General features: G+C 43.7%; 3 protein-coding genes and 1 long non-coding RNA gene across 6 annotated transcripts in view; 1 reads left to right on the top strand and 3 right to left on the bottom strand.

Annotated features, from left to right (window-relative positions):
* Positions 1-971, bottom strand: part of C1D (C1D nuclear receptor corepressor) — a 22,647-nt gene extending 21,676 nt beyond the window's left edge. Inside the window, exon 1 of one of the 3 annotated variants that reach the window (XM_077814015.1) lies at positions 770-971. The gene's annotated coding sequence lies outside the window, so the exon portion shown is untranslated. The remainder of the gene's footprint in view (positions 1-769) is intronic. The other 2 variants (XM_077814014.1, XM_077814013.1) reach the window with 2 other exon arrangements.
* A 12,873-nt stretch (positions 972-13,844) lies between these two features.
* On the bottom strand, positions 13,845-17,618 carry LOC144263210 (uncharacterized). Its single transcript, XR_013345765.1, has 3 exons — positions 17,435-17,618; positions 16,379-16,556; positions 13,845-16,087 (listed from the first exon to the last, which is right to left on the bottom strand). It is a non-coding gene; the product is annotated as an uncharacterized LOC144263210 (long non-coding RNA).
* Positions 17,619-43,539: 25,921 nt separating this feature from the next.
* DNAAF10 (dynein axonemal assembly factor 10) lies at positions 43,540-61,063 on the bottom strand. Its single transcript, XM_077814011.1, has 8 exons — positions 60,866-61,063; positions 55,193-55,293; positions 53,339-53,469; positions 51,589-51,690; positions 48,829-48,944; positions 48,170-48,304; positions 45,969-46,066; positions 43,540-44,547 (listed from the first exon to the last, which is right to left on the bottom strand). The coding sequence occupies exons 1-8, from the start codon at positions 61,052-61,054 to the stop codon at positions 44,340-44,342; spliced, it is 1,080 nt and encodes a 359-aa protein (XP_077670137.1). The 5' UTR covers positions 61,055-61,063; the 3' UTR covers positions 43,540-44,339.
* A 72-nt stretch (positions 61,064-61,135) lies between these two features.
* PNO1 (partner of NOB1 homolog) lies at positions 61,136-71,589 on the top strand. Its single transcript, XM_077814012.1, has 7 exons — positions 61,136-61,490; positions 62,927-63,076; positions 66,273-66,356; positions 67,330-67,390; positions 69,058-69,175; positions 70,419-70,489; positions 71,248-71,589. The coding sequence occupies exons 1-7, from the start codon at positions 61,266-61,268 to the stop codon at positions 71,313-71,315; spliced, it is 777 nt and encodes a 258-aa protein (XP_077670138.1). The 5' UTR covers positions 61,136-61,265; the 3' UTR covers positions 71,316-71,589.
* Positions 71,590-71,807: the final 218 nt, after the last annotated feature.

The raw sequence follows: 71,807 nt of genomic DNA, 5'->3' as shown, positions 1-71,807 counted from the left end.
GCCACATCCCATTGATTTATATAAAATAATTGTAATACTCTTTGCATTATTCACCATCCTATTCTTTATGCATCCTAACACTGTGAGCACTTTTGACTGCAACTGCACATTGAGCAGAAGCCTTCATTTCACATGAGCAGCAAAACAGTCCTGCATGTGCAGGAAACAAATTCTAAACATCTTACAAGCCCTGAAAAGAGGAACACCTTTACGAGAAAGCTATGCATGCTTTCTGCAAAGTACCCCAAACAGGTCGCCTTTTGGCTATACCACCTGTGGACTCTGGTAAGCACACTTATACCTAAATTTCTCATAATCCCGAGCACACTCTTCTGTGCTACATATTTCATGTTTTCTTGACCAAGGGTCTGCAGTACTATAGTATCCAGCCTCTTTGCTGATTCAGACCGATTTTATTTTTTAACCCCAAAAGTGTTCATTAAAAAAAATAACGAACCAAGACTACGTTCTCTTTACACACGCATGTTTAAAACCGCGTGCAAACTGAGGACTGATTTGCCAATTAAACTGCTTCCCCCTAACACCAGCAGCTAATTTTGCAATTCAACACTGTAACAAGGTATGAGCGTTTTTCTGTCTGACTCTCGAAGCGCGTCTGACAGCAGCAGGAGCTAGTCTAACTGTAATCCATTCTCCTCGGGAGCCGACTCGTGCTCAGCGGGCAAGCTGAAGTACTGCGCTCCTTTCGGGTCCAGGGATAATGAATACTAACGCTGATAACGGCCTCTGAACTACGCGTGGCCCATACTTGCCAGCCTTACGTTCTCTCCTGAACGCCAGTCAAGTGGTGTCTCGCCGTGAGGACTGGGGAGCGTCCAAGGCGCCAAACGCTGCTACGCTGGGCTTGTACGGAAAATAAAACGCTGACCGGCAGGGCGCTGTGGTCGGGGGAGGGAGGGGGGGGATGCTGTGGGGCTCAGGCCAGAAGGGGAACCCTGGAGACCGGCCGGAAGACGGGCGCAGCTGGATGACGCCACAGAAAAGCGCGGGCAGAGCTCCGCGGCGGTTATAGACACACAACACGCTGTCTGGGGGCAGGGTGCTGGGTGGTGATTCCACCCTGAGTGGCTGGGCGAGAGGCCAATGGAAGTTCCGCTGTTGGGGCGTGACCTATCTGGAAAGTGATGAGGCTTCGGGAGCCAGAGCCAATCCGAGGAAGCTAGCTTTATGGGGCGGGGTCAAGGTGACGCGAGCTAATCCGGAAAGGGAGATAGAGAAGGGGCGGGGCCTTGCGGGTGTGGATTCAGCGTCCGCTAGTCAGGAGGTGAATAAGAGCGAGCCTTGGGCCTCTGGCCAATCATAATCGGAGAGGGCGGGGCTTGGTCCCATGCTGGTGGAGGGGTGTACCGCGACCGTGACCGAGGCGGAGTGCGGCCCGCGCGTTGGGGGTTCTTGGCCTGACCTACGTGGCGCAGGCGCAGTGCAGTCATGAGCCTGAGGCCGCGCCCGCTGGGCAAGGGGCTGAGGTGGGGGCGACGCCAGTGCTGATGGAAATGCGGGGGCGGGGGGTCTCTCAGAGACAGCGAGGGGTTTTATCCCTGGCCAGGGCAGGGACCTGAGCACAAGAAAGTGCCCCCAGCTGTTAGAGGGGTATCACCACTCGGCTTACACAGATAGCCCCCATGTACAAGGGGGCCTTGGAGGGACTCCCCCCAATCTCCCCCCCCCGCCCAGCACAGAGGGGCCTGAGAGGGTCTCCCCTTCATCCCATACAGAGGGGCCTGAAGGGGTCTCCCCGGGACTCCCCCGCCCCACACGGAAGGGCCTGAAAGGGACTCCTCCCACACAGGGAGGGGGTGATTGCGAGGGCACCCCTCACAGATCAGGAGGAGGAGGGACTAGCTCACATATGCAGAGGGTGTTTGTGGGTGTGCGTCCCCCAACATATGGTGAGCTTTAGCATTGCTAAGCTGAGCCATTTGAAAATCATGGATCAGGCCACCTCCAAAGGGATTGACTTTAAAAATAAAATTGTTTAGAATAAATACAATTTGGGATCCTTAATTGGCTGCTTATTTTGGAGCCTCCAAGCTAATTCATCCTCTTTGGGCAGGGCCAATATGATGCCATCTTTAATTGCATGACCAGTAAATTAAAGAAGTATGGATTGGATGAATAGACTATAAGGTGGCTAGAAAGCTGGCTAGATTGTCAGGCCCAACGGGTCAATGTCAATCAATGGCTCAATGTCTAGTTGGCAGCTGGTATCAAGCGGAGTGCTCCTCGGGCCGGTTTTGTTCAGCATCTTAATTAATTATCTGGGTGATGGGATGGATTGCACCCTCAGCAAGTTTGAAGATGACACTAAGCTGGGGGGAGAGGTAGATACGCTTGAGGGTAGGGATAGAGTCCAGAGTGACCTAGACAAATTGGAGGATTGGGCCAAAAGAAATCTGATGAGGTTCAACAAGGACAGGTGCAGAATCCTGCACTTAGGACTGAAGAATCCCATGCACTTCTACAGGCTGGGGAAAAGGACCTGGGGATTACAGTAGATGAAAAGCTGGATATGAGTCAACAGTGTGCCCTTGTTGTCAGGAAGGCTAGCAGCATATTGGGCTGCATTAGTAGGAGCATTGCCAGCAGTTCGAGGGAAGTGATTATTCCCCTCTGTTAGGGACTGGTGAGGCCACATCTGGAGTATTGCGTCCAGTTTTGGGCCTGCTACTACAGAATGGATGTGGATAAACTGGAGGGAGTCCAGCGGAGGGCAATGAAAATGGTTAGGGAACCGGGGCACATGACTTATGAGGAAAGAAAAGGAGTACTTGTGGCACCTTAGAGACTAACCAATTTATTTGAGCATAAGCTTTCGTGAGCTACAGCTCACTTCATCGGATGCATACTGTGGAAAGCGTAGAAGAAAGTGTATGATAATCAGGGTGGGCCATTTCCAGCACAAATTCAGGGTTTAACAAGAACGTCTGGGGGGGGGTAGGAAAAAACAAGGGGAAATAGTCTTCAAATCCAGACTCCAGCGAGAGACTGTTGAATTGGAATTCATTTGCAAATTGGATACAATTAACTTAGGCTTGAATAGAGACTGGGAGTGGCTAAGTCATTATGCAAGGTAACCTATTTCCCCTTGTTTTTTCCTACCTCCCCCCCCCCAGACGTTCTTGTTAAACTCTGGATTTGTGCTGGAAATGGCCCACCTTGATTATCATACACATTGTAAGGAGAGTGGTCAGTTTAGATAAGCTATTACCAGCAGGAGAGTGGGTTTGTGTGTGTGGGGGGGAGAAAACCTGGATTTGTGCTGGAAATGGCCCAACTTGATTATCATACACATTGTAAGGAGAGTGATCACTTTAGATAAGCTATTACCAGCAGGAGAGTGGGGTGGGGGGTGGTATTTTTTCATGCTTTGTGTGTATAAAAATATCTTCTACACTTTCCACAGTATGCATCCGATGAAGTGAGCTGTAGCTCACGAAAACTTATGCTCAAATAAATTGGTTAGTCTCTAAGGTGCCACAAGTACTCCTTTTCTTTTTGCGAATACAGACTAACACGGCTGTTACTCTGAAACCTGACTTATGAGAAGACGCTGAGGGAACTGGGCTTATTTAGTCTGCAGAAAAGAAGAGTGAGGGGGGATTTAAGAGCAGCCTTCTACTACCTAAAGGTGGGTTCCAAAGAGGATGGAGCTAGGCTGTCTTCAGTGGCAGCAAATAACAGAACGGAGCAATGGTCTCAAGTTGCAGTGGGGAAGGTCTAGGTTGGATATGAGGAAAAACTATTTCACAAAGAGGGTGGTGAAGCACTGGAATGGATTACCTAGGGAAGTGTTGGAATTTCCATCCTTAGAGGTTTTTAAGGCCCCACTTGACAAAGCCCTGGCTGGGATGATTTAGTTGGGGTTGGTCCTGCTTTGAGCAGGGGGTTGGACTAGATGATCTCCTGAGGTGTCTTCCAAATCTAATATTCTATGATTCATGCTATTTTTTTCCCACATGGGTCACCTGCTTCATTCCTTGCATATTGACTTGATTTGTTTCAAACATTTTCAGAAATAACACGAAATCAAGGAGGAAAAATATTAACTTCTATATACATTCTTTATAACTAGGAATCAGCACATTAGACCAATATCAAAACAGAAAATCTGTACCTGCATTTGGAAGAATTTTTAATTGCTTGCTAGTTTACAGTGAGAGTGATAGGGCCATTAATTCTTTAGCAATTCTCTACTGCTATGCACATTTTCATCAAGTTAAAATCCTATTAATACTGTTATAGTAATACTTTTTATATACTAATGAAATAAATACATTTTATCAAGCTGCCATTCTTTTACCGTATGTCATTTTAAAGATAGCAGACAACCACAACTTTATAAGATAAACAGAGACAGCATTTAAAAACCTTCTATATAATTTAAACCAAAAAGAGGAACTAGTAATAACTAATTGCATATGTATACTCAGTACTAAGATTACCCCCCAAATCAAAGCTTGTTGCTGTGAAGTTAAAGGTAGTATACTAGAAGTGTTACGCAAATGGTTTTATGATACCTTCATGAATCCCAATGCACTATTACGAGAGTTTATGGAAAAGGTTTATATCATATTGTGTTTACAGAAACAGTATTTTCTGAAGTGAAGTGAGCCATAGCTCACGAAAGCTTATGCTCAAATAAATTTGTTAGTCTCTAAGGTGCCACAAGTACTCCTTTTCTTTTTGCGGATACAGACTAACACGGCTGCTACTCTGAAACCAGTATTTTAAAGGTTTTCCTGTAAAAGATGGTATCAAGATAGCTCTTGTGATTATGAGCAAATATAAACTTATGCTAAAGAAAGTCTTTCTGGGTTCTATGTTACATGTTTAACATATGCACCAGCTTCAGATCCGTTTGACTGCTGATTTTCTAATGATGATATTGGTGTGCTGTTAAGAGAAATATGCAGTTCATGCTTTTGCTAATCATGATAAGCATGCACCGCAAATCTATTTGAATGCTAACTTTCTAATTATGATATTGATGCAATGTTGACATGCTGTGCATGAAAATCCAGCATGCAGTGCATGGTTAAATAATATAACATGTACTGGATATGTTTGTGAAATTCCTAAAAATTATATTTATGTACTTTGAAGAAAAATATGTAATCCATTGTTTGCTAAATATTAGGGCTGTGAAGCGATTTAAAAAGTTAATCACAATTAATCATGCTGTTCATATTTTTGGATGTTTTCTACATATTCAAATATATTGATTTCAATTACAACATAGAATACAAACTGTACAGTCCTCACTTTATATTTATTTTTATTACAAATATTTGCACAGTAAAAAACAAAAGAAATAGTATTTTTCATTTCACCTAATACAAATACTGTAGTGCAATCTCTTTATCATGAAAGTTAAACTTACAAATGTAGGATTATGTACAAAAAAAACCTGCATTCAAAAACAAAACAATGTAAAACTTTAGAGCCTACAAGTCCACTCAGTCCTACTTCTTGTTCAGCCAATCGCTCAGACAAACAAGTTTGTTTACATTTGCAGGACATAATGCTGCACGCTTCTTGTTTACAATGTCACCTGAAAGTGAGAACAGGAGTTTGTATGGCATTGTTGTAGCCGGCGTCACAAGATATTTGTGCTAGATGCGCTAAAGATTCACATGTCCCTTCATGCTTCAACCACCGTTCCAGAGGACATGCATCCATGCTGATGATGGATTCTGCTTGATAACGATCCAAAGCAGTGCAGACTGACGCATGTTCATTTTCATCACCTGAGTCAGATGCCACCAACAGAAGGTTGATTTTCTTTTTAGTGGTTCAGGTTCTGTAGTTTCTGCATCAGAGTGTTACTCTTTTAAGACTTCTGAAAGCATGCGCTATACCTCGTCCCTCTCAGATTTTGGAAGGAACTTCAGAATCTTAAACCTTGGGTTGAGTGTTGAAACTATCTTTAGAAATCTGATTTTGGAACCTTCTTTGTGTATTGTCAAATCTGCAGAGAAAGTGTTCTTAAATCTGCTTAAATCAAACAACATATGCTGGGTCGTCATCCGAGACTACCATAACGCAAAATATATGGCAGAATGCTGGTAAAACCATGGAGCAGGAGACATACAATTCTCCTCCAAGGAGTTCAATCACAAATTTAATTAACACATTTATTTTTAACAAGCATCATCAGCATGGAAGCATGTCCTTTGGAATACTGGTCAAACCATGAAGAGGCATATGAACGTTTAGCATATCTGGCACGTAAATACCTTGCAATGCCAGCTACAAAAGTGCCATGCGAATGCCTTTTCTCACTTTCAGGTGACATTGTAAATAAGAAGTGGGCAGCATTATCTCCTATAAATGTAAACAAACTTGTTTCTCTTAGTGACTGGCTGAACAAGAAGTAGGACAGAGTGGACATGTAGGCTCTAAAGTTTTATGTTGTTTTGGTTTTGAGTGCAGTTATGTAACAAAAAAAATCCACATTTGTAAGTTGCACTTTCACAATAAAGAGATTACACTACAGTACTTGTATGAGGTGAACTGAAAAATACTATTTCTTTTGTTTGTCATTTTGACACAGTGCAAGTATTTGTAATCAAAAGTAATATAATGTGAGCACTGTACACTTTGTATTCTGTGTTGTAAATGAAATCAATATATTTGAAAATGTAGAAAAACATCCAAAAATATTTAATAAATTTTAATTGGTATTCTATTGTTTAACAGTGCGATTAAAACTGCAATTAATTACGATTAATTTTTTTAATCACGAGTTATTAAATTTTTTAGAGTGAATCGTGTGAGTTGCCTGCGATTAATTGACAGCCCTACTAAATATAACATATATACATTGCAAATTGTTTGATTTAAATTTCTAATGATATTTACATTCTGTTAGGAAAAATATCAAGTGTGTCATTAAAATAAGAATACATTGAAAATTCCAAATTTAGTTGAATTGTATGCCTTGCACGGGAGGGCGGCCCCACAGACCCTGGGGGCTAGGCCATACAGACCTGCGCTGAAGGGCGGTCCGATGGTCTCTGGGCCAGAGTGCCCTGACTCTAGGGATGCCCACTGATGCTGGCCATTTTCCCAGACGTCTCTGAGCTACAGGGCCCTCCTCACAGAATTAGGCCAGTAGGCCGTGCTGCCTGGAATCTAAGAGCAGCTCCCGCCCCGACTCGGACCATTAGGTTGCACCGCCCTGAGAAGAGGCAGTCATTTGAACTTGACTGCAGGGACATAGTACCACTAAAGGGGTGATGGGGTATACCTGCTCTGTGACAGCTACCCATATGCTGTGGGACATGTGAGAGGACTTCTTGAACTGTTTCAGCTAGTCCACGTCCAAACTGGCACTAAAACAATTCAGATTGAAATGGTTCAGACTGATGAGGTTCCTAGACCTACTACCAAAACAGTTTTTAGAATGTGTGGACAAGCTTTGTGTGTGAACATTACATTTCAACTGTTTACCACCACATGCTCTCTCAGTGTAACCCATGTCAAGAGGAATGTGATGTATTGCTGGTCTTTCAGGGTCAGAAAGTGATGGGATTTTAATATCATTCCCATTGTTGCAGTATTTGATGGCTCGTCTATAGGAATACGTAGGCCTGATCTACACCTAAAACTCAGGTTGACCTAGTACGTTGCTTAGGAGGACTATGAAAAATTTCATGCCTTGTGCAATGTAGTTAGGGTGACCTAACTTCCACTGTAGATGCAGCTAGTTTGATGGAAGAATTCCTCCATCAACCTAGCTACCATCTCTCAGAGGAGTGGATTACCTACATTGATGGGAAAACCCCTGCCATTGATGTAGGAAGTGCCTACACTATGGGCACTGTAGCTCTGTGGTGTAGACATAGTTCATGGCAGGCTGGGGTATAAATCTGCATTGCGCTACTAGCCTGCCACACGGTAAGTGTTTGTGTGGTCCCTGCTGTTGTGTACCAAAAGTTCTGTAGCGCTCTGATCAACCCCGCTTTGAAACGTTTGCAGTGCCCAGTGTGAGGCACGTGGCTGTGTTTTGACACTAGCTTTTTCAGAACTATCATTTGTTTGCAAACCCAAAGGCCCTCCCAGCTACGGTATAAGTTTTAAACAGTTGCAATACCTAGTTTGTACCTAACTATGTTGTAAGAGGCTCCTCCCAGCCTCCTTCTCTTTGTGGACATAAAGGGACATGTTAGGAACCCATATTTTAACCTCCATTCCTGGCTGAAACAAGGTCATGCCATTTCCCCCTCCCCCTGTTCCTACAGGCAAGAAAAAAAATATTGTGTAAACCTGTTTGGACCACTTACTGTGGCTCCAAGGAAGCGGCTGCCAGGTCCCTGTGGCCTCTAGGCACATGGGTGGCCAGGCAGTTCTGTGCGGTGCACGCTGCCTTTGCTCCTGCAGGCACCGTCCCCCCCCGCTCCCATTGGCTCCCAGCCAATGGGAGCTGCAGAGCCAGTATTTGGGGTGGGGACAGCGCACGGAGCCTCACAGTCCCTGACCACCCCAGCACCTAGGGGCCACAGGGACTTGGTGGCTGCTTCCGGGAGCAACACGGAGTCAGGGCAGGTAGGGACCTTGCCTTAGCCCCGGGCTTCTGCTGTGCCACCAACCAGACTCCTAACGGCCCAGTCAGCGATGCCAACTGGAGCCGCCAGAGTCCCTTTTCAACTGGGCGTTCCGGTCAAAAAACAGACACCTGGCAACCCTAGTTAAGAAAGTCGCCAATGCAGTACCACATGAGAAGCCCTTGAAAATACTCACTCACTGCCTCATTGGCATACCCTATACTCATAGGTTCCTTTGAAACTTACTGTACATAAAAACTGCAGCCTAGCTCTTCAGAGGCAAATTCAGATAGGATCATTGGAATCCAGTCTCTGTAGATGGAGGCAGCTGGGTCTCATCCACTGGTCAGAGACAGAAGAGCACCCAGCTGATTAGTGCTGGCTGCCTGGTGGGATGTACTTGCCTTGCTTCATGTGGGGTCAAGGTCTCTGGAGCAAGAGGAAGACAAGTCCAGCCTGGAGATGGGAGGAGTCAGGAGAAGTCTGCTTAGGGATATGGAGGGGTGTAACAATCTTGGGGTTCACTATCTAACAAACCAGGGAATAAGAAAGGAATAACACTTTAATAAAACAAATGGGAGAGTGTCACTGGTAAGCTGCTGCACGCAGCCATGTGGTGTTCCAACCCCTGCTTCCAGGGCACATCTCCAAATTCCTATGTTCACAACACTGTCCCTTATCAGGGAGCATCTCCAAATCACAATCTTTCATAAACCCATCTCTACAGCAGGCTAGGTTGGGAAGAAGTGTCTGGGGGAAAGTAAGCTGAGAGCCGGTCTCTTTGGGATGGGGAAAGGCACACATATTTTGGGGTGTATCTGGGTCTGTTTTAACCTTAATCCATCAATGCCATTCTTTAGTGCAATTTAAAGTGTTGCATTAAAAGAGTTAATAAGCTTCCTGAAAGGTAGCTGACTGAGTTCTAAATAAGAAAATATCAGTATTCAAATTAAGCCAATATGAGGTGGTAAATGGGAGTCTTCCCTCCTGTGATGTTGCACTCCATAATGTTTTATGGAAATAGGCTCATGAGTGTAAATATGGTGTAACTGGAATATGCTTCATGCAAAAGGTCTCTTGTAAGGTATCATTACAAAGCTTAAAATCTACTGAGTGTGTTCATCCTATTTATTTGCATGTATTATTTCTGTGTCTGGAGTTAGGAAAATAAGATATAAACTTGTATTACTGATGTAAGCATATTAAGTGGAAGCCATTAAGGGTGCTTCAGAATCAATGAACTGTAAATGGGTTTGTTTACCTGCAAGCCTTTCTGTGTATGTGTCAGACAGCTCCTAGGTAATGAAGAAGGAAGTCTTACAGTGACATGTGATCATGTCACCTGAACTGGAATTCATCTTAAACCTGGCACTTTTCCATTTAGAAGGAGGGGTGGCGACTCAGAGGGACAAAAGATTCCCGCCTTGTGCCAAAGCTATAAAAGGGTGTGGAACAGAATAAAAGGAGGGCCAGTCATGAGAACACCCCTAGTTTCCACTTAAGATGTCTGCTGGAACTCACAAGGACTGTACCGGGGAAAGGATTGGGCCCAGACTAGGAAGGAGTCTAGTCTGTGAAAGAAGCTTATTGGAACATCTCTGAGGGTGAGATATTACCTGTACCAGTTTCTTAAAGTATTAGGCTTAGACTTGCATGTTTTTGCTTTATTTTGCTTAGTGACTTACTTTGTTCTGTCTGTTATTGTTTGAAACCACTTAAATCCTACTTTTTATACTTAATAAAATCACTTTTGTTTATTAATTAACCCAGAGTAAGTTATTAATACCTGGGGGAGCAAACAACTGTGCATATCTCTCTATCAATGTTATAGAGGGCGGACAATTTATGAGTTTACCCTGTATAAGCTTTATACAGAGTAAAACGGATTTATTTGGGGTTTGGATCCCATTGGGAGCTGGGTGTCTGGGTGCTGCAGATAGGTGACTTGCTGAGCAGTTTTTGGTTAAAGTCTGCAGCTTTGGGGGCATGGAACAGACCTGAGTCTGTGTTGCAGCAGGCTAGCGTGTCTGGCTCAACAAGGCAGGGTTCTGGAGTCCCAAGCTGGCAGGGAAAACAGGCTCAAAGGTACTTCCAGCATGTCAGCTGACTGTCCCAAAGTGGTCTCTGTGACCGAACCCATCACACCTCCTATCTCCAGTTTACTCTGAAGCAAAGACATTTTCTGATCAAGTAGTTATTTGTTTTCAGTAGAACTGGGGTTCTGGTCTTCAATTTCAACTAAAAATAACTGATAGACTAATACCAATCCAAATATTATAACAGAATGATAAAAATAAAAAATACAAGGTTCCTTTGATGTTTTTTTTAAACTGCCGATAGTATCCTGGTTGCATATAGCAGTAGCATGGGCACTGGGATATGAAGTGTTGTCCATTAGCAGAGCACAGTAGTAACTAATGTTTAATAGTAGTATTAAGTAGTTTTGTCTCACTGGAGCTTTCATGAACATTTCTTTGCTTTTTAAAAGACTTAAGCTCATGATTTTCTTTCATGTATTCCTACTGGAACAACTGCAGAATTATGCAGTCAAAGTTAAAAATGAATGTAGAGAGACTGATAAGTGAAAATGCAGTTTACTGGCCAAAAAGTAAAACCAGAAACTGAAATCAATATCCATAAATATAATAATATTTTGCACTTTCAGACTGCCTTCAAACAAAGGATCTCTGAACACTTTACAAACAGTTAATTAATTCTCACCTAACTGGCCTATCTTACCGATAAGAAAAATGAATCATAGAGAGATTAAGGTCACACAGAAAATCTGTGCCAGAGCCAGATCTCCTGGTTCAAGTGATGTTTTAACTACAAGAACAAAGGAAAATGTAACAAGCTCTTATGAATGTTCAGGTTTATAAAATTACAAAAAGAGTGAGCATTAATGTAGTGCTTTTCAGCTATGTGTAACCCATGCTGACTGTGTGGCTCTGTCCCTTCTGGTGGCTCAGATGTTTATAGAAGTTTATGAGTTTGCTACTACCTACGAGCTAAGACCTTGGTCCTACAGTTCTAGCAAAAGAGGCTTGTGCTTTTTAGATTCTGAGGTCCTGAATGCAGTCCCTGCAGGCAACCCATCCAGAGGCATTGTTACATGTCTATCAAAGCATTTATTCCCTGCCTGCAATGGCAATTTTTGCACATTTTGCTTCCAAGATTACAAAATGAAAAGATAAGGATATACCCGAGATTGATTGGTGCAAAATTCATATGATGTAAGTTTTATGCCTCTCAAACTTTCTTAAAATTATATTTTATGATTTTATTTTATGTATATGTCTGCCTCAAATCTATCAATGAAAAAGCCAATATGCAAACCAATGCTAAATGAAAGCTGTTTTATTTGAGAGGATTATCAAAAATTATTGATTTTTTTCCTCCTATCATTTCCAGAATGATTGGAAGACTTTCCTAAATATTTCTTATGAAACATTCAATGCAACAAGCATATTGAAAAATTAACACATTCATCGTGGGTATTGTATATTAACTCACATACATTAGTTCTTAGCACAACAGTATATTTTGGGCCCGTAGTGCTGACTCCAATAGTTTTGTCCATACACAGACAGAAGGATTTGGCTGTTTTTATATTCTTATGTTAGGCAGGCTTATTTTATACACGATTTTCTTTTAACAATTTAGCAGTACGCTATTAAAAGTCCAGATCTTATGAAGTGTTGCACACCCTCAACTCATCACCTTGCAGGACTGGGCCTAAAGATTTTTATCAGGAAAGTCTCCTGTTTCCTTATTTAACAAAAAATAAGGAATTATACCATAACTAAATGAACAGAGCAAGTTTGGTAGGTATGCTTACAAAGAGCTATTGTGAGCATTTTCATCATATTAAAAAGTGAAAGACAAGGATACTTAAACAGTATATCGAGGTTGTGACATTGATAGGGTTTTCAGGTAACCAGCTCTGGAGTGAATCCAATCTGACATTCTAGTTAGATGAAATTCTAATAGAGATTTGGAGTAAGGAAAAATGTTTCTGGTATCAAATCCAAAATTCAAGGTTTATACTTATTTGGTTTGCGTTCTGATTTTTTTTTTTAATCTCTTTCAAACCATGTTGTATAGTGCTGACTACTGAAAAGGTCTGGGGTTTTTTGTGGGCCTTAAAATTCATTGTTCTTCCTACAGAATGTGACTTCCGTGCAGGAGCTCATGCAAATCTGTCAGTTCCTCTGTTTGGAAACTATTGTTTTTCAAATGTCTGCACTGTATGTTCATAATTTCATTTCTAACTCATTGAGCACTGTTCAGATTTATCAACTGACTCCCCTCTGTGCTAGAACTTATTTTGTTTTCAGGATTACAAAAATTAAAGGGTTCCCCTGATTCAATACAGAGGTTTACATCTTGGCCACACTGCAGTCAGTGGGACTTTTGCCTCGACTTCAATGCAGTCAGAGTTCACCCAGAAAGAAGTCAAGAAGGGTTCCTAATAAAAGTAATTAGATAATGTATTTTAAAAATTGCACAATCTCTCCTTCTCTTTCTGTATATAAATGGTAGCTGCTGTGCCCCGAACTTCCCAAATATAGGGCTTAGAAGATGCTGCATGCCCTCAGCTCCCATCATCAATGGTTGTTGAGGGTGCTCAGCAATAGCCCCATTGTGCCTGCTGGGTGAAATTCACTCTTATGCCAGCAGGAGGCTTTTGGACCACTTAAGTCCAACTTAAAATACAGCTTAAGTGGGACTTAAGTGTTGCATAGCCCTTGTAGTGGGCCCTAAGCACAAGGGTGAATTTCATCTACTACATATATATCAGACCTGCCCTTGGGTGCTCCTAGTAGAGAAGTCTGAGAATAGTGGACTCAAGAGGGGTAAAATCCTGGCTTTATATAAGTCAATGAGAGTTTTGCCATTGATTTCAGTGGAGTCAAGATTTCACCCAAGGAATTTAAATCACTCGGATTTCTATTTTTGTGGGGATTAGTAACAGGCTGGCTAGAAGCTGAATTATATAGAAAGTGTGACTTGGATTGTGTGGCTGGTTTTCAATTTAACTGTAATGTGATATATGCCATCATGTGCCAGCAATGCCCCTCTGCCATGTACTTTGGCCAAACCGGACAGTCTCTACGTAAAAGAATAAATGGACAGAAATCAGACGTCAAGAATTATAACATTCAAAAACCAGTTGGAGAACACTTCAGTTTCTCTGGTCACTTTATTACAGACCTAAAAGTCACAATATTACAACAAAAAACCTTCAAAACCAGACTCCAACGAGAGACTGCTGAATTGGAATTAATTTGCAAACTGGATACAATTAACTTAGGCTTGAATAAAGACTGGGAGTGGATGGGTCATTACACAAAGTAAAACTATTTCCCTGTGCTTATTTTTTCCCCCTACTGTTCCTCAGACATTCTTGTCAACTGCTGGAAATGGCCCACCTTGATTATCACTACAAAAGGTTTTTTTTCTCTCCTGCTGGTAATAGCTCACCTTACCTGATCACTCTCCTTACAGTGTGTATGACAATACCCATTGTTTCATGTTCTCTGTGTACATAAAATCTCCCCACTGTATTTTCCACTGCATGCATCCGATGAAGTGAGCTGTAACTCATGAAAGCTTATGCTCAAATAAATTTGTTAGTCTTTAAGGTGCCACAAGTCCTCCTTTTCTTTTTGTGGATACAGACTAACACGGCTGCTACTCAGAAACCTGTAATATTGTTGTAACTGGAAGGAATAAGTATACTGCTGCTGGGATTTATAGGCTAATCTTATTTCCTTTGAAGTCAATGAGAGCTTTGCTATTGACTTCAGTAAGAACAGGATCAGGCTATATATTAACATGTCCATATAAACACTTAGGAGAGAAGGGTAAGCTGAAAAACTGGCATGTTTTAACTGTATTTGGTTGGAGTTACAATAACACTCAGCCAGTTGTACCAAGACATCCCCTAGGTAGACACTAGGAAATCTAGTCTTAGATATTATCGTGATAGGCGATCTAAATAGATAGTCTACTTTAAACTTTATTCTCTCTGAAGTTCTACACATTCTGGCTGCAGGGGATGTTTGCCATCCCCTGAAATGCAAGCTTTTGAAAACACAATTGACCACCCTTTTAGAAAGCGATTGTAAAACATGAAGCCTTGTGCTGTCTCTCTATAATTTTATTGTGGGTTAATTTCTGAACATCGGTAAATGGTTTCTCTTGATTCCTGTAACAGTAGCAGAATCATCCCCTTTCTATGACATCGGTTATTACCACAAGTTGCACTTATGTCTTGGTTGGTGTTTTATATACAAAAATGTTCAGCTCATTGCTCTCAACCTGCTGTGGCCTAAATGTGACACTGGCCTTTAAAAGTACCTAACAAATGCTCAAAGTAAAGAAAACAACTGGATATAATGGAACAGAAAGCGTAAAGTAATGAGGGATTCATCTGTCTAAAGCTGCATTACATTGATAGCATGAAAATTACATTAATTCATGCTGATTTCAGTGTTTGCATTACAGGGTAGAGGTGGGTATGGTGTGTTGGCTGAATAAAAGTGCACTTTCCCTCCTCCCAGCCTTTCACATACACGCAGTTAAAGTATGGGCTGAATAACCCCACTTTCCAGGCTACAAGGAGCATTCAGTCTATGATGCTTTGTATTGCAGGAGTGCTAGGGACCTTAGTCATAGCCCAGGACTCTATTGCCCTGGCTCTGTACAAATACAAACTAGCTCTTCCCATCCTCTTTTAGGTTTGGCTATATTCAGACGAGTGATTATTGAAAAAATGTCACCTTATTAAAAAGGTCTGTTTTCTGAGAGAAGAAGGTCATCCTCCATGCCCAGTGAAGATGTAACCCCGCTGCTGAGACTGCCAGCTGTGGTGGTTATGAAGTGGACTCATACCAAATGGGGTTTTCCCTGTGTATGTTAACTGGACACGTATTTTAATTTTTAAAAATTGCACTTGTCAGACCTTTCCCTGGCACAATTCCACAGAATCTCTTTAAAAGCATGCTAACTGAAGTGAATGGTGTCACTTTAAATATAACAACCTCAAAACCCAGAAATGAGCTGTAAACACAACTTCACCCTTTAGATCACCGGCTCAGCCAAAAGCCACAGTTAAGAGACCTGGATATTCAATAATTCTTCTTTAAGTGATGTCCCTAGCGGAGCTCCACTGTAGGGGTGGCAGTGCTCCCTGCACCTGGGATCTTCATCAGCGGGGCCCGTTGGACAGCACATGCGCACTGCCCCGGCTTGCGCTGTGAGAAGAATGCATATATAGTGCTGTGCAGTCCAACCCCCTCACCCGCACCCGCAGTTCCTTCTCGACCGCCTTTGGTATGGGACAGAATCCACAGCAGAGCCTGCTTCTCCTTAGAACTACTAGATAATGCCTTACCTGTTAGTTTTTAGTGTAGTTCAATAGTTATTTCGTTCCCTTCTCATTCTTGAATATGCAGAATTGGAGCATAGCGGATGAATAAGCCTTGTGACCAAATAAGTCCAATTGCTTCCAGTTCCTGTCATAAGGGATGGATCTAGGTTGGTACTGATGTCCCTTTTTGTGCAAGGCATTGACAACAAAGGAATTTGGAGTGGGGTCCCTAAAGAGGGAAAGGGAGGGAGGTGGGCAGGATAGATAGGAATGGGATGGAGTATCCTTCCTTGATGATCTCTGGAATCCACTTGTCTGAGGTAATCAGCCACCATGATGGAAAGAAAGGGGCTAAAACAGTCGCCAAACTAGTGGGATGTTGGAGATGGTTGTTGTGACTGGAACAGGGGGAGGCCTCTTGGGGCCTTGACCATACCTTCAAAATTGTTGTTTGGTCGAAGGTGTGTGAGAGGTAGCTCCTTGAGGAATCGTACATCTGCGTTTGGTATGGGGCTTCTGTTGATGGCGTTGGGTGTTGTACTGTTGATGAGGAGTGAACTGTGGTGGTCAGGAGCGTTGGGGAGGTTGGTATTTCCCCGGTCATCTCTTTGGCGCTGGGTATAAATGGTGAGAGAGCAGAGGGTTGTTCGAGAGTCCTTCAGGGAGTGTAGCGATTTATCTGTGCACTCCATAAATAACTTGGGGCCCTCAAAGGGTAGATTCTCTACAGTGGTTTGTACCTCCTTAGGGAGGCCGGAAAAGTGCAGCCATGAAACCCTCTCATGACTACAGCAGTCACAATGGTAGGGGCAGCGGTATTCAGAGAATCCAAGGAAGCTTGTAAAGTTGTGTGAGCTAAGAGGTGTCCTTTGGACACAAGCGTCTGGAGCTGTTCATTTTTGTCATTAGGAAGGTCTTGGTAGAGGTCCTGTATTTTAGAATAACTGACATAATTGTATTTGGCCATGAGAGTGGTCCGCAATGCCTGCTGACATTTTCTACCATAGATTGCACATCACGCTACCAGAGTCATGATGGTCTATATCACCTGTATGTCCTACATCAACAGCCAAGGCAGAGCGAGGTCCCACTCTCTATGCTTGGAAGCACTGAAATTGCGGAACTGGTGTATCCAGCACAACATCACCATCTTAGCTGCATACTTCCCTGGACACCAGAACACCACCGCGGACTCATTGAGCAGATTCTCCCAAGATCACGAGTGGGAGATAGATATGTGAGCCCCTCATCAGATCTTCAGTTGCTGGGGATTCCCCACCATAGATCTCTTTGCCATACTGGAGAATGCCCACTGTCCTGGATTTTGCTTGAGTGTGGGCCTAGGATGCAGATCCCTGGGAGACGCATTCCACCTCACATGGGATGCACCGCTGCTCTATGCCTTTCCTCCCTTTCCTCTTCTGTTCAGAGTACTCCACAAGATCCAAGGGGACTGAGCCCGAAATGGCCACAACAAAACTGATATACTTACCTTATTCGCATGACGCCCTTCGATCACTCTGTGGCCAACTCCTTTCACAGCATGCGGGTTGAATCCTTCATCCCAATTCACAGCTACTCCAGCTGAAGGCATGGCCCCTCCCGGTTCTGGGATTCGGAGATAACTTGTTCAGAAACAGTTAAAGAAGTCCTCTTGAATAGCGGACATGGTACAGCAAGACGCACTTACATCCACAAATGGACTAGATTCCACTCCTGGTGCACCTCCAATCAGGTAGAAACAATGACTTCCCCATTACCACTCATCCTGAACTATATTTTACACCTTAAAAGATTGGGGTTATCCATCCGCTCCATCTGAGTGCACTTGGCAACCATCACGACCTTTCATCCCAAGATAGACAGCCACTCCATGTTTACCCACCCGCTCACAAAAAAATTCCTAAAAGGTCTCCAAAATCTTTACCCTCATATATGGGCTCTGGCTCCAGCTAGGGACCCTGGCCTTGTGTTATGTCATCTTACTAGACCACCTTTCAAACCAATGGCAACGTGCTCCTATGTTCATTTATCCATGAAAACAACATTTCTTGTCGCTATCACCTCTGTCTGGCAGGCTGGTGAAACTGGAGCACTCGTGGCATACCCCCCATATAGGATTTTTCATAAAGAAAGGTTACATTACGACCACATCCCAAAATTTTACCCAAAATACCATCCTCTTTCTATCTAAATGAGGGGTGAGTGAACTTTTTGGCCCAAGGGCCACATTGGGGAATAGAAATTGTATGGCGGGCCATGAATGCTCACAAAATTGGGGTTGGGGTGTTGCGGGGGTGAGGGCTCTGGTTGTGGGTCTGGGCTCTGGCTGGGGATGAAGAGTTTGAAGTGTAGCAGGGTGCTCTGGGCTCGAACCAAGGGTTTGGAGGGTGGGAGGGGGATCAGGGCTGGGGCAGGGGTGTGGGAACGGGTGCAGGTTCCACCTGGGGGTGTGGGCTCTGGGGTGGGGCTGGGGATGAGAGGTTTGGTGTGCAGGAGGGTGCTCCTAGCTGGGATCGAGGGGTTTGGAGAGCGGGGGTGGGGATCAGGGCTGGGGCAGGGGATTGGGGCATAGGGAGAGGCTCAGGGGTGCAGGTTCCGAGTGGCACTTACCTCAAGCGGCTCCCAGAAGCAGTAGCATGTCCCTTCTCCGACTCCTACACGGAGGCGCAGCCAGGCAGGTCTGCATGCTGCCCCATCTTCAGGCACCCCCCTGCAGCTCCCATTGGAGCGCCAGAGGGGGCCATTGGAGCGCATAGGAGCTGGGGCAGGGCCATCCTGCAGCTTCCGGGAGCCATGTGCTGCGGCCCCAATCCTGCGCCCCGGCCAGAGTGGGGCTGAGCCTGACCGCACTCCCCAGCAGGAGCTCGTGGACCAGTTTAAAACGGTTCGCGGGTCGTAGTTTGACCACCCCTGATCTAAACCAACCTATCCACCTTCTCTGCTTCTTTCCAAAGCCACACAGCAACCAGTAGGTGGCAGCATTGCACACCCTGGACATCTGACGAGCATTAGCTTTCTACCTAGACAGAACTAAAGCTTTCAGATGATTGCCACACTTATTCCTATCAATGGCCAAAAGATCAAAAGGCACAGCCATTTCTAAGCAAGGCGTTCCCAAGTGGATCTCGCGGTGTATACACCTGTCCTACCAACTACACAATGGGCAACCTCCTCCTGGAACTAGAGTACATCCCACCTGCTCTCTCTCCACCTCGATTGCCTTTCTTAACAATGCTGATGACATTTGCAAAGAAGCCACATGGGCTTCCACGGACACTTTTAGCCATCACTGGCCATTACTCATGATGCAGCATCAGATACTCTGCTAGGACACACTGTCCTATCATCCGCCATGAATGCCACTCCGAAGCCCCAACCTTACAACGAGGACCACAGCTTTATAGTCACCTACAGTGGAGCAACCAGAGGGACATCACTCAAAGAAGAAGAGATGGTTACTCACCCTGTGCAGTAACTCCAGTTCTTCGAGATGTGTGTCCTCCACAACCCATCCTCCTCCCTTCTGCGTTGGAGCTGAAAGAGAAGCTCCTTGGTAGAGAAGGAGCTGGGGGCGGGGGAGGGGGAAGGACTGCACAGCACTGTATATACGCATGCTGCTCACGGCACAAGATGGGGAGGTGTGCATGTCTGGTCTAATGGCCACTGCTGATGAAGATCTCCAATCCCAGGCACAGGGGGCACTGCTGAACCTAGAGTGGAGCACCCATAGGGACACACATCTCAGAGAACCACAGTTACTGCACAGGATGAGTAACCTCTCTTTTCAGTCCAAAAGGGACAAATGGATTTCAGAGCCCTCCATTGAAAATTCTCATCTAGCCCCTAGACATTCAATACTGGGGACCATAAGCAAGAGAACATCAGCTGATCCCAAGTGCCATATTTGTGCACAGGAGAGAAGTGGTTATGCAGGTAGTTAGGATTCATAGAATCATAGAATATCAGGGTTGGAAGGGACCTCAGGAGGTCACCTAGTCCCCTTCTCAAAGCAGGACCAATCCCCAATTTTTGCCCCAGATCCCCAAATGAACTCACAACCCTGGATTTAGCTGGCCAATGCTCAAACCACTGAGCTATCCTTCCCCCCCACTTTACATACCAATATAAGCATTTTGAAATGAACGGGGAAGCTGCTAGGGAGTCAGTGTAGTCTTTGGAACACCACTGAAGTATGTTCACTGCTAAGAAAGTGAGACACTGCATTCTGCACCAGCTGCAGTTTGTCGGTGGTTTTTAAGGGTAGCCCTTTTGGAATGCATTATAATAACCCAGGCTAGAGATCACAAAGATACGGACAGCTGTGGCAAGTCCACATCAGAGAAAAACAATAACAGTATTGCCTCAAACCGATGGGGAAAGGGCACTTTTGGTCACTGATGCATTCTGAAAGAATTGGTAGCCAAGAAGCTCCCGAAACTGTGAACCTCACGGACAAAGGTGGGGCAACCCCTCTATCATAAGAACTGCCATCGTTCTCGTCGCTTCTTACTAATCTGGATTTGCCCTCGACCCACTCTATCCACATCCCTGCCTCAGCCAGGCCCATGGAAAGCAAAGACACTAGCACTGTTTTTGTCCAGTGACAAAGTCGTGGCATCACAGCCCAGATCACCTTATTCTCTCTCCCACCAGCTTCACAAGCACATAGACTAGGACGGAGGGACAAAAGAGTGCCTTGTAGAACTCCACACCATGGTAGTGTGCAGCAGTTACACAATCTAATCATCTGGTCAGGAAGGAAAGAATGGAACCACTCATGTGGGATCCTGACCACCTCTGCCAAGGTTCACAGCTGAGTCAACAACCCATTCACGCCTGCAAGTCCATTCAACAAAATCTCATGGCCAACATTATCAAAGTCTGCTTACAGATATAGAGGAATCAGCATGGACACACATGACCATTTTGTCCATTACTAGGATGAGACCTTCAACCAATGACATTAGTACAATATTTTTACTGAGACCAAACCGTTGATGGACAGAGATGAAGGAAAACTGAGGACTCTAAATTGTGCCTGAGTTCCCTCACCCCCCAATGCAACTGGAGAATTGGAGAATTTGGCCCAATTTCTTGAGCACAACCCTAATGATGGCTCTTTTGGGAGTTGATGGCACTTTGCCTTCCCAGAGGGAGACAATCATCTCAATCCACAACAGACCCCCACCGCCCCCATACCTTTTTGTATGATTTCACTAAACTGGAAGTGTAGACTTTCACATTTCCCACAATGCATCCAGAATCTCAGTAAGTTAGTGGTGAAAGATCACCCAGATGACATAATATTTTTTTCTGCCCCCACTGCAGTGGCCAATCCAGTCTGTCCAACTGGTCTTATTCTTGAAGATGGTAGAAAAGTCATCACAGCAAGAAATATTCATTTCTGCTTCTGAGCACTGCAAAGTCACCATGGGCACCCCAGCCCCCAGTACCCCCAGGCTACACTAACACTGATTCCTAGAAACATTTCCACTGAATGAGACTTTGCAGATGCTCTCACGGAGAAGGAAAGCATACAGAAAACAACGGGCCTGAGTCTAAGGATGAAAACTGGGAGTAATTTACTAAGGTCAGGGGTGTTGCACCAGTGGGAAACTGGGGTAGACAAAGGGAGAATCATACCAATGTGCTGGTTCTGCCACACATTCTGTTGCCTTTATTTCAGTTTTTCTTTGGCTGGTTTTCACTGATGGATGGATTGCAGCATCCTGCAAATAAGGTACATGAGAGGTATTGGTGAGAAAATTATATAGTTGTATAGTCATTAATGTGTCAAACTAAAGATGTTGGCAAGATAGGAATATGGATTTATTAATGCTAAAAGGGAGGCTATATTGTTCAGTTGTTAGCTGCTGGTTAACTCCTGCTAGAACTAGTTGGCAGAAACCCAAGGGCATTCATAATAGGCAGCTGTATTCATTTTAATGAAGTAAACAACAATGTAATATTTAGTCTCCGGGTCCAGCTTCTTCTGGCACTACTTGTTCTTTCTGGCCTTTTAATGTACGTTTTAGCAACAGCTGCAGAAACTCTATTGAATAATTCAACCGTTCTAAGTAAATACTTTCATGGGGTGTCCATTGTGAAGCCTGAATATAAATCAATGGACAAACAAATGTGATTGATCTGGGAGAACGTTTCCTCTACTTCTAACAGTCTTGGTTCTAAACCTCAAAAGAGTCAGCCAATTGTGCTGACTCACTTCAGACCAATTCAAACTTAAATAAGGTTTCGCAGAACAGGGTGGACAGAGCTAAGTTTAGAAACTGTGTTTTAGCCTAGGTCTAATTGTCCCTCCCCACCCTTAAATTGAATTGAGTTAGGCCTGGTCTACACTGCACATTTAGGCCGATGTAAGGCAGCTTATGTAGACCTAATTATGTCAGTGTCTACACTACCACCTTGTACTGCTGATGCAAGTGTCCTGCTACACCGACATAATAACTCCACCTCCACGAGAGGCATAGGGCTTATGTCAGTGAAGTTAGGGTGACACAGCATTTGCATAGACACTGTGTTACTTACATTCTAAGTATTATTTGTATTACAGTTCCATATCAGATCAGCCCATTGCTGTGCTGAGCACTAATGCATAGTGAGAGCCACTTCCTATACCAAAAAAGTTGCAATCTAAATAGACAAGCAGTGGCAAGGGAAGCAGAAGTGGAAGTGACTTGTCCAAAATCACATGGCAGGTCAGAAATAGAATGCAGGATTGCTGGTTCTCAGCCTAGACCATTCCCCGCATTTGGGAAGGAGGGTTAGGGCTGGTCTATAGTGAAAAATGACATCAGCAGAGCTTCATCTCTCAGAGATGTGAAAAATCCACACCCCTCGGAGATGTAGTATGCAGACCTAGACAGCACTAGGTCGACGGAAAAAGTCTTCTGCCAACTTAGTTACCACCTCTCAGGGAGGTGGATTAACTATAGCGACAGGAGAACATATCCCGTCGCTGTCGTGAGTATCTATGTTGTAGCATTTAGGTACAGACATACCCTTAAAGCTGAGGCTAACCTATAGGGATCTCCCACATCATCAAGGGCTAAAGGCATTGTAACTGTGGTACTCTGACTAGTGGAAGTTAAAAGTGCTACCTCTGAGACTTTTCTTAGTCTATAGAGTCGTGATAACTGTGTGTCAGCCCTCTTGGTTGTGTGCAGCCCCAGGCCTCCATGAACTTACACTCACCTTTCAGTTAAAATGCTCTGGAAACGTCCGGTTTTTTCTGTCCTCAAATTAAATTAGAGTGATTCTAAATCTACTTACATAACCTCTTGTTCCTTTTACAAACATAACATTTCTAATCAAAATGTAGATGCAAAAGTAAACAAAAAGAAGGAGACCAAACATGACATCGCTTTGTTTTAGGGGGAGGAGGAATAATATAATTCAATAAGACTAGCTCATGCCCTCTGATTAAAGCTTTTTTTGAAATAGCAGATAGGGCAGCTGAGATCTACATTGAGATAAAGGTAGTTAGTATAGATCAAAAGGGCTCAAATACATGTCAGCTAGATTAAATGACAGGATGTGGTGAAGTGCTGGGCATGGTATCCGGTAACTTTATGTACAAGAGCTTATTTGTTGAATACAGATACTTCTGATAGATTATATACACATATATGGAAACAAGAGAAATAAATGGAAAGCAATCTATAATGGTTAGTGTTTGTTCTGATATTGTTCCAAGACCACATTTCTTCTAATTAGTGCATCACTGCAATTTTCTATAGCTGTCTGTTTTACTGAACTTGTGGTAGTAAATTACATTAGAAACCCTGAGTTGTTTTTCCAAGTGAATCGGCATTCTAGGTAGTCACTACCTCCTGGGGATAAATTTGGTAGTGTAGTAAACTTCTCTGCTTGAACTCTGTACCGTTTTCTTTTTACTTCAACATTATCTTAATAAAATTATTTCATTCTCTGATACTGCTCCCAGGATCCTTTTAACAAAGCCCAGGATAAGATTAGGGGTAGATTTAAAGGGCCTGGACTTCAGATATCTCCTATTCTGGACCTTTTAAAAGTCTTTTTATATCGTTTTAAAGCACTTTGGTACTTGATTTTTAACTAGTAATAACATTTTTTTCCCAATGTGGGCCTTATGGTACTATGTAATCTCATATCATCCATAGCTGACATGTGCAACTGGTGATAGGATGTGTCACGTAACTGAACATTGAGATTCCCCAGCTTCATTGACAATATCTTCCTGGCATCATTTTATCTGAGAATGTAGCGACATATCTGGGATGAAATCCTGTTGCCACTGAAGTCAATGGCAAAGCTCCCATGGACTTCAGTGAGGCCAGGATTTCACCAATGATGTTGACAGGCATAGTGACTTGGGGTTGTGGTGACACAAGGGGACTTGTGGAAGTGGGGACAGAGATCATCAGTGGAGACAGAAGGTCTTGTTGTCCCCACCAATAATGGGCCCAAATCATTCAAGACACAGGGTAAAGAACATGCTTGGATATTCCAATATAAACATCATGTTAGAAATAAAAATGATCCAGTCTCCTGCCACAAGGGAGTTTCTCATCCTTTCACCAGAGGGTTTGAAACGCTAATTCTTTCTTAAGATTTTTCATTTTTCCATTGGACACAGGGGCAGTGGACCCTTCCCAAAAGTGTGTGTGGGGGGGGGAAGGGAGTAGAGGACTGTCGCAAGGCTGATACACCCCATCACCCTTTGAGGGCGGGGGAGTGGTGTGTTACAGCCCCATGGATGAGTCTGTAGGGCTGCGTGGCCTGTGGCCAGAGTCAATAGCCCAGCGCTTGCTCTCAGGGCAGTGTGGCCCAATGGCCACAGTCAACGATACGGCTCTTGCTCAAAGGGCAGTGCGGCCCAATGGCCACAGTCAGCAATACGGCCCTTGCTCAAAGGGCAGTGCAGCCCAGCGGCCAGAGTCAATAGTGTAGGTGATTTGGGCCACCACCCCGGGGTGGGCGGTGACCAGCATAGGGGGACCCGGGCCCACCGTCTCCACCAGGTCCCAACCCAGGGCCCTGTCGGTGGCAGGGTTGCCCACCACCAGCTCGGCGGGGATCCTACTGAAACACACCGAGCCTGTCTCCGATTTTACAACAAGCCTGGCCATGGCAAGAGCCACAAGGGCAGCTGTGGGGAGCCACGGACCCTCCACCTGCCCAGGGTGTGGGGGCAGAGAGCAGCTCCCGGCTAGGGTGACCAGGTGTCTGGTCAAAAAGGGATCCTGGTGGCTCCGGGCCATTAACTGTCCAGTTGGCGGTGCCGCTGTGCAACAGGGCTAGCAGGCTTCCTGCTAGCTGCCGCGCCGCCCAGCTCCCGGGTCAGGAAGCAGCTGTCATGTCCAGCTCCTAGCCTTAGGGGAGATCGGGGGGTCCGCATGCTGCCCTGCCCCCCGCCCGCAGGTGCAGCTCCCGTTGGCTGGGTCAGCGCTGTGGAGGAACTAGCATGAGCGCTCAGCAGGCGGCTACTGAGGGGTCGTGTGGTGCGCGCCTCTCCCGCTGCTGCTCGGCCTCTTCTCCTCGTGTGGCTGGCTCGAGCTGTGGTGCGTGCCCTGCAGCGAACTGCGGTCTGTCTGGCGCCCCATCCCCGGCACCCAGGAGTTCGAGGTATGTATCCCTCTTTCTGAGTGCTGGGAATGGGGCTGCACCACTGCATCCCAACCCCCCTACACCCCATCCCTCCCCGTCCCACCCCCTGCCCCCCATTCCCCTCACTGCATCCCTCCCCATCCCATCCTGCCCCCACAACTACCCATCCCAGCCCTGTACCCCTTACAGCGCTCTCCCACCCATCTTCTCCACCTCCCAGAGCCACCAGCACCCCCGTGTCCCTCACCCCCCACAGCCCTGCACCCCATTCACCTCCATACACTGCTGCACTCCCATTATGTCCCTATACACCCATACCCTCCACATCCTCATGTACCTGTAGCCTTCTGCCTCCCACTGAATTCCCATCCACCCCACATACCCCCTCCCATCCCCTTCTCTCTCCTTCACTGTCCCCTCTCACTCCCACCCTGTTCTCATCCTTGGCTTCTTTCCCTCCCCATCCTATCCCCCATTTTTCCGCTCCAGCCCACCCTCCTCTCTTCCTGGCTGCGTGATTTAGGCAGCCCATGGAAAAGTGTTTGAAAAAGTGTCTCTGTGTAGGCAAGTGTGTGCATGCATGCATTGTATGTGTGTAAGAGACTGTGTGTCTTTGTATAGGGAGGTGTGTGTATTGCCACATGTGTGTATACCTGCGTGAATACAATTTGCAGCCTAACTCTTTGACTTTTATTCCTTCTGCTGGCTTGCGCACAAAAAAATGGATGACATAAAATATGTGTGCATTCATTTTAAAAGAGAAGGGAACTCTAAAAGAAATGTATTATTTCTTAAAAAGTGAATGTTGTTGACTAGTAATTGCAGAAGAACCAATGTATCATACAGTTCTCCCAACCTTTGTCTAGCTACATTATAAACTTTTAGTTGCAGACTTTCTCTTTTTATGTGTATGTCCAGCACCTACCACCCTGGAGTCCTGATCTTAGTTGGGGTCTCTAGGCACTAAACAACCATTATAATAATAAATAATGTGGAAGTATAGTGTGTTAGGGCATGCTAGATGTGTACACATGAATACACGTGTGCATCTGCATGTAGGTGTGGAAGTCAGGCGTGCATTCCTGTGGTTGTGCTCTATGGATTTGTATTTGGGCTTCAGGAGTGGGCCTTTAATGGACCCATTGCAACTGTGATAATGTCTGGTCCTAATTCCGCACATAAAATTAGAATAATTTTAGTGAACAAAAAACATGGAGCTGGTTATGAAAAATGGGAAGCGGGGAGGGAAAGCATCATGAAAACCTGTGTGAAATTTCATTTTTTTTACAATTACCCTTTTTGACTATTTTGCTGCCAGCTCTAGCGTCCTGTAACAAATAAAACCTGAACTTAGCATAATACATCTGTCAAAACAATAAATATGTCTGTTTGGGCCTTGCAGTGAAAACGAGCAGGTGAGAGAGGGTGGGGGAGAGCAAGCAATGGAGGGAGGGAGTGGGGCCTCAGGAAGGGGAAGGGGTGGGGCAGGGCCTCTAGGAAGGGGCAGTGGGTAGGGCAAGGGTGTTCAGTTTTCTGAAATTAGAAAGTCGGCCTCTGTACCCCCAGCCCATGTCCCCGGCATGTGTCCCCACCCGCCCCCTCCTCTCCTCTCCCCTCCCCGAGCTGTTCTTGGCTTCCCCACCCCGGGCAGATGGAGGGGCTGCGGCTCCCAGCCTGCTCCAGCTTGGGCGGGGCTTTGGGCAGAAGAGGAGGGGAGGGGGCGGGGCCTCAGATGTAAGAGGCGAGGTGGGGCCACGGAGGGGGCGGGGCCCCTGGCATCCCCACTTTTGGGAAGGCTCCGCTGCCCCTGCACCCAGTGGAAAAAGGAGGGTCCGTGCTCCACAACTGCCCACACGGCTCTTACCCCAGCCCAGCAGCTGAGAGGAGCCACAGACCCTCCATTTTCCCCGGGCAGGGGACCCAAGGCGAGGAGGAGGAGGAGAGGCAGGGCCAGAGCCAGGGCCAGGGCCAGGGCCCAGCCCGTCCACTTTCAAAAAATAGGAGGGTCATGGCCCCCTGCGAGTCCCCCCTATTCCAGCACCCCTTAATTTGTACGGCATATCTTTTCTATGTGTGTCCCCTTACAAGGCTTTTGCTTGTCATCAGCTAGTAAGAAACACCTACAGTGGATAGACAATGTTGAGAACACTTCATGCAGACTCCATGAAATACCACTTAAGTCCATCAGGATAGGAGGACACATAATAGAGATGCTAGCTGAAGCGGGAAGTAAGCTGACTTCTTGCAAAAAAAAGAGTTAATAACCTTTCCGTAACTGTTCTCTTCAAGCTGTGTTGCACATGTCCATTCCACTATAGATGTGTCTGTGCTCCGAGCACAGTCTGGAAATTTTTCTCTCAGTGGTACCCATCGGGTCAGCTCTGGTGCCCCCTGGTGCTGCACGCTCACAGTGCTGCTCTAAAGGGCCCGACCAACTTCTTTGCTTTCTTCCAGCCAACTCTGAAAGAGGGGTAGGAGAGCTGGTTGTGGAATGGACACATACAACATGTCTCGAAGAACAACAGTTACAGAAAGGTTAGTAACTGTTTTTTCTTCTTTGAGTGCTTGCACATGTCCACTCCATGTTAGGTGACTCCCAAGCAGTAGTGTACGATGGTGGGATCGGAGTTCATGGACATGCAGACTGTAAAACTCCTTGACTTAAACTGGCATCACCCCTTGTCTGTTGAGTAATGGCATAATGAGCAGAGAATATATGCACTGATGACCAAGTTGCCGCTCTGCAAATGTCCTGAATAGGGACCTGAGCCAGGAATGCTGCTGATGAAGTTTGTGCACTCATGGAGTGGGAAGTCAGGACAGCTGGTGGCGGAATACCCACCTGCTCATAAGAGGTGCGAATGCACAATGTAATTCATGATGAAAGCCTCTATGCCAAGATAAGGAGACCTTTCATCCTTTCAGCAATTGCTATGAAGTTGGGTGGATCGATGGAACAGTTTGGTCCTCTCAGTGTAGAATGCTAGGGCGTTTCTGATGTCCAGAGTGGGGAGACACTTCCTGGCCGAAGTCATAGCCACCAGACAAGCCACCTTCCAGGAAAGATATGACAAGTGGCACATCACCAGTGGCTCAAACGGCGGGCCCATAAGTTTTGATAAAACCAGGTTTAGGTCCCACAGGGGCATGGGTTCCCATCTGGGTATAGTCTTTCTATGCCTTTGAGGAAACAAATGGACATCTTGTGCAAAAAAAGGGATTGTTTATGCACTCGGGGGTGGAATGCTGAAATCGCTGCAAGGTGAACCTTAATTGATGAAATCACTAAACCTTGTTGTTTCATGTGTAACAAATACTCAAGAACAGCCTGCAGTGACAACTGTGTGGATGAGACTCTGCACTGGGATGCCCAAATGGAGAACCGCTTCCATTTGGAGAGGTAAGTAGCCCTGGTAAAGAGTTTCCTGCTACCTAAGGATCTGGCATACCGGCTCTGAGCAGGCCAACTCCATAGTATTTAGCCATGGAGCTTCCAGGCCATCAGGTGGAGGGCACTGAGGTATGGGTGAAGCAGCTGATTGTGGTCCTGGGAGATCAGGTCCACGAGTAGAGGGCGTGGTATCGGAGTTGCTACGGAAAGGCCTAGCAGTGTGGCAAACCAGTGCCGATGGAGCCATGTTGGGGCTATGAGAAGAGAGGATTACTCACCTTGTGCAGTAACTGAGGTTCTTTGAAACGTGTGTCCCTGTGGGTGCTCCACTTTACATGTAGGTGTGTCCCGGCACCGCTGATCAGAGACTTTTGGTAGCACTGCCTGGTCGGGACGCGCATGTGCAATAGGTGCCTTGTGTGCCGTTAGCACTTGCGCATTCCCCCAATCCCCCACCCCCCATTCCTTCTCTACCATGAAGCTCCTCTACAGAACTCTGGAGTAGAGGGGAGGAGGGTGGGTGGAGCAGCCACAGGGACACACATCTCAAAGAACCTCAGGTACTGCACAAGGTGAGTAACCCTCTCTTCTTCATTGAGTGTTGTCCCTGTGGGTGCTTACTTTAGGTGACTCTAGAGCAGTACCCCATTAAGGTAGGTTGGGTTCCGGAGTTGATTGAATAGTGGAGGATAGTACCGGCAGACCTAGTATTGTGTCTGCTTTAGAATCATTTGTGATTGCATAATGGTTTGTGAATGTGTGTACTGATGCCCAGGCTGCAGGCTTGCATATCTCTGTGATTGGTACAATATGTAAAAATGCGGTCAAGGGGGAAATGGCTCTAGTTGAATGGGCTCTAACCCCTTGTGGGGGCTCTCTATTTTGTTGTTGATAGCACATTCTTATGCAATTTGCAATCCATTTAGACAATCTCTGTTTTGAGATGGCCATGCCTTTTCATCATTCCATAGTGGATATGAAAAGTCTTGGTGACTTACGGAACGATTTTGTTCTATCTAGGTAGAATGCTATTGCTCGTCTAAACTCTAACGTGTGGAGTACGGATTCCTGAGCAGATTCATGCGGTTTAGAACGCAGGGAGATGTATGGGTTGGTTGATATGGAATGTTGACATCATTTTGGGTGTGGTCTCAAAGTCACCACACCCGGGGAGGGACAGCTCAGTGGTTTGAGCATTAGCCTGCTAAACCCAGGGTTGTGAGTTCAATCCTTGAGGGAGCCATTTAGGGATCGGAGGCAAAAATTGGCGATTGGTCCTGCTTTGAGCAGGGGGTTGGACTAGATGACCTCCTGAGGTCCCTTCCAACCCTGATATTCTATGATTCACCTTGTCATTAAAGAATACAGTGTAAGGTGGATGGGCCATCAGGGCCCCGTTCTCACGCACTCTGTGTGCCGATGTGACTGCTACAAGGAACGCTACTTTCATTGATAGATGTAGTAGCGAGCAGGTAGCAATGGGTTCAAATGGGGATGTGATAAATGAAGGGAGGGGGGAGCTCCATTTTATGGACAGCCAGTTAGCTATAAAGTCCCTCTTGGTGGCTGTTCTCTGCTTGTTTTACCTGTAAAGGGTTAAAAAAGTCTCCCTGCACAGGTAAAAGAAAGGGAGTGGGCACCTGACCAAAAGAGCCAATGGGATTGCTAGAACTTTTTAAAATTTAAACAAGACTCCACCTTTGTGGGTCTGTTGTTGTTCTCTGGGGAAGAGGAGAACAGGGCAGCAGTTATGCTGTGAGAAGCTGAAGGCCAGGTATGAAAATCATCAGAATCATACCTAGAAAATGTTTATTTGTAAACAATATGTAAGTAGATTAGAAAACGTGTAGAAAGACATGATTAGTAATCTAAAACCTCCAAATTAAAGGAGGGAAAAGAAAAGACTTCACCTAAGGGAGCGCAGATAGTTTTTCCTAGTGGAGTGCTCCCAATACGATAGCCCAAAACCTGTTCAAACTCTAGCTCACAGTCTTCATGGGTAATCTCCAGACCCACACTCAAACCTGGCCATATGCTAGGCTGGATCCTGGAGCTGGAAGTTGACATAAAAAAAATGCAAGTTCTGCTCCCACCCCCAATTCCAGGTCAGACCACTTCCTCCTCCAGATGGAAATCCAGCCTCTCCCAATCACAAGACAAGGAGAAACAAACCTGCGGGCACCTCCCTCAAAAGCCCTTTGGGCTCTGCCAAATTCTGACTTACAGATGACTAAGGCTACGATTTAGTCACGGGTATTTTTAATAAAAGTCATGGACAGGTCACAGACCATGAATTTTTGTTTATTGCCCGTGACCTGTCCATGACTTGTACTATAAATACCCCTGACTAAATCTTAGCTGGGGGGGCTGCTGCTCGGGGGGAGGGCAGGGCCAGTAGCACCAGCTGCCAGGGGCCGCCGAGCAGCGGCTTTTAAGGCAGTCCCCAGGGCTGCCCTCCCGCCAGTGCTCTGGCTGCCCCCAAGACCACTGCCAGGGGCCACTGAGCTGTGGCTGCTCCTGCCATCCCTGGGACCACTGCTCAGGCAGTCCCTGGGGCCAGCTGCACCTGCTGCTGCCCAGGGCTACCCAAGCAGCAGCTGGTGTGGCTGGTCCCGGGCAGCTCCAGCAGCAGCTGGTGTGGCTGGCTGCGGGGTAGCTTGAGTGACTGGCTGCAGAGCTGCTTCAGCAGCAGCAGCTGGTGACAGTCTCTGAGGCCACCTGAGCAGCTGGCCCTGGGGTCAGCCATACTGGCTGCTGCAGGCATCATGGAGGTTACAGAAAGTCACGGAATCCGTGAATTCCATGACTGCCCTGACAGACATGCAGCCCTACAGATAACCCTCCCTATCCAAAAAGTTAAGGTGTGCGAATATTAATGAAGCAGCTGATCACTCTGTCTACTACTATAGACACTCTTGTACCAGAGAACCCCTTCCGTCCTGCCAGAGATTGCCATGGTTCTCAGACAACAGAAAACATGGTGTGATACAGTCAGAATCAAGGAACTTCTGCAAACCTAAATCTGTGCACTGCACTGAGGGAGGCAGAGAGCCTCCCTCTCCCCACCCCCACCATAGAAGCAGCAAAGTCACGCTCTGTAGAACTCTGCCAAAATAAAAATGTATGAGTCACCTGCCTGCCTGAACAGAAAGCCCAGCATAGGATGCAGTTGAGCGGAACACTATTTATTGGCTGCATCTCAGTTATTATTGTTATTTATTATCTGAATTGTGAAGCTGCCTGTCATGGACCAGGACCCCATTGTGCGAGGTGCTGTACAGACACAGAACAAGACGATGGTTCTTGCCCCCACCAGCTTACAATCTAGGTGTAAGTCAAACGGTGGATGCAGACAGATGCTCTAACATGTGGAGGACGCAGTTAATATTGAATTGTTTTTGGTGAAGAAGAGACAGAGAGGTTGGGGACACAGGGAGAATTATGAGAACTCTGTGCCTGATTCTGAGGGAAGAGTTCTGATCTGGGAGTCTCTTACATTCACTTTGCACTGCTGTAAATGCCTACACAGAGAGCAAGGCAGAGGAGAACCAGGCCCTCTGACTTCAAAGTTTCTTGAACAAAGAAATTATCCATGAGAATGGGCAATCTCTGCCTACTGAGAGAAGAGCTGTAAACAGCTAGAGCTTTTCAGACTTAACCAAGCAACTGAGACGAAAAGCTCAGAATTTGGTAAAAACAACTGTAGTTCCTCCGCTGGGAATACCCTTGTCCCATTATTGACTGACTCATCCTTGTAACAGCAATAGCTCAGTGCTATAAACAGACTGAACTACTGTGCCCTGAAGCGCTACGGTTAATAAAACAACAAAATGTTCCACCCACCCAGCCACGTACTGCTACGTAATGCTGTGGAACCCTATGCAGTCTATGTGCAGAAAATACCTGTTAAATGTTTCATATGCCTAGAAAACCCAACTAGTACAGGAGTGCTTGCCTGAGTCTGTGTTTTATGTCTTGCTGCTCGGCTGTTCACGGTGATTGAAAACACATACAGCTTCATTTCCAGAGGAACTGAACATTTGGGAGGTTCAGGGCAGAATACTCTGAACAAGGTCCAGAATGCCAAAGGGGCAGGAAAACTCTTGGAATTCTTTGCACAATGGCATTCAAGTGGCTGTAGAGTTTGGATAGGAAGAAGCCTCCCAACCCTGTGGATTTTTAGGGCCCATAAAGAATGGTACCTTCCCACCCCCAGATACGAGGACAAAGACGCTACCTCCACATGGCTCACCTCCCTCTAGCAGTGTGGTTGCTACAGGAGCTGTGGTAGCAGCTTCCAGCTGTACTAACTCCCTGTCTGCTTTCTATTTGGAAATCAGCTAAGCCTTCAGGGGATGATGCCATGGAGAGGGGCTCCTCCCCCTCAAATCTCCACAGCGCCCTTTGGTTACACAGCAGCTGGGGAAGTGCATCTGTGAGGTCACAGAGAAGGGCATGTTTCCATGGAGGTGTCCCTGAAAATGAACTGAGGCTATGAATGGGGGGGGGGGGGGTTTCAGACCCGACAGACAAAAGTGCTAGTGTAGACATAGTCTAAGTGTAGGTGGCCTGGAGGCTAACAGTTTCAACTTGGGCCCTAAATGTAAATCCACCTCCAAATATTCTTCAGTGAAATTTTAGTTAGATGTAACCTTCTCCTGCAGGCCCAAACCCAACAGCCTTGTTCACCATCTGGGGTGAAATTTACTCCACCAGCTCAAAGCCTGAGTAACTGGGCCTTGCCTTATCTGTGCACTTTTGCCAGTATGAGTATCCATTAAGAACTGAACTGAGACCATCAACCCATTTCACACAGGCCAGTAGGTAGGTAGTCACTTCCAGCAACAAGTGCCACTTCTCTGGATGTGCACCACTCATACACCCCTGGGACATGGAGACATTCCCTCTTATTACTGTAGTAGCTCCTGCCAAATGGCATTCACACACAGGAATGTCAATAAAGTGTTATGAACACCCAACAGGGCCTGATACTCCCCTGATATAACCTGAGCAGAGGGAAGCTAGGTCAGGCATATCCAGGCCAGGGAGTGCTAAAGGAGAGGCAGCTGATCAATGATATGCTCCCCTCTGCTGTCAAACCCACTGAAACAACTCTGCCCCATCATCAGGGATTTGCAGGGGCTGTGCCCTGGAGTGAGAGGGGGCAACTGCTCCCTGCACTCCAGACCCCACAGATAACCGTGTGGGAATTAATGCATCAAGCAGCAGTAACTCACACGCAGTCTGAGTGCCTAAAACTGCTCACCCCACTGCAGGATACTTGTGAAGGGAACCCAGAGCCAGGTGAGCCTCAATTTCCTAGGCCTCTCTTGTGGGTACTTCCCACTGGTGGGTACAATATGGCCCCACCTCTCTGAGATGGGAAAACATTGCTGAACACAAGAATGGACCTACTGGGTCAGACCAAAGGTCCATCTAGCCCAGTATCCTGTCTTCCGATAGTGGCCAGTGCCAGGTGCCCCAGAGAGAATGAACAGAACAGGTCATCATCAAGTGATCTATCCCCTGCTGCTTATTCCCCGCTTCTGGCAAACAGAGGCTAGGGACACCATTCCGGTCCATCCTGGCTAATAGGCATTGATAGACCTATTCCTCCATGAATTTATTTAGTTCTTTTATGAACCCTGTTATGGTCTTGGTCTTCACAACATCCTCTGGCAAGGAGTTCCACAGGTTGGCTGTGTGTTGTACGAAGAAATACTTCCTTTTATTTGTTTTAAGCCTGCTGCCTATTAATTTCATTTGGTAACCCCCTAGTTCTTGTGTTATGAGAAGTAGTAAACAACACTTCCTTATCTACTTTCTTTACACCAGTCATGATTTTATAGACCTCAACCATATCTCCCCTTAGCCGTCTCTTTTCCAAGCTGAAAAGTCCCAGTCTTATCAATCTCTCTTCATACAGAAACCATTCCATACCCCTAATCATTTTTGCTGTCCTTTCTGAACCTTTTCCAATTCCAATATATCTTTTTTGAGATGGGGCGACCACATCTGCACACAGTATTCAAGAGGTGGGTGTACCATGGATTTATATAGAGGCAACATGATATTTTCTGTCCTATTATCTACCCCTTTCTTAATTATTCCCAGCATTCTGTCACCTCTCCACTGTGCTGGGCTGGAGATGGGGAGGAATCTGCAGAGAGAGTGCAATTATCAAGTTTTCCCTAAATGTCACTTTGCCTTTCAATTGCTTATTTCATCAGAACATATAAGATATGGAATTATAATCACTATACACAGGGCCAGCCCTATCTTCTGTGAGGCCAATCATGTAGTATCTTGTGCAGGGCCCCATCTAGTGCCTCCTCATCTAGGACTGTCTCCCCTATACTCCCTTTTCAAAAACCTCCCTTTTCTAAACAAGATAATTGAGATGTTAGCAAAAAAATGTCTCCAATGCTACCTATTAACTAGCAGTGTCCAGGACTCCCCTCAAACAGAGTTCAGGCCAGGTCATGGTAGATACAGCATTTGTTCTGATGGATTAGCGCTTCATGCCTAAAGGAAAGGGAAGTACATCCGTATTCATCCTGCTGACCAGTCTGTGACACTAGATACTATTGATCACCAAATATTTCTGTCCCACCTCAGCAAAGCTGCAGCGGTGAATGGAAATACTCTCAGGCCCTTCCTCTCAGACCTACCTCAGACAGTCATTAGACAACTTCTCCAGCGCCAAAGTTTTCACCCAGAGTCCGACACAAGGCTCAATCCTCTACCACATATTATTCAGCACCTACCTAAACATGAAGCCACTGGAAGTGCAGATGAGAACACAGGCCAACAGCATGCAGATGACACACCCAGCTCTGCATCTCCTTTACGTCACACAACACCATCTCCCAGCTTGCTCAATTAGCCAAATTAAGTGCCTGTCCGAAAAAAACAGCTGGCTCTTGCACAAGCTTTTAGGGTCTGTGTTTGATACTACAAAATATCCAGGTCATAGAAAGATTCCAGACACGGCTGCCCAGTAAACAGAATGGAGAGCAACTTCAACTTTGAGATTAGGCAGGTCCACCCAACATTATATAAAAACTCCATGGCCCACTTGTATCACAACAACTGGTTTTCTGCATATAAAAGCCAGGGCCGGCATTAAGGGCAAGCAGGGCAATTGCCTGGAGCCTCATGCCACAGGGGGCCCCACAAAGCTAAGTTGCTCAGGCTTTGGCTTCAGCCCCAGGTGGCGGGGCTCAGGGACCTGGACTTCAGCCCCATGCAGTGGGCCTTCAGCTTTCTGCCCTGGGCCCCAGTAGATCTAACGCTGGCCCTGCTTGGAGGACCCCCAGAAACCTGCTCACAGTCCCTCAGAGGGCCCCGGTCCCCTAGTTGAGAAACACTAGTCTAACGAGCACACATCTTCTTTCAGAGAATATATTCAAAATATAACAGTTACAGCATGAGGGTAAGAAACTGCAGGCTAACTAATTCAAAAACAACTATTAGGTCAATGAACTTCCTGTCAGTTTGTCACTATGGACTTTTTCAATTAGACAACTTTATTACAATGATGAATACCTCGGACACGATTTAGTAACTTTTTTTTTTCTGAAATACAGTCAGTTTAGCCAAACAATCTATTTTTGAATAAATTTGATGGCCATCACTTATAGCAGATGAATGGAGCATTTTTGGCAGACTGTACCTGCAGCTCTTGTATTTAGTCCCAAAACAGCAGAAATGTCTCTCTTCACTTTGTTCCCCATCATCCCCTTTTTATTAGTCAACCCGGGAAACCCTAAGTGTGGTGGGAGGTAGTGGAACAGCTGCCCCCAAGATTGTTATGCTGATTGCACTTCCAGGATGCCCTTGTTTCCCCAATCCCTCTGTCGCTGAGGTTCTGAGTTACAGTCATTCATACAGCCAAAGAGCACGGTGTGGCCCGTCAACACTGTCCTTTCCACCCTGCATGCCCTGCTGCTTCTGTGCTACAGCAGAACACACCTCTTCAAATACAGGAAATCAGCTAATGTGTGTTATGCCCTATGTACCATATATCTGCAATACTCCTTGAACTACAGGCTGGGCCATCTCTTGCAATCACTCATCCCAGGCACCAGGTGGTGTGCTGTGACCACTGATCAGAACACTACTAGTAGTAATTGTAGTTACCTTTCTGCTACCTACTTGTTGACTCTCCTCTCAGAGTGTAAGCTCCTTGGGGGCAGGAAATGACTTCTTGTTATGTGCTTATACGGCACCTAGTACAGTAGCATTTTGTTCCCGGTTTGGGTTCCTCAAGCACTACCACCATGCAAATAATAAATAATTTTCTCCAGCAAGCAATTCTGATATTGCAATGCAAGTCCTCTGAGCCCTGCATGCCACTCTGCTTTTTGCTTATCATCGTCTTCTCTCTTTTTGGGTGGTCTGGTGTTGCTGCTATTTTTCTTGGCTTATATAGCCTTTCTATTATAGCGGGACAGATGGGAGAGAGGGTGGTGTTATAGTTAATAGCTTGAACATCTCTACATGCACTGCAGCCACATATATAATAATCACTTGTGATGGTGGAAGTCTATTTTGTTTAAAATTCAATCATGATTAAGAACTAATTAACATTTTTCAATGAAGAAAAATCTGCATTCTGGACCAAGTTCCGACTAGTGCACAGAAATAGGCAGGATACATCCTCCATGTATAGGGCTAGATCCTCAGCTGGTGTAAAACAAGCTAATTCCATTGATTTTTATCAGTGAACCTATGCTGATGTATACTAGCTGATAACGTGGTCCAGACCCAGGAAAAGCCACGTGCGTATGGCTGAGATCATGCCAGAAAAAGTTCCCCTTCTGTGATGTGATCCTACTAAGAGTAGGAATAATTTGCACGGGGAACCATGGATAGTGGCCACTCAGGTACATTTAATAAATTAAGCCCTCTGCTGTAGAGCCATAGGATTTCAAAAGGGCCAGAAATTAGGTTGCTAACTTTTGCTCCATGATCTGGGGCTGGGCGGAGGTTTTCTGGCACATGTGTATGTGCTGTGCCAAAGAGAATTTGGCCCTGTGCCTTTCATCTCTGATACCAGTTACGATTTTATTTAGAACGTGCTTGAGTGTTACAGACTCAATGCTGCAAAGGCTCAGAGCCAGTCTCTAGCAAGAGGGGCTGTGACTATAAATAGAGCAGGCTGAGCTGCTAAAGGCCACTTTTGGTCTGCTTGAGTTCCTTGTTTAGCAAGCCTGGGGGGGAGGAGGAAACCCAATCAGGAGGACACCAGGCTGTGTCTGCACTGGCCGCAACTCCTCTCCAGTCTAGCCAGTAAGTAACTTTTTAAATACACAAGTAAAGCCATCCAGGAAACCTTAATTAAAGTATTATCATCCTGTTGTGCTTTCCCCCAGGCCTTTGGCAAACTTTGCCCCTGAGGGGAGCATTCCCTATTTCCAGGGAGCTCTTACGAAACAAGTGACTTCCCTGAATATAATCCAGAAATAGACAAGGTGTTAAAGACAAAGAAGACAGACAAGTTCTTGTCCCCATGAAGCCCAGGAGGTTTATGGAAAAGTCTAGGGCTCAGCTGCAGATGTTAAAATGTACCAGCTCTTGCTCTAATCATGACTGTAATAACCTGAATTCACAAGAGGCTTTGCCTACAGTTGTTTCTATTGTTGATAAGGTTTTGTCTTTAATGCAGGGGGACACATATATGATCACACGACCGACAGCTAGTTCAGCAGAAAAATAAACCAGCTCATTGTAACTCGCCTTATTTATTTTTCCATGTATCTCTGCTCTGAGCCATTTCACAATGTGCCTAATTGATGCAAAGCATTTCACATTAGAAATAGATCCAATTTCCACAGGTTAATGACAGAGGCAAACTCCTGTGTTACTTTTTCAATTATTATATTACATTTCACTTATGATCAAATGTTATGAGCATTAATATCTAATAGGAGATTTTAGAATCAGAGTAGCTTGTTCTTTTAATCTCCATGCTCTCACCTTCAATAGCAGGGCTGCATCCAGGATTTACAAGAAGAAGGAAGTCCCCATCTAAACTGATTTAAGGGCATGTGCTCTTCAGCTTCATACTACTTGTGCACGTGGAGGGGATTATTTGGGTCTAAGAGACATCAAACGCCTAATATTATCCTTGCATGAAAATCGTTCAAACCTTAGGAAGACAGTTTGCTCTCATTAGCCTTTACTTTCTCCCTGATGTATAGTTTGGATACTTTGAAGGAGCACTTACATGACTATATGTATCCACTATGTCAGTCGTGGGCAATCTGCGGCCTGTCAGGGTAATCTGCTGGAGGGCCACGAGACAGTTTGTTTACACTGACTATCTGCAGGCACAGCTGCCCGCAGCTCCCAGTGGCCGCGATTCGCCGTTCCCAGCCAATGGGTGCTGCAGAAAGCATCGGCCAGCACGTCCTTGCAGCCTGTGCCGCTTCCCACAGCTCCCATTGGCCGGGAATGGCGAACTGCGGCCACTGGGAGCAGCAGGTGGCTGTGCCTGCAGATGGTCAGTGTAAACAAACTGTCTCACTGTCCACCAGTGGATTACCCTAACGGCCGTGTGTGGTCCGCGGGCCACAGGTTGCCCACAACTGCACTATGTGCAATGCCAGTGGCTTTCAACCTGGGGTCCACAGACTATGTCTAAGGGATCCACAAAAGGTGACTATGAAAATAAAGTTTCAGATCCCAGAAAAGGTATTTCATTTTTCTGATCAAAATCAGACCCATCTAAAGGTCAAAACCCAGAAGTTTACCACAGAAGTCCACAGTTTAGCACACTTTCTTATGCTGCATCAAATGCCCTGCCGAGCATGTGCAATGTTTATAGTTGAATTCTGTTCAGCTGGTTTTTAGTCTAAGGCTTCTATGGTAGGGACCATGGGCCACAGGTTGAATTTTCAAAGAGGTCCGTACCTCCATTCGAATTTTTGTAGGGGTCCACAAATGAAAAACAGTTGAAAACCACTGTGCTACACTATAACTAGAGTGAAATCATTGGACCTACCCTGGTGGCACACAAAAAGTTAACACTGCACATTTTATATATACAGTCACACCCCTCCTCTTCCCTTGATTTCTACTGAACTTTTAAATTCTTGACTCAAACTTGGAAATAATAGTCTGTGAATACGTCCATCCTTTATGACTGTGGATAAAAAAACCATGTGGCATAAATACCTGCAGTGCACATGCGTCTCCACCAGGGGACAGGGCTGTCCAGGGTCTTCAGCAGTAACCACCACACAGGCAGTATGCTTTCTAATTGTAGTCACAAATGAATTCTCCTTAAGGAGGAAAGGATTTGCATGAGTAAAACCTGCAGCTGCCCTACGAGAATTAAAATTCTGTTATAGTTCCAGGTAAACTGCTTCATCATTTACAACTATCAAATGTATTTACTCTGCTATTAATCTCATTAGTCATCCTGTGACACGCACTGACACACACAAAATATATCCATAATGCTTTTGAACCCAAAGAAGCTCTCCTGAATTTCTGTACTAATACAAACATATTATGATTTACAAAATACAGGCTGTATTTGCTAAGCATCAGAGCACCAAATACATTTGGATTACTCCTTTCCTTTTGCTTGGAGTCACATTTAGGGTGTTACATTAGTTATAGTATAACATATTGCAACTTTTATAGCACCGTAAAGTGATTTACAAACACTAATGAATTTAGCCTCATAACACTGCTGCTAGGTAGGCAGCATTATGCCCAGAAGAAGGAACTGCGGCATGACGAGGTTATGGACACATTTTAAAAAGTGATCTGTAACCTGTGATACCTTGACTGTAGGAGTCCAATTTTAGACACCTAGAGTCTGATTTTTCAGAGGAGTTGAAAATGTGCAGCTCCTAATGACCTGGAGTTGTCAGCATTTTGTATTGTGAAAAATCAAATGTTGGGATCTAACATTGGGCACCAAAAACAGGGGCAACCAAAAAGTAAAGGCTGTTTGAGAATTTGTGCCTTTGTTGGCCAAGGTCACAATGAAATGCTGTGCCAGGCCAGGGGAGGGATCCATGCCTCCTGGATCTGCGCTAGTAAAAATAGCTCAGGCCGTTCTGTGATTACTGTCTCTCAATGGCTTCTGGATCAAATGTGCTCACTTTACAAGTAAAAGGATATTTTTTTCTGCCAGCCAATTTAGAATAAATGGTACATCCCTGCTGCACAAGCCAACCCTCAGGCTGTCTCCGCATGGGTGAGAGGGATGACTCACAAATAAGGCAAATTGTTATTGCATAAAATTGGAAAAACCCTGGCTTTGTCTTGCAAAAATGAGTCAACTTTACATTCAAAGCCCAGTAAGTCATAACACTTTTTGAAATATGGTAGGAAGGGATTATTTCCCCATTTTTAAACAGTATCTAAAACATGTTAAGAGCATTCAGAAAGGGTTAGTCCATAATCCATATATAGTGCCTGAGTTTCCCCTCACGCTAGTGAAACTCCATTGACTTTACACTAGATGAGGAGTCAGGCCCACAGAATGTCAATACAATTCTTGATGCTAGGTCTTGTTTTGAGAATCCACGTGGCTTATGTGGTATTTGCAGACCGTCATCACTAAACACATTTACATAATGAAAAAGAACACTGTAGTTGGTACAGGACTATTTAAGCAATACAAAAAAATCTGGGGATGTATAATGGAGCTCTTGTTGTGACAGTCCTGGGCTGATACAAGTCAGCTCAGGTAAGGTATGTATGGAAGGAACAGAGTCTCTCTATGCTGTTCTGTTATCCACAAACTTTGGAACACAGTCAAAAATCTCTACTAGTGTAGACGTTTTTATTTTCTGACACTGCCTCAGTGCTGCTGAGGTTCAGTATCTGACCTGGGGGTAGGCTTTGGCCTTTGGTTGCGCCTCAACTTCTCTCTCTGTAAAATGGGGACATTTACCTACGTCATAGGACTAGAATTCCCTTTTTCCAAAGTGCTTTGAGATTCTTTGCAAGTAAGAACTAGAGAAGTGCTATCAGCATTGTGTTTAGAATCCATTCAAAAAACCAATCACCATAAGGCAGAAATAGCCAAGAGCTGTGGCCCAAGCCTACAACTGGAGATCTGGCAGCACATAAGCCTATGAAGTTGGAAGCAGCAGCTCCTCCTCCTGCAGCCACATCTATGGACCAGTTATGCAGTGGGAGCAGAACTTAGGTTGAGCCTGACACTAATCAGAGGGAAAAAAGAGGCGGCACTGAGCTACTGCAGCATGCAGCCAATGCTCAACAAGGAAGTCAGGGCTCATTTATGCTCCTCTTCCATCCTGCTGTGGGTAGGGGAGTATCTCTGACACTCATATCAGAGCTGAATGGGGCAAAAAGAAAGTGACAGGGACCCACTGGGGCATCCCCAAAGCACCATCCATCCTATACACTGAATATATCTAGGGTCCTGTGGCAATAATACTGTGTGATCATGTAATTAAAGACGGTTTCATTATGCATATACACAAGGGGACTGAATTAAGATTACACAGGAAGGGGCTGCTCTGGCACCAGGCACAGAGGACAGGGAGACTGGCTCTCGTGTGTTCTTAATGGCCCCTGTTCTGACATCTAAGCATCATCGAAGAGGAGGAGGAGAAAGCAGTCACATTGAGGAAAGGTGCAAATACAGGGAAAGTCCTACTCAGTAGAGCAAAAGGCACATCCATTACACCAGTGTAACCTCCTTGTCGAAGTTCAAATCCCTGCTCCAAAGCAAGGAGGTCCCAGAGGCTCTCAGCAGAAGAGCTATGAGATTTTTTTTATTAACATGAGCAAAAAAGTGTTATTTTTTTCTCTAATCGCTTTCTCAGAAAGGGCTGAATGGTTTTACTTGAAGCTTTCCGAAACAAATTGAAGCAAACAGCCGACATGGAAAATTAAAGACCAAATAGTTTAAGTTTGGCAAAGTTCAAAGCAACTGACTAATAATGAGAAGTGTTGGGCAACCTTAACTATAAGCATCAATACCAGCTCCACCTATAACTTCTATGGCCAATTTGCAAATGTAAATCTCACCAGACGCCAGGTTCGTTTGATAGTAAACTGGAACCTTGGATCTTACAGGAGAATTACACTGACACAGCTCCATCTTCCATAGTAAGCTGTGACCATTGGGATCCACTAGAAGTGCAAACTTACATGAAATCACAAGTGGCTCAAATTTATTACTGCTGCACATTTCCAAGTAATGAGAAGACAGGGAGCAGTTCACTGACAAAACATCTTGTTTTTTTTGAAAGTTTAGATTAAAAAGGACACCAACTATACCTCCCACTTCTGTGAAAGTGTTGTACTTGCTGTAATTAGTAACATCTAAAACACTGCTATACATGCACACACATACATATTTGTCTTATTCCCAGTTTTTTCACTCTGAATTTGCCTGCATTGTGTATATTCATGTTTCTCTGTTTCCCCTGCACAGTCAGTTTCACCTAGTATTTTATGCTTTCACACAACTACAAAAAGGGAGAAAAACACTTAAAAAATAAGGAAACATTTGCAGAGACTCAGAGAAGATATAGTACCTGAAACTTCTTAATTCTTTTTTTTGGGATTTTGACTAGATTTCTATTTGATGATGGCCCTTTTCTTTTTTAAAAAATTGATTTTATGGATATTATCGTTAATTTGATAAAAAAATCCCTCTGTTTTGGCTGCTGTACAAAGCTTTTAAAGGTGGAAACAACAAAAATGAAGAAACCAGGAAGAAATACATCATTCTGCAGCAAACCCAGCTTCTTGCTACAAACTGTTTCCTTTTTTGCAAACCTAATTAAATGTATTCTTCCCATACATCTCTGTTTCTTGGGTAATATACTTCACATTACAATAACACAGGACACGTTTTTATTGTAGGATACGGTGTAACAAATTAATTAAAAATGAACAGAAGAACATAAGTCAGGCCAGAGAAATTCACTGTCCCTTCAAACTATTTTCTAGGATGGATCATAGGTTAGTTTCCCTAATAACTAAGAATGGAAAAATATATGATTAAAAACATAGAAAGCAAACAATTTAACAAGAGCGAACGGATTAGTGCTACTGAAGGGAAAAAAGCAATTACCTTGAGAAGAAACAGTTTAAAGTAACGTCTGAACTTGCAGACATTTTAAACACACTAAGCAGAAGGCACATTTCATTTTAAAGGTAAATTTACATTAGAAGGTAAAAAAAGTTAAGCCTAGCCAACCTTTTCCAACAGCAGCATAGTATGTAGTCAAACAACTGTACCTCAATTTATCTGAACTTTCAATGGAAAGATCTGTTTTTTAATTCTTTAAACCAGCTTTGTTAAAGGAGACATTCAAGTTATAAATAAGAAAGTCTCTTTTATATACACCCCTCAGACTATGTCGCTTTCCTCCTGAAAATCAGTTTTTTGTCAAATTTTGCTGAGCTTCGTCACGATTAGTACCCTCACAGTCTGGTCAAAAGCACTGCAGACAAACAGACCCTTTTTGTCAGGGCTCCAATCAAGGCTAGAAATGGGCTGCGTTGACAAAGTCACATTCTGTAAGAGACTGACTGAACCTGCAACCCCCATCTCAACTCCTTCAGAATCCTTCTTTGAGCGCTGAGCAGGGTACTCACTGCCAATAAGAAATAAAACAAAACCAAACAAGCATGGTTTTAGAATATGTACCATAGACAAACACTACAAGAAATACCCACCCACAAACACACATTTGTTTGTTTTTCACAAGTCCAATTAGAAGGTGTCTCAGGTTTCCTAGAGACACTGAAAAGATCTGTGCTAAATATACTGGATCATAGTTAATCCAGCTAAGTCAATTTAAGTGAATAAGGGATAAAATGCTACATGATGAAATTCATCCCAGTTCAGGGAATCCATACAAGGCCATCAGCAGCATTTGAACCCTGCATTCAGGAACAAATTCATACCCCAACATCCAAGCCAGGCATCTCTCACTTCCAGGCTATGGAGCCACTCCATCTGAAGTAGGCTCCATTGGTGCTTACAAAGTCCACACACAGGAGTAAGAGAGGGTGGCCAGGGGATGAAGCTGAAGGATCCATTGGCTCTGCCCACTTCTTGTTAGCATGTGAAGTGTTACCACAGAGCAGTGCTCTATGCCATGTAGGGAATATACACCCCAAGTACAGTCCTCTGTATCCAGCTTATTCTGCACAGAAGAACTGACTAGGGATCCTCAACGAACTCCCCTTGACTCTCAGGATTAGATCCTAAATGTGAAAAGCAGCATTGTCTAATGAACTGAGTGTGAAGCAGTGAGACAGGAGCACCCAAATTCTAACATACCCTTTGTTACTTGCTTGCTGTTTAGTTTTTACCCTTGGGCAAGTGACTTAACTTTTGAGCCTCAGCTTTCTATATATAACTGTAAGGATAATAGTATCAGCAGGGTAGCCGTGTTAGTCTGGATCTGTAAAAGCAGCAAAGAGTCCCGTGGCACCTTATAGACTAACAGACGTATTGGAGCATACCCATGAAAGCTTATACTCCAATACATCTGTTAGTCTACAAGGTGCCACAGGACTCTTTGCAGCTTGTAAGGATAATATTAACCTACCTCATGGACTGGCTATGATGACTAACTTATGTTTGCACAGAGCTTCTAATACGTAAAATGCTAAGTGCTATTAAATAATTTAAGTCCAAAGCCTTTTTATACACTTCTCAGCAATACCTGCCACAACGAGAACTTTAAGAAATCTATTATTCAATTTAACATCTCATGAACTGACAATATAATTTAGATCTTGATTATATTAGGTTAAAGATCAAGGGCTAAATTCATCCTTGCTGTAAACCCACAATGCCAATCAAGTTACAGTAGGGACTTTTTCAGTCTCTATTATGAAGTCCTGCCATGGTGTGAGAAACTACCTATTGTCTGTAATTTAATGAATTTAAATACATCTTTGGTTTGAACATGGGCCCCATACACATCTTCCAGGAAGACTTTTTACAACACATGGTAGTTTTGTTATTTTTTCACCTAATTTAGAGTGGATAGTGAACACTTACTATTTCCAGAGATGAAGGCTCCCAGCTCCTCCACTAGTCATAAAGATATCCCTGTTCTGTGGCAGGTGCCGAACTTGCCACATGGTGGATTTGTGAGCCTAATAAATACCAGAGTTAGACAAAAATTAGTTACAGATTAGTCTCATAAGTAAGGACTTAAGCCCTGATAAATATATCTGAGTGATTACAGTAACTTTAAGCATATTAGTAGTTTTCAAGGGAGTATTCACCTTCAGTAGGACTAGTAAAGTAAGTAAAGTTAAACATGTGCATACGTGCTTGCAAGGCCATAATCAGGAACAAGAATCATGTAACTACTGGATTTCCATACTCAGATATGAAGTAGTCACTATAAAGATAATTATTAATGCTAGCCTATGACTCTTTTCAACAATTACCAGAATTTGCTATCGAACATATTACAAAAGCCATGAAAAAATGAGTAAATATAAAATTCAAATCTAAATCATGTAAGCAGGGCATGTAGCAAGAATCAGAACAAACCAAAAAAGGCTTCAGACAATTATAGATCTCTGCTAGTAAGCAAGTTTCTACATATGTCCCAAAAGGAACGGTTTAACACAAATTATGATAGGATTTTCATTTTAATGTTTTGATTGCCATGAACACAAACTAAATTAATATTTTTAAGTGTTAAATGGTGAAACTAGTACTCTCATTAATACGTTTAATCTATTACAAGCTTTGATGATGTCAAAAAAAAGCAAATTAAATATATTGACATTGACCTATTACTTATTTAAAAAGCCACATTAGTAATTTTATTGTTGAAATGCCTGGCTCTTGCCAGTGAATTTTACTCATCGTCAGACTGCTACTCATACAGGACCTGCACCAAACAACATGGTGGGTAAGAGACATTGGGAGAAGTGGGGAGAGGTCACTAGGGCAAAGATTCTCCATCTTTTGCATTCTGTAGACACCTGTATAGAAAATCTTCTCTCTGGACCTACCTCCACTCCCTGTATCCCCAGTCAAAAAGTGCTTGATTATCTGTGGGCCCTTGGCGGTTCCCAGAATGAAGCTTTCTGAGAAAAACCATTGCAGTAGACTCAGAAAAACTCAGTTTATCTTCAAAAAGAGCAAGGAGTACTTGTGGCACCTTAGAGACTAATACATTTATTTGAGCATAAGCTTTTGTGCGCTAAAACCCACTTCACTGGATGCATGCAGTGGAAAATACAGTAGGAAGATACATCTATACACACACACACACACACACACACACACACACACAGAGAACATGAAAAAATGGGTGTTGCCATACACACTATAATGAGAGTGATCAATTAAGATGAGCTATTATCAGCAGGAGAAAAATATCTTTTATAGTGATAATCAGGATGGCCCATTTCCAACAGTTGACAAGAAGATGAGAGTAACAGTAAGGGGGGGATAAATAAGCACGGGGAAATAGTTTTACTTTGTGTAATGACCCATCCACTCCCAGGCTTTATACTTGGGATACAATTAAGATTCAAGTCCCATCATTTTAGATTGCAATCACTTTTACATTACACTTCCAAGGTACACATCTACTTATTAAACCAATAAATAAGAATACTAAAGCACTGGAAAAGACTCTCTGATAGCTAATAAATGGTGTGCTAGGCTAGGTTATCACATTTAGAAAGAACTCAATATTTACATATGTCCCCCTGGCCTACAAGCAGTGGACATCCTCCATATATCTCATTTCTCTGCTTTTACATCCTCCTCAATGTCTCATATTGTGGTGAGCGTCCTTCTGGCCAAGTCCACCCGCAAAAACCCTGGCCTTAAATGGACAAAAAGGAAACTCCTCTGAACGACAACACTCCCTCCTCCTCAGTGAGTAGATCATGAGCAGAAGCTGAGCCAGAGTCTCCCACACAGCAGCATACAGAACAAGCAGCCTGCTCCACTTTCCACATCTTGAAATGATGTATGTTACCTTTCATATGGTTGATTCATGTTTTTTGAAGTTAAGGTTAGATGCTAACAAGCACTCACAAATCCCACTGAAGTCAGTTGGATGATGGGATGCTCATCACATCATATGACTGCCAATGAACATTCAATCTGCCCAGCTTCACACCTCCTACGCAATAACGTTAAGCTTGCAATGTTTCCAGAGCAGCTTTGGAAGAGTAAGTATGAAATTTCTCCCTTAACAAGAACAGCCTTCCCTTATACCGTACCTTCTCTGAAATGGAAGCAAAACCTTTAGTTGGATGCTGAGTTCTCATATCAAAAACATGAAACTTTCCTTCGAGCGATGTGGCCACTAATTTATTCATATTTATATCTTTTCTGTCAAATTCCACACTGCAAACCTAGAAATAAAACACACACATATTCACTCTAAAATTCAGCTTATCACTGAAGAAGCATTTATTTTAGATTTGTAAAATATGGGCCATCATAATCTCTAGCTACATTTACAATGGTAATAAGAATGCAACTGACTTAAGACACAACCAAATTCAACAAGATCATCTAAAAACACCTGAACCTGCTCAAACAGCATGTTCTCAAAATACCTGCATAAATTGATAGGACTTGCAGCATACTCTGAAAACAAATAATATAGGACAATAGTTCTCAACCTCTTCCCTACTGTGAACCCAAGTTACAAAATAAATAAGTTTCAGGACCCTGTCCATCTAGCCATAAAGATAAGAATGATCCCCAATCTAAGAACCCATGAACTAGGTTTTGTTGGCCCAATGGAGAAAAAATCCTCTGTAGATTTTATCCTAGTGAGAATCTGAGTAGGTTTCAAATAGATATAGTGACCCTTTAATTCTTCCACATTACAAACAAATTTAAATTAAAACATGCCTTTATGACACATTACCCCGTTCTTAATGTTGGTCTCCCATCGCAATGACATGTTTTTTAGGTCAAATAATTTAATGTCACCATTGTCATAGCCAGCACACACAACACGCTCCTCTTGATTGTAGGCATTGCCTGGAAATAAAGAGACAACTATTTAGATGTATAAAAAATTATCCCCACCACACTGTAAAACAGTCATGAATTAAAGTCTGCAATTTTAACCTGTATTTGTACCAGAAAAAAAAGTCATTGGAACGTTTGTAATTAGCGTGTTAGGTGAAGGATCTGATTTTCAAGTAGTTTTCAAAATAGCTAGTTCTACCCTTTAAAACAAAAGTACCCAACTGATCATCCCCCTGATTCCTGCCTAAATTGCATACACCACCTCATATATGTATGCATCCCCTCCAGAAATGGTTGTGTCTGCTTATCAATATATGTTCCTGGGTCTAATAACCAATTTCTGCATAGCAATTCAAATAGATGTTGGTGCCTGGAAAACTATAGACAATTTCTCTCTGTTCCTATATAATATGATGAATTTTCAGAAAATATTCTAATATATTTAATTCATGCAATTTAAAAATACAATGTTCTCTAAACAGTAGATGACGTGCCTGATCCTGATACTCCTATTCACATAAGCAATCCAAAAGCATCCGGCATGTGACTATATTCTGAACCATACACAGGCTTTGCAGTACACCATGGCACAGAGACAGCTTTAGTAGACCTTCTCTCTGCAGTCTTCAACACATTCCATCATAAGAGCCCTGCTGAGCTGCTTGCAAGACCTAGCTGTAGGGGATGGTGCAATACTATTATAAATCATTTCTCTCTAACAGTACCCAAGAAATAATGACAGAAAGCGCTCATCTCCAAGAGTCCTCACATATGGAGTTCCACAGAAATCAAAACTGTCTCCCTCAACTTCAGTATCTGTAGAACTCTTGGAAAGGATCTGAGAGATATGGGAGCTGTTGCCAAAAATACATTGATGACACCAAGCTCTGTAAAAACCTTCTCAGCTGACACGATCACCTATGCATCACTGTCTGAAAGAAATTAGCAACAGGGTGACAAGCAGATGGCTCAGATTGCACTCAGGCAAGATTTAAGCAATGCTGAAGGGAAAGGGAAATAATGAGAAGCTAGTGAAGGCTCTGCACATCACTTGTCAAGGTAGTACATAGTCTCTGGGTCTTAGCCCTGGTTTACACTGCAAGCTTTTGTCGATACAAGTACATCACTAAGGAGTATGGAAAATCCACATCCCTAAGCGACGCAGTTATACCGACCCAACACCCAGTGCAGACAGCTATATATCGACGGAAGGTCTTCTCTCGTTAACATAGCTGCTAACTCTTGGGGAGGTGGAGTACCTACACCAAACAGAGAAGCTCTCCCATTGGCATAGATAGTGTCTTCACTACAAAGGCACAGCAGTACTGTACGTGTAGACAAGACCTTAGTGGAGTCATCACTAATTCTGAACACTTAGATAGCAACAGTGATAAGCAATGCCTTCCACTACTTTATCAGAAAAGTACAGCTTTTACTATGGATTTAATGGCAGTAATCCAAGCATTTATCACTAAACTGATCAATTTAACCCACTGAATCTCTAGCTAATGATGGAGGAAACCAAAAATACCAGCTTGTAGAGCACACAGAAATGGGTCTCCTTAGCAAGAAAAATGCTGAAAACACAGACGGATACTCTGCTCAGTTCATTAGCTCCCAGTTCAAGTCTCTGTTCTTAATATTTAAGGCAATTAAGTTGGAACTGTGCTACATCAGAGACGGGCTCTCAATCCACGGAGTCAGCTAAATTCTTCCTGGACAATGCAGCTACAAGTACTGGGATTAACCTTTCCAGAGTCAGAGATAAGCTCTTCACTGCAGGAGGCCATTGTCTGTGGAACAGACTTATGTCTTTCTGTAAATTAAGTCGAAATCTGATTGCTTTCAGAGTATTTTGCAAGACTTGTCTTTGACAGTTTTGGGAATGCCTTTTTGCAAAAAGGCAATGAATAACAAAGCTACATAGTAAGCAAAAGTTAACTAACAGGAGAGCAGTGAAAAGCAGCATCTGCTATGGCGCGATCTCCATACAAAACTTAATTACTGTATGGAGGTACTAAGGTACTTATATAATCTTTACTTATGCACGTTATCCCATTGAAGTCAACAGGACTATTTGCATGTCTGAAGATTATTCACATCAGGAAAGGCAGAAGGATCAGATTATTTCTGAATGAAAATGCACAACTAAAGGGAAAGATGCACTAAATATCTTCAGGTTTCAGAGTAGCAGCCGTGTTAGTCTGTATACACAAAAAGAAGAGGAGTACCTGTGGCACCTTAGAGACTAACAAATTTATCTGAGTATAAGCTTTTGTGAGCTACAGACTAAAACTTAGTCTCTAAGGTGCCACAAGTACTCCTTTTCTTTTTGTAAATATCTTCAGTGTAAATCCCAGTTTATTTCCCCCATACACAGCTGAACACAGAAGAGCCATATGAGAGGAAGGAAAAGCATTAATTGGCCATTTTCCATAACCAACAGGCACTGCAAGAATGGCATGGGTTAAAAAGTACAGAAAGTAGTTTAAGTTGTACATTACCACATTTCTTGACTTAGAAAGTTTAACAGAAATAGTCACGATTTGTTTGTTTTGATTGTCTTGATTATCGCCTCCCTGCTTCCAGTGGCAGACGAAATGGATAGCTGCTTGCAAGTTACAGAGTAAAACTGAAAAGCTTATCAATTTACCAAATGCTACTGTCCAGCAGTCTCTCTTGCTCTCGCCTTGTACTGGTTCCATATTAGCAACAGGTGTATCTTTTTGTCTTGGGTCCCACACTTTCACAGTTCCTGTAATAATAATTATACTGAATTTTAGATTACTGATACAGTAGCATGTTGTATGCATTCTCCACTCTCCAACTTGCTTTAGGGAAGACATTCCAAACATTTGCATGTCTGATCTCTAAAAAGCTGATTGCATGTATGGAAAGAAAAACAGAGCAGAAATGAGGAAAAGGGTTTGTTTCAATACTTGAAAAGTTCACTGACACACAGCCTATCCAATTTCAACTAAGTAATAGTATGATTCACATTGCTAAACAGAATTGTCTACAGTTTGCTTTAAGTTCTAGCCTTCTTCCTAACCCTATCTTCATTCCATGGAAGTGGTACAGTTTCCACAGCTCATTTGCCATAATTTGTATTTACCTTGTTTCATATTCATTCCTTTCCACCCTCTGTTATGTTGATTTTTTTTTTTTTTTTTTGGGCTACAGCCTCTAAATGAAGTGAAAACTTTGTCCCGTCGGACTTAAAATAGAACAAACAGCATATAGATCTCATTGCAATATAATTGCAACCATATCAGATGGCAGCCAGAGGTTCCCACAGTTGAAGAGACCCACCTCGTCATTACAAAATTCACTAGGCTAAGAAAAATAACTGCCAAGGTGTGGTAATGGATTGGAGCAATCAATAACTCTTGCAATCAACAAACCAGTTTTCCCACTGGCACTCAAGTAAACTGCCATCTCCTCCCCACCTCCACATTTAATTGCATTGGTTTTAAAAACCATGATTGTTTCAAAACAAAAAGGTCAGTTGGGCAATTTTCAATATGTCATAGGGCTAACAGCAGCAGTCACAGGAGCCACCCATAGATACAGAAGCTGCCTCCATTATAGCTATCAGCAGCTGCTTAAAAAAAGTTGCAAATGGCTTTAAAACATTCCACCTTATGCATGAACATAAAAAGGCATGAGAATGTGTAAAATAGGGCATCTATCCCCTTTAAGGGCAGTTGTGACCCTGAGTCAGCCAGCCTTGTTCCAAGGCTTGGCTGCTTTAAGAAGTGGCATTCTGGGACTTATAGGAAGGACAAGCCAAGCTAAAGTAAGTCCTCTGACATGGCTATAGTAGAGGAAACACCTGTGGCTCAGTCACTTAGTAAAGAGAGAGACCCCTGTAGGAGGCTAAGCTTGCTGGGCAAGGGAACCTCAGTTAGGAGGGTCTGTAAGAAAGGCCAGACTGGAGGCCTTGGATGTAGAGTAACAGTCAAGCAGAGTGTAGGAGGAAGCCCATTCACTGGCCCTGCACCATCAGGGAAAAGAAACTGTTTGAATCTGGGGAGTGCTTGAAAGGACTGTGAAGTCTTGGAGAGTGAGCTAGAAGACTTGCTTTGAGCTGAATTGTTATTTATGTTGATAAATCAGACCCTAGGAGGGGAGAGTCAGTTCAAAAGCATCAGTGATGTGGCACTATGATTGACACGGAAGAAGGTAAATTAAGGCACTGGATGTGCCCAACTGGATAAGCTGCTGCTAACCAATTCCTTCTAGGCCCCACATGAGCTGGCTAAAATGTATTTTATCCTATTAGGCCAGTTTTTAAAGTTTCATTGTAAAGTCAATGCAGACTGGGTTCAAACTCTAATCAAATCTTGTAAATAGTATTTTCTTGGCAAAGATTAAAGGAACTTTAAGGCTTGCTAACTCACCATCTCGGCTCCCGGTCACAATTTCTGGTGCTCCTTCTCCAATCCCTAAGCCACCTACGCCATCTATACTATTTATGATTTCTTTATGGCCCTTCACAGAGTACACTGGAATCTCTGGAGCTTCCAGGTTCCTAGACAACAGAAAAGGACAGTATATTGTATACATGTTCCATGGTGCTCTACTTTACTGTACAAAAGGAAGAGAACGCTGTATCCGAATGCAGGCTACAAATGCAACATGATGGCTCAGACTTGCGCTGAGAACAACACAGCAAAGTTACAACCATAAGGCTTTCTTCTAGAAAGGTCTAAAATGGAAAAGGGTGAAACTGTTTCCCCACTCGTGTATGATTTCATCTACTTTTGAGGCTGTTCAGAATTGCTCTATTAACTCCAAAAAAATGTGTGGATCTCGAATATTCATCTGACTAGTCACTCTTACCATGCAAATGAATCTGCCCTGGCAGCTATGTGCCTTAACTAGTCAATCATTTAAAATCAGCTAGTCTCAGTCAGTATTGCACAAATCACTGGTCAGAATGAGCAAGAAAAATAATTTCCCTGAATTAGGGATCAGAATGCAACTAAAGCTGGTTAAGTTCTGTGAAGTAGAAATTTCATTGAGAGAATGCTACATCTAGGTACTGAATGTCATTTATGAAAAAGCATGTTGAAGCTGAGCAGCTGGAAGCTTACAACAAAACAGGTTAAAGGGAACAGTGCATACAGATCTCGATCTACCCACAAACACGAAGAGCCAGGTAATACTATTGAGAATATCTGCTTTACTGTTCAATTCATTTTTCTACGTTAAACTCCTCAATGTCCTACAAGTTGCATGACATCATACTACCCAAATTTATATTTGGTATACAAATTTTAGAATAGTATTTTAGTCTAGGACAACTCCAAAAAATTAGAATCCTCACATTACAAACTTTTAATATTGTTTATTAGGATGGACTCAGGGTCAAAATGTTGTATCTAACTGTATTTTCAGTGAGGATTTAAGATGACCCTTTGGATCCATTTTAACCAATTCTCTGCCTGAAGATCTTCATCTTTAAAGGAAAGTCCATCATTTCTGCTTTAATAGTGGTCTTCTATTTGGAATCCTCCCAGGTTCTTACTTTTCTTCTAATTTTCCAATTCTGCTTTGTCTCTCCTCAATTCCTTGTCATTTAAAGAGCAACCATACAAACTAACAGTCACTCTCTATCAATACCATTCTTAATATTCCAGTGAAATGGAACCTTTCACTAGTCTCTTGGTGGAATGCTAATAAATTGTATCAGATAATTAAAATCTATTTTGAAAGTCTGTAAAGGTTTCCTTTTATATTTTCAAAAAATTTACCGACTTGTATTAATCTGAACATGTTCTCTGAATCCGGCTGTTGGTAACAATAGCCAAAGCATTAAGAAAAACGTGTTCATAATCTGAACTGTAAATTGAATGTTGAAAATAAACCTCATTTTAGAAACTGCCAGAACACATATGGCTGTTATTTTTTACCCAAAAGCCTCTTTTCCACATGAGGAACCTTTAGGAATAGGAACAGCTTTCTGCTACCTGGAGCTAGAAGATTTAAATGAATCAACAATATGTTGTTTTGTCTTAATTTTGTTCAATAGTTTTACTTAGGATGTGAATTCTTCAGGAAGAGACTGTCTCTGTTTGAGTGTGTATGCAGTGCTTACCACTCAAGGGAATCTGATCCATGACTGGGGTCCCTAGGCACAACTATAATACAGATAAACACACAAAAACAGGGCAAATACAATAGGCCTGAAATGTGAGTTCAAGTATATCATGTACAGTAAGGGGTATCCTGAGAGGAGCTAGTATTCTTACCATATATTAAGGTTTCCACCAAAGTCCCCAGTAGCTAGATATCTCTGCTGTAGAGATGTAGCACCAAAAGTTCCACATTTAATAGGTTTGGCCTTTTCAATCTAAAAAGGGTAAAATTTTTGTTAGCATATCAAAAAATCTCAAAAAAACCACACAATGGATAAGCAGCTGCTTGAAAGCCACACTACTAGCAGGCTTCAGTGAACTTTCAATAAGATATTCAGTATGAAATGCAAACAAAATATTCTGTGGCAAAGGTATACCACATTTTAGCTTATTCTATGATTTTAAAATTTCATATCACTACATAATGTCGATTTGATTGATTAAGAAAATAATCATTCATTCTCCTTCCCTCTACCCATCTCACTAATAATACTCAAAGGCTGTTGTCGCTACTGATTTGCAAACATAAAGCAGAGGAAATTTTAGCTCTTCTTAGAGATCTGCTAGCATGAACATAAGAGATAATTAAGCCATTCTTTCTATTAGTCTGGAGCAACACTGTTTGTGTGCCTTATATGTTGCATCCCTACAGAACCCTATAACTTGAGAAAGTTTATGTACTATTATCCCTGTAGATCTTAAACTCTCTTTATACAACTGAAAAGGAGTACTTGTGGCACCTTAGAGACTAACCAATTTATTTGAGCATAAGCTTTCATGAGCTACAGCTCACTTCATCGGATCTGTAGCTCACGAAAGCTCATGCTCAAATAAATTGGTTAGTCTATAAAGTGCCACAAGTACTCCTTTTCTTTTTGCGAATACAGACTAACACGGCTGTTACTCTGAAACCTGTCTTTATACAACTGAGGCACTATTGTTACTGCAGATTAGTAAATCCTCAAAGGTTACTTCAATTTAAAAAACAACTGCTCTACGTAAGCACTCTGTGCACCTAAAAAGCCATCATGGTGCCTAAAATTGATGAAACCTTGTATAACTAGTGTCAACAACGTTGTATACATTCTTTACACATGTAGCTACTAACTGAATACCTACAAGCACTCAACGTGGAGAGGACTCATGAAAATCTTTAGTTATATGGCCAAACGCTGGACCTTAAGAAGGAGAATTTTGGCATTTAAAACAAACAGTAAGTTTTGAGAATTTTACTTGAAAAGATATCATTTTCAAGACTAACTAATAAACAGATGCAAAAAGATTATTAAAGCTCAATGGAACATCAAAAATCATGAATTAGACTCCCAAAAAGATGAGATTTAAAAAATAAAACTGAAGTTCTTTTTATTTGCCCTCTGGGTTTTAAGCACTCAGGGTCACATTCTCAACCTTTTCTTCACAGCCAAGAGAGCTAGGAACTATTTTTGGTTTTAAATTGAAGATGAGATTCCCACAATCACATGAATCCAGAAGCTGGAGCTTTAAACCCTCCCAACGTGAGACCTGGCAACAGTGTAACTAGGCTACACCTCCACAACAGGAGGCTGTTGAAACCTAACGATGTCCAGCCACCACAATCCCTTTTAAAAAGGAGCAGATAAATTTGGGTGTGTCCCAGTAACAGCCAGGATAAGGGTTTTGGGGATATGTGCATAATTGTGAGATAGTAATGGACAGAAATTGATTTAGAGGAGAGGTGGCATTTCCCCCTCACCCGCACAACTGATGAACAGAAAAGAAACCAGGTAGAGGATCCAGCTAGAGGAACCTCAGCTAGTTAGTGAGAAGCATTTAAGGTCAAGGAGTACTAGGCTGGAGGATGCATATTATAGTCTGGGGATAAGGGAGGAGTATTTTGAGAGCACATCCTGCTCTAAAATCCAAATAAAGTACTGTCTGATTTGTAAAAACTCGATTAGGAACAGTAAACTGGATAACACATTCATATATACATACAGCAGAAAAAGCTACCTGAGCTGATTTTAGGAAACAAATTAGCAGCCAGCATTATTGCAAGGTGCCTGCTAAAATCCCTGAGACCCCCAACTGAAGCAAGAAAGTACTACTCTAATTACAACAATAACAAAAATATTTAGCTTCAAATCATGAAAAAAATGTTACAGACAGAAGGTTTTTGCCATCCTGAGTTGAACAGTAAGAAGTCAGACTAAACTTTTTAAAAGATAAGGAGAAAAATTTAAATGTTCCTTTCACATTTCTAATGTATTACTTTCAATGGGGGAGGGGAGAAAAGAACTCTAGACAACACAGCTAGGATCTTTAAATTTTAAACCTATTTTAAAACAGCCTTGGTAGAACCACTCCTTCACCCTCTCTTCACATCCTCCCACAATGCATGCAGCATATAGCTTTCAGAGTAACAGCCATGTTAGTCTGTATTAGCAAAAAGAAAAGGAGTACTTGTGGCACCTTAGAGACTAACCAATTTATTTGAGCATGAGCTTTCATGAGCTACAGCTCACTTCATCGGATGCATACTGTGGAAAGTGTAGAAGACCTTTTTATACACACAAAGCATGAAAAAATACCTCCCCCCATCTCACTCTCCTGCTGGTAATAGCTTATCTAAAGTGATCACTCTCCTTACAATGTGTATGATAATCAAGGTGGGCCATTTCCAGCACAAATCCAGGGTTTAACAAGAACGTCTGGGGGGGAGGGTGGGGGGTGTAGGAAAAAACAAGGGGAAATAGGTTACCTCAGGCCCTACGCTACCAGCACTCCCAGCTACCTTCGAGACACCACTGACTTCCTGAGGAAAGTACAATCCATCGGTGGTCTTCCTGATAACACCATCCTGGCCACTATGGATGTAGAAGCCCTCTACACCAACATTCCACACAAAGATGGACTACAAGCCGTCAAGAACACTATCCCCGATAACGTCACGGCTAACCTGGTGGCTGAACTTTCTGACTTTGTCCTCACCCATAACTATTTCACATTTGGGGACAATGTATACCTTCAAATCAGCAGCACTGCTATGGGTACCCGCATGGCCCCACAGTATACCAACATTTTTATGGCTGACTTAGAACAATGTTTCCTCAGCTCTCGTCCCCTAACGCCCCTACTCTACTTGCGCTATATTGATGACATCTTCATCATCTGGACCCATCGAAAAGAAGCCCTTGAGGAATTCCACCATGATTTCAACAATTTCCATCCCACCATCAACCTCAGCCTGGTCCAGTCCACACAAGAGATCCACTTCCTAGATACTACAGTGCTCATAAACGATGGTCACATAAACACAACCCTATACCGGAAACCTACTGATCGCTATTCCTACCTTCATGCCTCCAGCTTTCACCCTGACCACACCACAAGATCCATTGTCTACAGCCAAGCTCTGCGATACAACCGCATTTGCTCCAACCCCTCAGACAGAGACAAACACCTACAAGAGCTCTATCAAGCATTCTTACAACTACAATACCCACCTGCGGATGTGAAGAAACAGATTGATAAAGCCAGAAGAGTTCCCAGAAGTCACCTACTACAGGACAGGCCCAACAAAGAAAGTAACAGAATGCCACTAGCCATCACCTTCAGCCCCCAACTAAAACCCCTCCAACGCATTATTAAGGATCTACAACCTATCCTGAAGGATGACCCAACACTCTCACAAATCTTGGGAGACAGACAGCCCCTCAACCTGAAGCAAAGACTCACCAGCAACCACATACCACACAACAGAACCACTAACCCAGGAACCTATCCTTGCAACAAAGCCCGTTGCCAACTATGCCCACATATCTATTCAGGGGACACCATCATAGGGCCTAATAACATCAGCCACACTATCAGAGGCTCGCTCACCTGCACATCTACCAATGTGATATATGCCATCATGTGCCAGCAATGCCCCTCTGCCATGTACATTGGTCAAACTGGACAGTCTCTACGTAAAAAAATAAATGGACACAAATCAGATGTCAAGAATTAGAACATTCTTAAACCAGTCGGAGAACACTTCAATCTCTCTGGTCACGCGATTACAGACATGAAAGTTGCGATATTACAACAAAAAAACTTCAAATCCAGACTCCAGCGAGAGACTGCTGAATTCGAATTCATTTGCAAATTGGATACAATTAACTTAGGCTTGAATAGAGACTGGGAGTGGCTAAGTCATTATGCCAGGTAACCTATTTCCCCTTGTTTTTTCCTACCCCCCCACCCCCAGACGTTCTTGTTAAACCTTGGATTTGTGCTGGAAATGGCCCAACTTGATTATCATACAAATTGTAAGGAGAGTGATCACTTTAGATAAGCTATTACCAGCAGGAGAGTGGGGTGGGGGAAGGTATTTTTTCATTCTTTGTGTGTATAAAAAGATGGATGAAGTGAGCTGTAGCTCATGAAAGCTTATGCTCAAATAAACTGGTTAGTCGCTAAGGTGCCACAAGTACTCCTTTTCTTTTAGCATATAACTCATATGCTGTTGTGGCAGCAGCACAAAGTGAGAAATGAAGCTAGCCAGTTTCTAGGAAATATCAATGTAATACCTGTCACTGAAGCAGATGCATTTTAAAGATGATCTTCAAAGTTCGGTTTTTGTAATTGGGTTTATGTCCTTTTTTTATGATACATAAAGTTGGCCTGAAAGTTTATTGTTTACATTTTTTACCTTGTCAATAAAAGTTGGCCTGTGTGCAATTTGATTGCCACCCTTCACTCCAGTGGTGACTGCATTTCACTGCTACATATGGTTTACCAGACGACTTTGGGGTCCTTTGAGACTGAGGGCACGTCTTCACTAGCAACATTAAAGCACTGGTCGTGGCAGTGCTTTAACGTGGCTGTGTAGTCACGGCATAGCGCTAGGAGAGAGCTTTCCCAGTGCTATAAAAAAAACCACTTCCACAAAGGGAACAGCTCCCAGCACTGGTGCACTTTACAGCGCTGAAACTTGCAGGGCTCACAGGGGGTGTTTTTTCATACCCCTGAGCGAGAACATTGCAGCACTGTAAAGTGCCAGTGTAGAAAAGCCCCAAAGGTGCCCTTAAAACATAGCATATGAAGTGAAATTCATGTACCTTATTGATGACTGCAGCAAGAAAGACTCAATTGTTTGACCAGATCTTTTCCATCTTTCATTTGTCAGGTGTGAGAGAAAAATGGGTCCGTTCTCTGCAGTTTTCCAGTATCCACGTTTACAGACTGGAAGCCAGGTGCTGACAGCATGGTGGGGTCATTTTAAAAAGTCAGAGGATAGCTTTGTGCTTCCACACAGCAAGGGGCTGGGATGGCACAAGGCTTGTGCTCCGCAGCGGACTCCACGCAGGCCGGGCGCGTGCCCCAGCGTTGCTATAGCAACCACCCCTCGCGGAGCCGGGGCTGTGGGCCCCAGCGTTGCTATAGCAACCACCCCTCGCGGAGCCGGGGCTGTGGGCCCCAGCGTTGCTATAGCAACCACCCCTCGCGGAGCCGGGGCTGCGGGTACTAGAGGGGCAGGACTGTCCCGGGGCCTCCTGGCCCCCACAGGAACAGAGAGCCGCTCACGGGGGCGGGACACAAAGAAGGGCCGATAAGAGCCACGGGCCTGAGAACAGCAGAGACCGAGACGCGGGAAGCAGGTGTAGCGGTTACCGTGGGGCTGCTCCCTGCAGCGCCCACGAGGTGTGTGTGTGGGGGGGGAGAGGGTCGTTGTATGAGCAGCCCCCCACCGCCCCAAAGGGCAGGGTGTCCGCAGCACCCGGGGGCGGTGGCGGGCCCCGCGCCGGCCGGCCGGCCACTCACCTCGCGCAGCAGGCTGAGGCGGCCGCTCTGCAGCTCGTAGAGCTGGATGACGCCGGTGCCGCGCGGGACGCTGCCGAGGCAGAGGAGGCGCGCGCTGCACGGCACCCATTTGCACTCGAACACGGTGTAGTTCAGCGACTGCTGCACGTGCGTGATCAGCTGCGGCTTCTCCAGCCCCGCGCCCGACATACCGCGCGCCGGCGCCGCCCCAACCGCCACGGCCTTTGGCGACTACACACATGCCAGGTGCGCAGGCCCAACGGTAACATCCGGGGCTCAGCCCGCCTTCCTGGGGCTCCTAGGAGTTCCGTGATGGGGGCCCGAGGACGGAAGTGACGTTTCTGTGGTTCCGGCCTGCGTCAGCCCATGCCCGGCTCCATCCGGACGTGTGAAGCGTTGCATGGAGGGGCCAGCGGAGGAAGGGATTGGGGGGAGCGGCCCCGCCGCGGCCCCGGAGACCCAGAGCGCGACGGAGGCTGGGGGCTTCATCAGGGTCCCCAAGCGGAGCAAACGGAAGCGGCGGGCGGCCGAGCTGGATGGGGGCGGCGGCAGCCGCATGGACACGGGGCAGCCTTGGCCCAGCAAGAGGCCTGACTTCCCGCCCGTCTGCGGGGACGCGCTCAGGGTGAGCCGGGACGTGCCGGGCCTGGGCTCCGGGGGTGCCGTGGCGGGGACAGGCCCTGCCCGTGGGGCTTGAACTGGATCGAACCAGCCGCTGCCTGGAGCTCGCCGAGGCCCCGTTCGCCGTCAGCGAGCCGGGTGCTGCGGCGGACGGGGCTCCCCTGTGCCCCCTCCGTGCCCCGGCCTGGGGGTGCGGAGCCCGAGGGCGCCGGCATGTAGGCTGAGCTCATGGAGCGACACGCCGCTGTGTCCTCCCGCCGCGTGGCAGCGCAGCGCTCCGGGTTGTAGCGGGGTTGGGGCCCGGTTAAAACATGAGCGAGGTAGGTTCGAGCGGTGTCCTGTCCCCCTGGTCCTGTTGTTTTCTCAAGGTAAATAAGGGCACACGGTGGGGGGCGGGGGAGATGGTTTTCACCTTCCTGCCGGCTGAAGCTGTCGTGTTAAAGGGGCGTTGTTAACTTGAAAGACAGTCAGCTTTAAAAAAAAGCCCCCCCAAAAAAGTAATAGGTACTAGACCGGGTCTTGAGTCCACCCGCAAACATCTGTGGTTTTGCGGTTAGATAGCATAGATAGATAATGGTTTTTCTGCTCACAAACATGAGACATTGACTATACAGGGGAAACAATGAGACCAGTAAGTACTGTGCTGTCAATGCAAAAACTAAACAAACATTTTATCATTCAGCTAAAATAATATTAGGAATGATAGGTAAACATTTTTAGTTAGAAGTGTGACTTTTCAGTCGACTGAAAAGGAGGACTTGTGGCCCCTTAGAGACTAACAAATTTATTTGAGCATAAGCTTTCATGAGGTACAGCAGTTGGGCATGTATCCGGTGAAATGAGCTGTAGCTCATGAAAGCTTATGCTCAAATAAATTTGTTAGTCTCTAAGGTGCCACAAGTACTCCTTTTTTTTTTCTGCGGATACAGACCAACACGGCTACTACTCTGAAACTTTTCAGTGGACTGTGTCCCTTTAGCTGTATAGCAGGTTTATTGTCTATAATAATCTCCACAGGCACACTTTTTCTTCAGGGACGGTGAGCTTGTTAATTTGGAGCTGAAGAACACTGTTCGGAAACTAAGCAGGAGTAGACAGGAAAACATTTGCAGCAAGAAGTTTCAGCTTTTTAAAAGTTGAAGTACTTGATAATAACTCTCCAGTTCCTTGGCACTGCCTGTTTTCAGTAAATATTAGTATTTAATCTCATCCATCATAAGTAAAATACTGGTATAAAACTTCTTTCACTGCTCTGGCAGTCTGTGCCTTCTATATTTTGGAGTCCCTGATATTTTTCCCTAACACGTTTTTTTCTTTCATAGGTGTAGTGACTTCAAGGCAAAAGCATGATTTGATGATTGAGCACTCTGATAGGCTGTCTTTTGGCAAGAATGATCATAGTAGTGGTTAGTTCTACTTGAACTTCTTTTTTCTTTCTAGAGCGGAAAAGATGAAATGAGGAAAATTCCTGTACCAGCAAACAGATATACTCCTTTGAAAGAAAACTGGATGAAAATATTCACACCTATTGTAGAACACCTGCATCTTCAAATCAGATTTAACTTAAAAACAAGAAATGTAGAAATCAAGGTAAGGAGAAAGCTCTTTCCTGCCGTTTTCATGCAGCACCTCAGTTCAGCTGAGTCAGAAAACTTATCTTTTGCTATCTCTTATATTTGTTCGGAGCACAAAAACGTGTTAATTATCTAGATCCCAGTTACTAGCTATAGTAAACTAAAGTGGAGCCGTGTAGAACATATGGGATCAAACTAAAACTTAACAGTGGTGTCCTGAAGTACTTTACTCATAAAGCAATAAATAAAACTTAGAGAAAAGTAACCCCCTGGCAATACTGACCCAGAGGCTGTTTATTCCTAATTTGACATCACATAAGGGAGGGAAAAAAAATCAGTTTTTGAACAGCTCTAACCATTAGATTTGATTGCAGAATGCAATCCTTTGTAAATAGTTAAGACTGTATAACAGTTATGTAAATGGTTTGAGTTATGTTTTTGGGCTGCCAAATCTCATAATGTCTTTTATTCATCGTAGCGGACAAGCAATCATAATTACTTAGCGCATCTGTTCCTTCTGTCTAATGGACTATGCTCAAGTCACTTGGGATATAGAAAGTGATAGTTGCAGCCATAACTAAAATTCTTATTGACTGCCTATGCAGCTTAACAACTTTTAACAGCGTGTCTAAAGCTTTTGTTAAGCCCCTGACATGTGGGTAACTATATTTATAGCATGTTGTAATACTTTTATTAATCTTTAAAAGCCACATTTTCAAATTTAAGGGTTGAAATGTGGAAGCTACTGGTAACTTCTTTCCTTTGTCAATAAATCTTATTCTGAGTAGGGTCTTCACTACAAGACTTACAGTAGATAAGCCTGCACAAATGTCGTCTTTAGACAGTGTTCTGTTTTTTTGACAGTTGTGACTTGGTCATAGATCTTATGTGTAATATACATAATATCGAATTTGGAAAACTGGAGATTTATAAATTGCTGTTTTTTGAGACTCTGGAATGTGCTTGAACAATTAGAGGAAGGCATTACTAACTTTTTTGGTATCACCTCTTGAGGATAACAATATTGACATGTTATACAAAATGTACAGTCAGTTTTCCTTTTTTAATTTTTTTTTTTTTATTTTTTAAATTCGATGTCTCCCACTGTCAAAGGAAACACGAATAAAATGCAGCATGATCTCCTCCCTCAGCCCCTAGCACATTCTGCTCCTCACTGAGACTTCGGGTTTGCTTTCCTCCTCCACCTGCTCCAGTATCCCCAGCCCTTTTTGTTTTATAATCTCAAACACCCCACCCCCCACCCCCAAACACGTACTTCGATTCTTTCCATGCTCAGTACAAGCATCATTTGGTCTCCCCAATCTTAAAATATAAATAGGAAAAAAGAAGCCCACCTTAATCCATATCACCGTCAAATTATTGTCCAATCTCTCCCCCTATATTTCTGGACTTGCTCTCCCCTGTAGTCACTCTGTGGGGTTCTTTCCTTCTGTTTCCATCATAAACCCTCTCCAGTCATGCTTCTGCCCACTAAACTCTAATATAAAGTTTAAGACCTGGTGGGACCACCAGATTGTGTAGTCTGACCTTTATGTGACAGGCCATTAACACCTCCTTGCATACTCCCACTAACCCCAACAATCAAAGTTAGACCAAAATATTACAGCCCACAGGAGCCTCGATTACTGTGTGCCACAGAGAGAGAATGATGCATCTTAGTCCATCCTAATGTCTGAGGCCTCTACAGTGGCAGAGAAATGATTAAGTGAGATGGCCAGATAATCCTGGCAAGTGACTCACATCCACATACTGCAGAGGAAGGTGGAAAAACCTGCAAGGCTGTTGCCAGTCTCACCTTGGAGAGAATTCCTTCATATGGTGAACAGTTAGGTCCTGATCAAGTGAGCAAGAACCATCCAGCTAATTACCTGAGAGAGAGAATGTTCTGTGCACCTCAGAGCATAGCCCACCCTGTCCAGTGTCCCATCTCCAGCCATGACCATCCCTGATGCTTCAGAGGGAGGAGATTGCGGGGGGGAGGGGGAGGAAGCCCCCAGAATACATAGCTCCCACTCTCACCAGAGTCTTTAATGATGCACTTCAAGCCATGAGATTTGTCAAGGCTCTCCTCGCTCATCTTCCTCAACTAGTTGTCTGACTTTCTTGCTATCTAACTTATTGCTCTTGAAATTTTGTTTGCTCTTAATTTTTGTGGTTATCCTCCTACGTTACTCTGCCTCTAGTGTTTCATTTGGAGGGTCCTCCTCTTTTTCTCCTCTCCAAATTTTGGTGGTGGTCACACAAGGCTTCCTTGTTGGTCACCTATTTTTCGTTAGTCAAAGTCATGCAAGTATCTATCTCCTTTATGCTGCTGACTCACAAAACTGCCTCTCCTTGTCCTATCTATCTCCTTGTCCAGACCTGCATTTCTGCGTATCATTCTGACGTCTTATAAATTTGTAGATAAGACCCCAAGGAATCACTATGATCTAATCTGACCTTCTGGATAGCCTACTCAGCAACATTTGTATCAAGTTCATAATGTCTGTTTGATCTAGGGCATATCTTTAGAAAGATATCCAGTTTGATCTAAGGACTTCAAATTATGGAAAATTCACCACATCCCTAGGTAAAATCTCATAGTTGTCCAATCATTAACTTTAATCTCACACTGGCCAAAATTGTGGGCTTCCCCCCACACACAGCTGTTGGCGGGAATCTCAACACAGATTGGCAGGAATCCTAACACACACATCCCTGTGTTGGAAGGAGATGCTAGCGAGGATTCCATTCATACAAGTTCTCAATACTCTTTTAGACAGGGCCTGCTGCTGGTGGCTGTCAAACTGTCTAGTGCCTCCCTGCTTCTCATTTTGCTGCTCTCTGTTTGAGGATGGCATGGGTTTGTTCCAGAAGGAAAACCTCAGTCCCGCCCCATTCTGGCAGAGGACTCTGTTGGGCATAAACTGACTTGGTGGGGAGAGAGGCTGCCTAGCATTGATTGAGTGGTCTGGGTAGCAACACACATTCCCATGGTGGAGGGCCAGTATTAATTGAAGGCGCAGTGTTAATTCAGCAGAACTCCAGGGTCTCTGGACCCAAGCAGTAGATCAGACAGGAGGGGGTTGGCTTGGGGAACTGGTGTATTTCAGGCTGCTGAGTAGACTTAGTTCTTGGACTAGTAGCTGTTAGGTGAGTTTCTCAAGTCCTGACCTCTTTCTCACATGCAGCTTAATTTGTTTCTCATGTAGACTTGTAAAGAGACAAAAGACGTAAGTGCTCTAACGAAAGCAGCTGACTTTGTGAAAGCATTTATTCTTGGATTTCAAGTTGAGGTGAGTCTTCGGCAGCTAGGTGGTCCTAGTCACCTAGTCTAAATTGTGATATAAGTAGGGATAATAGAAACCTGCTGGCTTAAAATCCTTGGCTTCTGTGCAGGCTTGCCATGGGGATGCTGGTTATGGGGCAGGTTTTCTCTAGTTTCCCAACACAGTGGTACAGTAAGCTTGCCTTTGTAAAGCTGGAGGGATGTGTGTTATGTAAACATTTTATTTCAAAACCACTCCGAAGGGATACATTGAATCTCTGGTGATATATATTTTTTTTGCATAGATGTTTGTTTGAATTCGCTATTTTGCTTGTATCCATCATATACTTCTATTAAGGTTAACTTTTTGAAGAAGCATCAGACCATTTGATGCATTTTAAACTAAGCTTTAGAGGTCTCCCTTTTTTTTTTTTTTTTTTAAACAAAACTTGGTATGCTGGTGCTTAAAGTAAATCATGAGTTGATTCAGGGTTGTAGACCAGCTTCATCATTTTAATTTTTCTGGTTATACACTGTCCTAGGGGAGGGATAGCTCAGTGATTTGAGCATTGGCCTGCTAAACCCAGGGTTGTGAGCTCAATCCTTGAGGAGGCCATTTACGGATCTGGGCCAAAAATTGGGGATTGGTCCTGCTTTGAGCAGGGGGTTGGACTAGATGACCTCCTGAGGTCACTTCCAACCCTGATATTCTGTGATTCTATGCACGTGCACATTCCAGTGGGAGGTTGGTGTTTTGGGTGTAGAGAGCGTGATCGGGTATTTAAAACTCATTCAGGGTTCCTTATACAGGAACATAAGCTGCACCCAACTAATTCTTCAGTGGATTAGCCTGATGCTGTTTGAGACATTACATGAGGTCATTCTGTGAATCTGTTCTATTATTTATGTCTTTCCAAAAAAAAAGGTTTATGATGCAGATCGTTAGACATGTTTTGTTATCTATATTCTGCAGCATTATAACAATCTTTTTAATATTTTAGGATGCTCTTGCTCTCATCAGGTTAGATGACCTTTTTCTAGAATCTTTTGAAGTTACAGATGGTAAGTGTCTTCTGTTGCAAAACTTTTAATAGTGCATCGGGTGTCATTGTCTTCTCTGCCCAAAAGAAAATTGCCTTTGAATATTCAGTAGAACTTGAGATCCATTGTGAGTTGTTTTGTAGCTTAGTGTATATAAGCAAACAACATAAATCACAGATACTGTGCAGTAGTATATAACTGAATTTGTCAAATATTTATGATAATACGCTACTATAGTGTATTTTGCAAAAGGAGCAGTCTTAGTAATGAGACCTCACTACAGCACTCCCTGTTACATCTTAGCTGAAAAGTAGGGTGATACTAGTTTGTCATGAGGATTATTGGGCTCATGTAGTGTTTGAGCAGTGGCACTGTGCCTGATGCTGTACAAAATAAGACAGACCTTGTCTCAAGGAGTTTAGAGCCTAAATAGGAACGTGAGAATCAGCAGACCTGTGCTGCAATTTTTTTAAGCATTGTGTGGGTTAATAGACATCTGCTATGGAGGTATTTAGCAAAAATAAGCAGCACTGCAAAACTGATTCTGAATTCAGAGGCAAGTGTGACACCTTTCACTTGATTTTACCTGTCCTAAATTCATTTAGTGGAAATTTTGCTTCCTGTAGTAAGTAGTCAGCCAGTGTAGTTCACTGCTGTGGGAGGTCAGTCTTTTTTAAAGACGCCAGGGGCGGAAAAAAGGGTTGGATAACAAAATTGGTAACACTGCACAATCTTGAAAAAGCATGTAATTCTCCTCGGGGACATACATTTCTTTCCTGACCCGCAGAGTGAGCACTTTTACTCCTATATACAGCAGTACAAAATTGGCTAGATTCATGGTGGTAGCACAATTGCCTTTCTCCTGAAACGTCAACAATTTTGTTCAGGGTTAGAAGCAGTATATCAGACTTGTCAGGTTAGTTCTCATCTGGTTTATGAAAGCCTGTATTCCTAATCTCTGCCGCTTATTTGTGACAAATAATTAATGCTGTAGCTACCCTTTTCCTTGCCAAAAGAAGAGTTGAGGAAGTGCGTAGTGAATTTGAAAAGTGACATTCTGGGTGTGTATTAGGGAATGCCATAGCTCTGGGTTTTAGACTGAGGGCTGGTAGTGGTGTTTTGGCCCATCTGCCCCACACCTGACTCCCACTCATCGAATGCTGAGTGGAGCAGCAAACAAAATAAATCCTACCACTACAAAACACTATGCTGCATGTGTAGTTCTCCCCTGGGGAGAGGATGAGAGAGCATGAACAACAACTGAGAGATGTTAGTTACGTTGCTGAATGCACTAGTGGAAGGTGCTCAGATACAAAGGAATAAGGGTGGTATAGGAACCTAGATGTTTCTAATTTCAGTTCTGTTCTACATGAGCATGTTAATTGTTTTGATCCTCTCCCACCTCACTCAGGAATTGATCCTTGTTCCCCAGCCACTTGAGGAGTGATTTCTGTTAGTCCTACACAGAGATCACTTTAATACTCCTCTCTGACACACTGCTAGTCTGGGGTGAGCTGCTGTCCCACTGTAGTGAATAAAATAATCCCGGTATAGTGTTTCCCTGTCACCATAGAGGTATTTTGAAACTCATTCCTGTTTGTAAAGTGATTTGAAAGACCCTAAAAGCTGCTATAGAAATACATATTCCTATTGGCTAATGAAATGCAGTTTTTTCCCTTCTGCTTTAGTCAAGCCTTTGAAAGGAGATCACCTTTCTAGAGCAATAGGAAGAATAGCAGGAAAAGGTGGAAAAACCAAATTCACTATAGAAAATGTAACCAGGACACGAATAGTTCTTGCTGACTCGTAAGTAGACTCTCCTCATATTTAATTTCTAGGCAATGTGCGGTTCCTAAAACTTGTATTTGATCCTTCATTGATTCTTCCCTTCTGTGCAGTAACCCAGAATGCAGTGTTGTGCATGTAAATGTAGGGACAGTTCTACATGATGGGGATCATTCAAGATGCTTGCTCTCCAAACCAATGAATACTAACATCTTCAAAGTGCTTGAATTCTTGGCCTACATGGTAATGAAAGGTGAATGCTCCTTAGGGGCCAATAGTAGGATCAGCATCTGAGGCAACATCACTGGAGGTTGGAAGCTGAATGGGTAGGGGAGTTATGTTCTGATGGTAGCTGAATGGTGTCCCCCAGAATTATAGGCTTTCTAAATTGCAGGAACCTCAAACAGTATCAGTGAAGAGGTATGATATTTGAAAGAATGTGCAGATGACAGGTAGCCATGTTTTGGTTATAAAGATGGAAGGTGCTCAAAATATGAAAATACATGTTTAAAGTGAAGCACAAATTAGCCTCCCTCTCTGACTGAATTTGAGCTATCCAGTATAATGATCTGGTGAAGGGAAGTCGATGGGGACTTGTTCTAATGCTTCCATGTTTGAGGAGACTTTAAAGGATAAGCTTCCAGAGGGAGCGCAGTTCAGCCTCTTCTCTTTTGTAGATGCAAGTTGACCCACTAAATAAAATGCAGGGGAAGGTCTGAGTATTAAGGTGCATCTTCATGTGATAGCTGGAAGTGCAGATATATAGTTTGCATCTACAAATGTGAGCATGCACAAGTTACATTGAAAAGGGTAGAGGATAGCAATGAGTTGTTCACTGTTTGGGATGCTTAGTCTCTTTAAATGGGAAGTGGGATCTTGGACTTCCAGATCAGTTTCTCCTCTGGTCACTGCTATTAAACTTGGTTACAACTGCTCTCATCACAGAACAACTCAAAACCTTGACCTCTCCAATGTTGTGAGCTAATCGCAACATCTTTGGAAATAAATTATGCATCAGAAAAGACTATGGGACAGAGATTCCACCTATTGTTGGTAGCATGAAGTGAAAGGAACACACCAGCTCAATCATCCTTGTTACAAGTGTTGTAATTAATAATGCAAGACTAGAATTCACTAGTACTTCGCTGCCAAAGATCTAGTGTGTTGATTCTTGATTCTCAAATTCACTTGAATACCATAATAACTACATGCTTAAAGGGAAAAAACCTTTCCCAAATAACACTGTTTTGGTTGCTTGTTACAGGAAAATTCATATTTTAGGATCTTTTCAGAATATTAAGATGGCACGAACAGCAATTTGCAATCTCATTTTAGGTAAGCCCTATTAAGTAACTTCAGTCCCTTGTGCAAAAACATTGATTTGTTGTAAGATCTGTATTTAAGGGGAAACTGCGATCATTGCTGCTTTAAGTAGGGCTTAATATTTTTTTTGCCAGGGGATTATTCTAAATCTGAACTCTTAAATTAACTCACCTCATTCTTGACTGCTACTGCTGGGGAAAGATCTTCTGCTCCTAGGTACTCCAATTGTTGCAGAGTAAAGATAGCAAAATTGCTCCCTGCGTGTGTACCTCCCAACTTCGTGCTTTAAGCAGAGCAGGGAAGGGAGTGTTGAACGTCCACAGAGGGCTGCACTAACTAGTGACATTTCCCGTTTCTGGCTTTTGTTGTTTAGAACTAGCTAAAACAGATGAGTTGAAAGTCTTACAGTACTGGGTTATTAAATGAAAAGTTAGCACAAGCTTAGTGTCCAATAGATAATTTGCCAATCCTCTCCAGCTAGGAATGACTTCTAAAGAAAAATCACTTGTAAACAACAAATCTATATTTCTTGCAATTAATTGCAAAGCTTTACCAAAGCATAGCGACTATCTCCTCCTTTATATTGAATCCTTAATAATCTGCTGACAAGCTGATGATTTCTTTTGGAGCCTCGTCAGTCAGGGAAAATTGCATTGGCAGTAATGCAGACACCTTGAGCTTTCAAAAGCAGCCTTAATCTTACAGCAGAGTTTGTACTAATGGTTATCTGTCAATAGCATTTTATAATAATGTGTCTGTCTTCTCTGCAGGAAGCCCTCCATCAAAAGTCTATGGCAATATTAGAGCTGTGGCAAGCAGAGCAGCTGAAAGATTCTAAGACCCAGGACTCTAATTTGGGACTCTGTATCCAATATACAGATATTGTGGCTGGAGATCTTAATACACAGCTAATGTGTATAGAAATAACACAAGTTCTGCATGAAGCTTACAGGTGCTCAGCCTCCTTCAACTTGATTGGGAAGTTTAGAAGAAAATAGGGCTGCTTTTGCAGTCTGTTTTCATTCAGGCATAATGTCTGATCTTTTGACAAAATATTTAAGTAATTTAACAAAACCCTTGTATGTTCATTAAATATTATTGCTTTATCACTAATCAAAAGTATGGTTAATTTGATTGTATCTTTCACTTAAAGCAAGCATACTGATGAACAGGACCGTTGGTTTCTGAAGAAAGTGACTGGTTAGGAAGCATTGTAAACTCATGCATTCAGATTTCTTAAATTGTGTAAACTTAGTTCTTCGACCAGTGGCAACAGTCTGACTCACTTGATTGTATGTCACCTTTGGTGATTTATTTATAAAATTCCTAG

The sequence above is a fragment of the Eretmochelys imbricata genome, chromosome 3 (genome assembly GCF_965152235.1).
Source record: "Eretmochelys imbricata isolate rEreImb1 chromosome 3, rEreImb1.hap1, whole genome shotgun sequence".
NCBI lineage: Eukaryota > Metazoa > Chordata > Testudines > Cheloniidae > Eretmochelys > Eretmochelys imbricata.
The sequence above is the reverse complement of the archived record's forward strand: the minus strand, read 5'-3'. Positions and strand labels throughout refer to the sequence as shown.

Excerpts from the sequence above, each read along its gene's own strand:
- PNO1 (XM_077814012.1), top strand. The coding sequence starts at position 61,266 with ATGGAGGGGCCAGCGGAGGAAGGGATTGGGGGGAGCGGCCCCGCCGCG. Across the intron at positions 61,491-62,926 it reads TCTGCGGGGACGCGCTCAGG|AGCGGAAAAGATGAAATGAG; the intron begins GTGAGCCGGGAC and ends TTTTCTTTCTAG. Across the intron at positions 63,077-66,272 it reads CAAGAAATGTAGAAATCAAG|ACTTGTAAAGAGACAAAAGA; the intron begins GTAAGGAGAAAG and ends TTTCTCATGTAG.
- DNAAF10 (XM_077814011.1), bottom strand. The coding sequence starts at position 61,054 with ATGTCGGGCGCGGGGCTGGAGAAGCCGCAGCTGATCACGCACGTGCAG. Across the intron at positions 53,470-55,192 it reads GGTGGAAACCTTAATATATG|GAACCTGGAAGCTCCAGAGA; the intron begins GTAAGAATACTA and ends TCTGTTGTCTAG. Across the intron at positions 44,548-45,968 it reads AGCCTTCATCTCTGGAAATA|TGAGTACCCTGCTCAGCGCT; the intron begins GTAAGTGTTCAC and ends TCTTATTGGCAG.